The 53,894-nt window shown below is 43.2% G+C and overlaps 3 protein-coding genes across 3 annotated transcripts; all 3 read left to right on the top strand.

The window, feature by feature from the left end:
* The first annotated feature begins 1,763 nt into the window (after positions 1–1,763).
* Positions 1,764–41,515, top strand: LOC131260731 (catenin delta-2). The gene is made up of 4 exons (XM_058262531.1): positions 1,764–2,186; positions 33,939–36,149; positions 36,597–37,421; positions 37,501–41,515. Exons 2-4 carry the CDS (start codon positions 34,094–34,096, stop codon positions 37,506–37,508), a joined length of 2,889 nt encoding a protein of 962 aa, XP_058118514.1. The 5' UTR covers positions 1,764–2,186; positions 33,939–34,093; the 3' UTR covers positions 37,509–41,515.
* Positions 41,516–43,817: 2,302 nt separating this feature from the next.
* On the top strand, positions 43,818–45,906 carry LOC131258446 (phosphatidylinositol N-acetylglucosaminyltransferase subunit A). The gene is made up of 6 exons (XM_058259767.1): positions 43,818–43,914; positions 43,998–44,334; positions 44,419–44,536; positions 44,600–44,722; positions 44,783–45,422; positions 45,486–45,906. Exons 1-6 carry the CDS (start codon positions 43,904–43,906, stop codon positions 45,691–45,693), a joined length of 1,437 nt encoding a protein of 478 aa, XP_058115750.1. The 5' UTR covers positions 43,818–43,903; the 3' UTR covers positions 45,694–45,906.
* A 221-nt stretch (positions 45,907–46,127) lies between these two features.
* On the top strand, positions 46,128–52,980 carry LOC131258462 (serine/arginine repetitive matrix protein 1-like). The gene is made up of 6 exons (XM_058259787.1): positions 46,128–46,141; positions 46,541–46,620; positions 46,712–48,373; positions 49,792–50,348; positions 50,420–50,563; positions 51,045–52,980. Exons 1-6 carry the CDS (start codon positions 46,128–46,130, stop codon positions 51,738–51,740), a joined length of 3,153 nt encoding a protein of 1,050 aa, XP_058115770.1. The 3' UTR covers positions 51,741–52,980.
* The last annotated feature ends 914 nt before the right edge of the window (positions 52,981–53,894 follow it).

Below are 53,894 nucleotides of genomic sequence, written 5' to 3'. Positions count from 1 at the left end.
ACGAGGTTTTTGTTTTTGATTTTTCAGTTAACTCAAAAATCTTCCTTCAAAGCAAACAAGATCTTATTTCAATTCACACAAAAAGTAAAAGATGGATAATCTGTTGAAGTGTGGCTAACTACCCTATCGCGGGTCATCGAGTTGAGTACCCAAAACTTGCAACAACGCAACAGGCGTATTGTGCGGAGGCAAGAAGATGGCAACCGTTTGCTGGACAATACTGTAGCAGAGCAAGCAAATGAAACTATAATTAACTTTCTTCGCATGAAGAAGGAAGATTTTGATGTTCTCAAGTTACATAAAAAGTGGTAGAATAAAATATTTTAATCTTTATCATTAAACTTTTTGAAACTTTTAGATTTTGGAATCAGTTGGTGGGCCGGACTTTGCGAACCCCTGATCTATAGTGAATTTATAATTGATATTCTAGCTATAAAATAACAAAATATTAACTAACCGTAACTACAAAAGAAACACGTAAATTTATCACCATATGTTCGTTTATTTTGTTTTTGAGATTTGTTATGTTTACATTTATTTCTTTTTCGTCTTCTTCTTCTGACGCATTTGAGTTTTCGGTTAGCTGCCAAAAACTTCTCGGGTGCAGTTTTCAGCTCACGGAGCTGAAAAGTTTTTAACGTAAACTTCTCGGTTGTTCCCCTCTTCTCGCCGAGAAGTTTTTGAGTTTTCGGGTCGTGTAGCGGGGCTCTTAACCTTCGAGGTGATTTGAATCCTTAACTGGGATTCGAATCCCAAAAGAATGAACGAGTTGGTAAAAGAGTCGCTAGTCGTCATAGAGATTCGAAACCAAGTTATGATTCGAATCCCAAGTGTCCCAGATTCCCAAACTGGGATTCGATCTCTATGGTGACTAGCGACCAACTCGTTCATTCTTTTGAGATTTGAATCCCAGTTAAGGATTCAAATCAAAGGGAGTCACAAAAACTATCTGTTAGGATTTAAATCGTTCATTCAATATTAAGATTCGAATCACTCACTCATTCTCATTAAGAGCGCACATCACTAATGCGGATCATAGTAGGAGGAGTGCTTCCCCTAGCTCGCTCCTGTTGAATCGGTTCGAGTCGCAGCTTTTTTTTTTTTTTTATTTGGCACGACATCCCCTAGTGGGACAAGGCCTCTCTCCGAAGAGAGTTTGTGTGACCGAAAGACGGTATATTATAGATCGGTGGTCAGCCGTTCGTAATACCGGAGGGTGCCTGATTCGAGATTCGATCCCACACCTGCGGTGTGGTGTTTCCTCGCGCTACCGCTGCGCCATGGGCACCACCAAGTCGCAGCTAAAAGGCCTTTTTCTATTGTATTGTATATAACAGAAAGTTCGTAACGTTATTTTTTAATGTGTCATATTGTAATTTTTTATTTGAAAAAAGATGGAAGAAACTAAACGGCACAAAGTTCCTATGAATCCTCAACATAATTACTTTAATTGAAAAGATAATTGGATTGCGTCTCGGCTATAGGCGAAAATACCTGCTTGAAACTGTTATACAAGCAAGCAAGCGTATTTGTCGGCGTAATTCTGCAGTCGACATTTGATTTTATTCCCAGGATTTTACTGTAATATTGTCAAATTTTACATCAAACCTGGACAAATATTTCGCTTTCTTTAACAATAAATTAAATAAATATGAAAAACATACATTTTCTTCAAAACGTACGCACGACAACTGTCAAAAATTGTCTTCAATTACAATGAGCTCACCTTCTAATTTATCCACTTGGTCAAGGCTAATGGCGGCTCGGCGTTCGAAACTCGGAACTAATGTCGTGCGTGTTTTGGAAAATTAACCAATCTCAGTGCGCTATCGGTGGTGTAAATTGTGCGTAAACAAGCGCGGAACCGGTGCACTGTTCGTTGTGCATGAGGTTTGAACCGGCCAGTGCCCGGTTTGGTGGCAAAAGAGCGCTGAAAAAGTGTCACTCTTGTGGGTGAAAAGTGATTTCGGAAGCAGTAGCCAGCGGTGCGTGTTGTGGGTGCAAAGGTGCAAGAAACAAGTGGAAGGAAGGGTGTCGGCTCTGGCGTGTGAACTTGTGAAAAGAAAAGAGAAGCAATCAAAGAAGAAGCCCTTGGTCAAAGCAGTGCGAAGAAAAAGGTCGTACAGCGAGCAGAAAGGGAAAGGGGCGAGGTACCAGCAAGCCACGGGAGCAGTAGAAGTTTTTCGGTGAGTGTTTTTTTTTTGTTGTTGCGGTGCACACATTGCAGTTTTCTTCACAAGCATTCTATTTTGACAAATAAAAACCCCAAAACCCCATGCGGCCAAGCCCCACAACAATACGCAACGCCGTGACGTCGGCGTTTATGAAAAGTGAGCTGTAGAAAAGGTGACAACGAAGCATGTTTGATTGTGTGCGTGTAAATGCGAGGGGGTTTGGCGTGCATGTGTGTGTGTGTGTGTGTGCGGGTAAGTGGGTGCGAGAAAACAAAAAAAACATTTCTTATTGACAGACGATTTGGTAAAGAAGGAGTAGTTAAAACAAGTTAATCCTTAATTTCCTACCTCATCGAGATCAATAGAAAATGACCTGTAATAAACATCTCAATCCACCATAAACAGTGGGATTGTGATGTAGTAAATCAATAGTTTGATATCGAACGTAAGATTTCACTGCTTCTTGTGTTGTGATTGTTTGATGTTGCGGTTTCTAATTCAAGGACTTAAGGTGCTGGTGCGGTGCTACTGTAGTTGTTCCTGGAATCGGTCAAGGTTCACAAGACTGATTCTGCATCTCATGAAAAATTAATTGATTTAAAAATATTTCTGAAGTTTTCTACTGGAAGTTAATTTTCGCTTCTCAAACTCTTGATATGCTACTCGTTTCAATTCGTCCTTGCGGTTAGCATCTCTTTGACATCAACCATGTCATATGTAACTGAAAAAATATAATTCACACGTAAAAACGATCATATTTGATGAAGGAGATCACTTAGAAATGCTTTCACCCATCACGTAGAAACATTTTTAAATAGTTATTAGTAATCGTGTGTATTATTCTATGCGAATGAATGCGATTTACTGTTACCTTTTTGCAATGACTTAAAGTCCGCAATCTTATCTTCTGCTGGTTTACCAAGTGATAGCAAACTTTGTACAGCTGCAACGTATCGATCAGATCCGGCTTGTTTCCCGGCACGGCAGAACTGCTAGCGGGCTCTTGGAACGTTGCTAAATGGGAGGGTGCATACAAAATGCATCGGACGCCAGTACGGGCACGCCGAATGCACTTTTATTCCATCATCCATCGGTCGACGTCATATCGTCGCAATGGGAAATAACAACAACAACAACAACAGGGTGGGAAAGCAACGTGTGTGTATGTGTGTGTGGGTTGGTGTCATCGACTGGTTTGGCTGTGAGGAGGCACGGAGAGAAAATATCCTGGTTTTGTTTCGTTTTATTTTATTTTTTCGTTCATTTCGTTTTGATTTGTACCAGTAGAGGAGAGAAGAGTAAGGTTCGGTAGGTGGGATGGAATCAAAATACCCCGGTCGGTGAGAGAAAAGAGACTCCCGGAGAGAGGGAACGAGCAGGAGAGAAAGTGCGAGCACAGATGCACAGACGGGTCCGCCACGGATCTGTCGCTCTGCGGGAAAATCTTCTCGTGGAAATCGCGTACGCGCAGTCATCGATTGCCGTGCCGTACGATGGCTGCTACGCTGCTGTACGACGAGTAGAAACTCCGCCAAGGGGTTGGAAAATTTTTGCAACATCTCTTCCCCGCCCCGTCCGTGTTCCGTCGTGTCGGTGTCGCGTACGCGTTTTTCCAGCCGCAACCAGCACAGTACCGCTGGTGGTAAACTGTTATTTTTATTTTTTTGCCCCAGTCGACGGGTGACTGTTTCGCCGATTCGCGCTGCCCGCAGGAAGATGCTAGTGATTAGCGGTTAACCACACCTGTGCGAAGGACAGGTGAAATTGTGGATGTGAAAAACACTGCACCGAAATCGTCCGGGACAGCTCCGACACAGGGGGTGATGATCCGTCCTGGGTGGTGTGATAAAGTGGAAATCATATTCAGCAGTAGCCGCAGCGGCATCCGAACGCCAAAGTCCGAGCGAACGTTTACGATGGAAATGCAAGACAACTAAAAACTGGTGTGGACGGGTGTCGAAAAGTTCACAGCTTACTGGAAATGTGTGTGGTGTAGAAAGTTGTTGGTGTAAATCGCGATAAAGTACTATCATCCGACGTAGAAACCAAAGTGTGCGGTGTCCGTGAGGTTTCCGTGCATCCTAGAAGGTAGTGAAAACCTAGCAATATTACTCTCGCTACAATGTTGCATGCAGAAGGGTGCGGCATTTTAACAGAAAAAAAGTTGAAACAGTTGTGAAGATTGATTGTATTTAGGTACCGCTGTGTTGGGTGAAACACGTCTTAAAGAATTTCACTATCAAAAAGTGCCTTCAATCTTTTTGCCTTTTAATTCCACATCTTCCAATCCAAAATTTCCAATGCGTACTATGCGTCTGAAGATATCTTTCTCCGCCGTGTACATCGAAAATATGCAGCGCTACGCTGAGATGGCAACGAAATCTGGGTTACTATACTATGGAAGTTCTTTAACGGAAAGCGCAAGGAGGGAGAGGAAAAAAAGGGAAGGATGAAATGCATTGCTTCGACGAACGGGCAAGGAGGGTAAAGGGAACATGGTTTAGGGTCGGGGTCCGGAGAGCAGCAAGTGCCTGGTGGAGGTGCGGACCGGAGCTAAATGCAGAAGGGCCAGGGTTCCTTTGGGCAAGGGACAGTAGGTGGTGGGAAAAAAAGGACGTGCGGGTTTGAGATGAAGCATCGAGCGTTCTCCAGTTCCACATCATCTCCAGAAAGGTAGAGAGAATATAGAAATACGCGTAGTCCGATATTCCCACTCGGTATTACCGCAGAGCACAGATTTTACACGGTTTCTCAACAAAACTTCCCGGAACCGCCTATCTTCTCGCTACTCTCATCGCTCTCTCTCTCTAGTTTGAAGGCACACATACAATGCAAGCACCTGTGCGTGTGTGTGGCCCGTCCGGTATGCTTGGATATGGAAAATCTTGTATTTATTATTTAACATTTTTTCTAACTGAACCGGCTTTTATTTATTGAGAAATAAAGTGGAATATTCGATATTTCTCTTAGTTCTATTACTGAAAGTAACACTTCTTGTCGATCAAATCCAAATACTCATGACAATATTGTTTTAAACTGTTACTGTTCTTACTTCTATTGCTATAAGCGCAGTTGTCTATAAAAACTAGGTTGACCACCGTTTGAAAAGCGTGACAAACCGTGTACCGGCGACAGTTCGTATGACGATTGACACAATTGCCGATGCTTAGGCTTCAATTGAGCAGTACACCGGTAGTCACACCAGGAACCGGTTCGCTGGAGTCGGATGGCACACTTTTAAGTCGGTACGGAACTAATTGCACTTTCTCTGCCGCCATCTCGAGGCCCGCCGTTCGGCGTACCGTGCAAATTAGATACCGGCACGGGGATGGAAGTACCATGAGACCGGTCGTAGAAAAATGACTGACGGCTGACCGTCCTGTCGGCGATGGTTAGCCGCACAAGCGGCTGATGAGACAATGTGGTCTCGAAATACAGTGCCATACAAGTTTTTATCAGCTGTAGTCTGGATATGGAATCCATATGCCTCTAAGAAGACCCAGAATTCGATGCAATGTAATAATAATTTTGATATTGATTGTCTTTCAACTGACATGTCCAAGTACAGATTTTAAATCCGGATTGCAACTGATGCAAGATTTGCCCTCTACCAAAGTATTTCTTAACTTTTCTGAACAATCGAGAGTAACACTTAAACGTCCTTTTTATCTAACCATAAATACCTAAAGCGTTATAAAATGTGTGGAACAAATGAGTAAACTCATACTATTAATTTATGATAGCGTTCCAAAAGCGTTTATGCTCATCTGTTTTATCGATTATCTGGTTTATCGAAAATAGTTCAATACCTAAGAACAGTGAAACTAAACAAAACTACTGCACCTTTATTATTTATCAAATGTATTGTAAATTTATGTAAATATTCTTGATATGATCTCTTTTTTGATTCGTACAAATTCACTCTTCAGTGTTTTTTATTGTGGATTATATAAAATTTTAAACATTTTGCAATTAAATTAGATGGGAGCATTTTATATTTTGTAGTTTTTGCAATAGCAAATGAACAGACTCGCCTCGGCTTCCGTCACCAAATGGGACTTTGAGAGTGACGAAAACTGGGGCTAACGCCCAAAAGCGTTTGTCACATATTTTATATTTCTATTTGTGTTCTTAAAAAATAAACAAAGTTTGTGTGTTTTTCCATCATATCAATTTATGGTCACCACACGTTTTATGGTCCGTTTTACTTCCTTCGTTTGTATGCCGTCTTTGTTTACAATAATACATTCAGTTCTTCTTAATTAGAAAAGCACATTTCTGATTGAGCAAAGTAATTTGAAGTGGAAAATCTGCACCTAGTCATTGTTGTTCGAATCTTCTGTAATACAAAATGCATTGAAATCGTATGCGTGAAGAACAAAGCACGCTTCTATAAACTAATTTCAAACAACGTAAACCGAGGTTGACGAAACCTAGGACGAACCTGTATTTAGTTAGTGTACTATAAATTCTGAACAACTTGAGATCAAAGAGTTTAGTTAACTATTTTTAAATTATCTAAACATCTGAATGCATGCTACATAACACCTAATGCAGGTTAATTGAAATAGAAAACACAGAAACGAAAACACAATTTTCACCGAATGTGTAGAAGAGTCTACACTGTAGACAATAGAAGGAGCTTTTCTGAATCAATTAAGTATTGTGGAACAGATAAGCGCTATTGCTAAAACATCGACAGGTTTAGATTATACCAGTTCGAATATTGCCCCACCGAATTGGTGACGCCTCAAAGAACCATTTGCGACTGGTTGGGTTGGATAGCCTCGATAAGGATAACCATGTGGTCGCCTTTGCACCTCAAGCCGAACACATAATAACACACCCCAAATGGGTGGGCAAATCCTTCCACCATCCGCCGAATGTGTTGGTCCTCACGCAATTGCGCGCGACAATCAATCTGGAGAGCTGGAAAACCCGGCTGTAAAAGGCACAGTGGTGTATCGGTAGTAACATGATCAAATCGTCGAGTACCCAAGGTGTGTTCCCTGGGGTGGGGCGGTTAGTCGATGGGATGACAAACAACCGGAACGACCTCGACACAAGTAATTGGATATCCTTTGTCACGAGGGCGCGAAAGGCGAGCAAACGTGACTTCAATCGTGGTTCGATATATGCGGAGTCGAAGTCGATCGAGACGCAAGCGGCGAAGGATGTTAGCGGCGCCTGCCTCGAACTTGTCGTTAAATTGCCGACTTACACCGACGGCTGGGATGTTGTCTGATTGATTTACTTGGAGGTACACACACTTCATTCTACACTCCGCTTCCCAGCCCCGACTAGACACACCGTGCGTCACCGGCGTGACGTGTTGCGTTTGGTTAGTCCATTACTGTTTTCTTTATAGAGGTTTGGCTTTGCCTTACGTATTTGCCTTGACGCGTTGCCATGCCAGTGCACTTTTCTCGCTTTCTCATCCTCTCCATGTTTGGTTTTGGTACTTTTGATCCATTTAACGACTTGTTTCTTCCCGCTTGAAAAGGGCCATCGCATGGCTCACCGAAGAAAAAAGAAAACAGAAGGTCCGCGAGATCATACAGCCTTTGTTTGATGTTCGAACGGATTGGTTGCTTTTTTCGTTTCGAATCGTTGTTATTACTTTGTTTTTTTCCCGCCGCGACAACGACATGAATTGCAGTTTCGTTTAGTGACGCTTGATGACTTTTATCTGTCACACACAGACTTCCCAGTGAGTTTCCTTTGTTCCTCAAAAATACAAAAGTGATAACTTATAGCTTCTTTCGGTTAGAAGCTTTTTATAGCTTTCTTTCGGGTAGAAGGGTGAAAGAAAGTTAGTTTGTAAAAAAAGAATACTTCCATTTTATTGAGCAATGTGTTTTTTGAGTAGTAACACAACATACGTATTTTATGCCAAGAACATACTTTCTGATATGTTTTTGCAGATGAAGGAGTTTTATCGCGAACATGCAGTAAAAAACTTGTGCTTTTGTCTTCGATCTGTCTTTAAAATATTTAAAATTCAGCTTTTATATTTACACACTCGTTTTGTTTATGTAAGAGCAATTCAATAGAACAAGCATTACAAGTAGTTTATCTTAACTTCCTGGATCCGCCTTATCGGAGAAAACTGTACATAAAAAACTAGAATAAGAGAGAAGCTCAATTTGCCATCTTGCCTGAAAACGTATTGCAAGCGAAAAAAAGAAAAAAAATACTCAGGAAGAACCACCGTACCATCCGATAATAAGATAACTTTAATTTTGCTCGTTCATTTCCGGTGTCGCTGAGGGATTTTCCTACTTTCCATCCAAACCAAAGAGCATGGGCGTAGAAATGCGGTCTCTTCTACCTTTGCGAGCCGAGGCAAACGAAAAAAAAAACCGAAAGTAGCTCCCGGTGCAAATGGTGCACTTCTTTGGCACGTTATGTTAATGCTAGGCGGGAAGAAAACCTCCCCCCACCTTAGATACATACCGCAAAGCAACACCCAGCATATTTGGGCACAGATTATCTGTAATCAACGATGAATTTTCCTCCCCGCATTCGCTCTTTGGGGTGTTTTCTTTCTTTTCTTTCTCTTTTCTGTGCCCAAGATGTGGCCACTAGTTTGCACTTCGTCTTTTTGGGATGAAAATTCTCAACTTTCCTCTGCCTAGCAGCGAACGAGTCGCTCATTATTTGTTCTTATTCTTTCGCCCCAGGACCCAGGGTGTGTCTGACATTTCGGTTCAAAATTCCCACTAACGGGGTCGGGAACGATAAGACTCCCGGTACGATCGATCCGCCCGCGAATGGTTCGATTATGGTGTTTGGCCAGTCGTTGGCGATGAGGTAGAGATGGGTCGACTTCTATCAGAGCCAAAGAACTATACTGAACTTGCTGGGCGGCTGGAAGGTTGTACGGACATGGACGAGAGATGGTTGAAAATTGATCATCCACTTTTCCATCGTAGGAAAAACGAAACAGCATCAGAAGGAGATGAAACACCATCAAGCTCTCCATGGTACAGATACCACTCCCATGGAATCCCGGAAGATGATGGTGGAGAGTACTATTTGATACGAGACATTAGTCAGACTTTTCCGCTCTCCCCCATCGCCAGCCCCACCTTCCCACCTTTACATTCCCGTGGACGAACTGTTTCTATCCCCCAGTACGGGATATAAATAATGACCGTTGGACGTTCATCTTTCGCCGGCTTTGGATAGTGTTCACCTGCACATCCTGGCACTGTTGTGTCGGTGTATGGGTGTGTTTTTTTCCATTTGTATATTTGTTTTTGCTTCCTTCCATGGACTCAGAAGAGGGACAAAATTTCTGCCTCCTTGGGGAGGAAGTTTTTGCCCCACCAGGGAGGAATGCCGCCGGGCGTGTTCTCGCAACGTCTATCCGGGCACAGAAGCACAGAAATACAATTTGCAATCAGGTAATTTGTTAGATAGGGATTGTTTAATGGACTTAATCAGATTGAACGGTCAAATTCCGACACGACCACCTTCCGTAAGGAGTGCATGCTTCTTCGGCCGGGACTCTCCGTTGTACGGTTTGCGTCGCCCATACGGAGAGTACCAAGGAGCTTGAAGTGTCTCTAGAGCTCTACAACGAGCCTTGAGGTGAGAGAATGGCGAGTAATTTGCTTTAACAAAATTATAATTCGATTTAATCACGTGCGTTGTGTAAAAAGCATAACAATAGAGCTAGCGCGCCACGTAAAGAGATGATCCATATATGCAGATTTCTTGTTTACGTGAGCAATCCCGAATAGTTATGTTTCTGCGTGTTTTTTTTTTAATATTTTAAGCGCTTTTATCATTTATTTCCAACCCGATTTGATTTATAGATCTTTTATTCTATCTTCTTATTTTCAATGTTGTGCAAAATTTAATGATTTTGTATTGTACAAAATCATATCATAGAAGTGCGATCTATAAAATCTAGGAATCCGAAACTAGGAAAATTACCAGGAACCAGGATGTTCATCTTTGGACCAAGTTGTATGCCATACGCGAAGAAAAAGATGAAAAAAATGGTAAACTCTGTACTTTCCGAGATTTAAAAATAACCATTGTTATTATTACTTCATCTTCTCTTTTCATTTCATCCATTTTATGGTTTGTTCAAAAGCGGCCATATATTGTAGAAAATAAGTTTTTTTTTTTTTTCATATTATGTTACCTTTTCCTTGTCTTGAATACTTTTTTTATGATCACCAGCGCACTTCGGTCGCTTACTTAAGATATATCGTTTATTGAATCGAAAGGAACGATACTAGAAATATTGAGGGAGATGAAAAAAAAAAGGGAAAAAATAGAATTCTAGCCCCCATGAGAGCGTGTGTGTTGCACATTCGCCTAATTGTTTCCAGACGGGGAACCGTGCTAGAAGCCGGCTCCAGTATGTTTCTGTGTGGTTTGCTTTACGAGCCCGGGAGATGGATGGATCGCAAAACGACCCCAAAAACGGCCAAATGAAGAGCTTACAGCAGCACAACAAGCGGCCGTGTTTTGCTACCGTTTACCACCGGCGCGTGGGGAAGAAGGTGTATCTGTTCGGGCGCACCCGATAGCACACGAAACAATGGGCCACCGGCAAGCGAACACAGCGTCTCTAGCAACAATAATAAATTAATCAAGAAAATGGACCCCAACCAGCGAGAAACGGTGGAATCACGTGGAGGAAGAAAAATCTTGCCAGCAGCGCCCACTAGCCGAGCCAAGCCAAGCCACTTCATCTCATCGGAAAACTCTTCACTTTTCTGGCCGTGCACCTTTCGCGAAAGGTTGGTCGGTTGCACAGAAGATGAACAGATGAGGTATGTCTGGTTAAATTGCTCGGGCACATGGCAATGGGTGATTAATGGATACGCTCGATGGTGCGCGGAGAGAGGGTTTTGGTTTACTTTGTGGCCGTTTCGAGGACGGACGACCCTGAATCCGAAGGACGGACGGGGCGGCGGGACTCTAGTATGTTTATGGTATCCAGACGACACGGGCCAGAAATAACGCAAGTAACGTAGCATAACAAGCGGTAGATAAATGACGGGTAGTAGTAGGTCGGAAATTGCAAAACGCGTTACATCGGGGGATGTTGGCGGTTTTCCTCCTTCTTTTTATTTCGCGATCCCCCACCACAATGGAAAACGGGGGTCGACGATTGAGTCATGATGTCGTGTGCAATTTTTCAATTTCTTTACCAGGCCTCTCCGCTGAGACCGTTGGGAAGCTAGCGTTTTTGTCAGAAAGTTTGGGCAAGCAACTTTCCCTGAAATACTTTTGCTTTTATTCGCTCAATTGAATTTGCGGGAATGTTTTTACTTGAACGATTGAAACAGAGTGGTAAGTGATTTGACAAATTAATTGGGAAACGGTCTGAAGTCGTTGTGTAAAGCTGCAGATAGATGACAACAACTTTCATTCATCTGAAACATTCATTCGTCTTCATTTCAGCTCTTACCGGCAATGATGAGCTGTGAAACAAATGGTGTAGAATTGTTTATGAGCTATACTATAAGCTGGTCATTGCGATCATTTTAAATTGCTTTATATGCTGTTGACTCCTTTCAAAGCTGTCAGTGCTGAGTAAGTTGTCAAACAAATTTCAATGCAGTGAAATAACGTTCTAGCCTGACCATGTTAAGTGAAATTCTACTATCGCTACTTATACGCTATTGATTGTGTATTTCGCGTTTACACATGCTTCAAATGTGGGTTTCGCATAAGCAGTTGATAGTTGCTTTAAAGTGAAAGTTGCAATCGTTTAAATCCTCCCTAAAAGGCGTTTTAAATGATTGCAACTTTCACTTAACAGCAACTGTCAAACACTCATTTCACTCATGTGAAACCCAACATAGCACGTCTAAACGCGAAATAAACAAACAATTTGAGTTGCGCAACTAAAATTTCACTTAACGTAGCCGGGCTGTAAATTTCTTTCACAGCAATGAAAGTTTCTTGACAGCTCGTGCAACTGACAGATTTCGAAGGCGTCAACAGTATAAAACCATTTAAAATGATCGTTAAACGAAATAATCAAAGTCGTTTTATGCGATTTAAGTTCACCTGCATGATTTACAACGCTAAATGAGTATTATTATTAGTTTTAGAGATGAAATAATACAGCTCATTTACAATTCTACATAGTTTGTTTACCGACTCATCATTGCCAGTTGACAGTTAGCGTTAATTTGTTGTGAGTCGTGTAAACGCGTGATGCGTTCGGAAACTTTCAGTCCACTGAAATGACGACGACTGAAAGTTTCTCTTGCATGAAAGTTGCTGTCATTTATCTGCACCTTAAGATTTACCCCTCGACACGAAATGATCGTGGGAAGATGTTAGTTAATCGAAACAAAATTAAAAATGAAGTAATTCGTTCTGAAAATTGATAGTGAAAATTATTCGGCATTCAATAACTAAATAAGCGAAAAAAAATCAATGTAATTTTTACATTTACAAATCACTTTTCTCAGCATTCTTTCAATCCACTTGAAATGTCAATTATAACAGTTTGAGGGATTTTGATCAGACTGAACACTAATAATGAATGTTTCGAATCTTTAAATAACTCTTTCGCAACATAAAAACGTCTATTAGAAGCACGCAAATTGAGTTCTACTTGCATTAGAGAATTTCACATAGAAGAGCGACTTAATACAAGAGGTTAATTAGAGGTGTGAATCCCTTCTGAAGCGATTCAGAACTCATTTGGAATTGTGTTACAGAAGAAATACAAAAACTGTCCGCGCGAATTTCATCAATTCATCATTGAGAATTTATTAACTTATTTACTCCTTTACTTATTAGATTGGTCCAAGTGTTGTTTAAATGTCAACTGTATCTCTTCAAAGTTTTCAGTTTCTTGTGCAGTTTTACACTTCAATGCTCCTTTATTTATTTCATAACTTAATGCTCGTTAATATACTTCCTTTCATAAGCTCGCAACAAATAATAGGATTTTAATCATTGCATTAAACGTGCATCGATTGAGGTACAAAATGCAGAGTTGTAAATCACTTCAGATAAGTTAACGCGTGCACTTCTTCTACAACAACCACGGACGGAAGGGCTGAAATTGATCGGGAAAACCCGAAGGTAGTGGGTACCCGATTGACCTTACCCAAGTTGCGTACATCTTGGCCCTAGACTTCAAAGAACTTGCACGGTAAACTCAATTCAAACTTTATCCTGCCTCGGCTGTGCTGCTAAAAAGCTTGCGGTATCATTAAAAACCCTCGTTCCTTCGTCGATGGTGACCGACCGACGCCCCACTGCCGTGTCACGTGGGCATCACCGTATCAAATGGACGCTTCCCGTCATCCCCACCCCCTCCCCGGTAGACGAATCGAAAGGATCCCCTGGAAAGAAAGGAGTGTGCAAGCAATAATGATGTCGCGTTTGGGCGAGGGAAGCCTTTTTCGAGGAGGTCGGTTTTTACAACCGAGGTTCCGAGCGGTTGCCGATTGAACATGGACATTTTCCGCCTGAACAGTTTTCACTTAATATATACGAGGAGAGCCATGCGGCGCCCGGGGGGATGCTCGCGCAATTGGGGAAGGTTGGATCAAAACCACACCCCGTCCGGGATGGGCCCCCTACCTCGCTCCATCCCTCTTCTGATCGCAGGGAAAAAGTCATTTTTGGGGAAAAGCCCCGGACAGCGGAAGCACCGGATGGTTTGCGCCGCTTCCGAGAATCACGTGAAAATATGGGAAATATTATGTCCCAATTGGAAACGCTGTCGGGTTTCGGGGGTGGAACACGATAAAAACACAGAATCCCCACCTTCTCCCCCCCGAGCAAAGTCGGTTCAGGGAAAAGCTGGCGAAAGATGTCTGTGTGCCCCTCGCCCCCTTCCGTTTTCCGGTAGTTAGCGGTGGGTAACGATTGCGGGTCTAAAGAAAAGGGTGATGAAGAACTTGCTGCATATGAGCAACGCGTCGTCCTCGGCGTCCTTGTCGTCGCGAAGCGTTAATGTGTGTATGAACGTGCAGCCGCAAGGATGGCAAGCAATCGGGGCGAGTTTTGCGAGCGTGGACCCGTGTGTGCTTGTATGTGCGCCGGGAATTTCCTGTGTGGTTCACTGAAGAGTTCGCTGCCGTTCAAGGAAGCTCGAAGGTTGCTCACTCTCTACCGACCTTCCACCACGTCCCTTTCTACATGCGAGTATCCCTGATGGCGGCATGTGCCCTGTGTGTGCATGACATCGAGTTTTGGTCCTCAATCTGGGCGAGTTCGCCCCTCGAAAGGGTTTGCTTGTGGAGCCGGATGGGAAGAACTGCTTCCGTTGAACCCGTTGGTGCTGGAGGACTCTTGCTGGATGGAGAGGAATCGATTTTTTTCGCGCTTTTCCCTCCGCTCAAGCTCCTTTTCGTCCTTCTCTTGACACCGACACACACACCGATACACAGAAACACTACCGCCCACTCGAGAAGGCACACACGAACGCGGAAACGTCATTGAGGTCGCCCGGGTTGGTTCGTTCGTTCGTTCGTTCGTTCGTTCGGTTGTTTCGGTTGTTTCGGAAGGGACACACACCCTTGCACAAGGCGCTTCCGGTTCACCGTGCAGAAACAATTGTGCCCGTATCGGAAGCGTCTCCATCTCTAGACAACCAGACAGAAAAAAAACCCGATTTTAACAATGGTTTTCACTTGTCGCAATGGTTGGTCAAGTATGAATACGTTGCCAGTGGTTTCATAGTTTTGTGTTTGGAATACCATGAACATGAAGGTCCGGTTTTTCAATCTTTTCCTATCATCTAAGATACATCACAAGTTTACTATAGTGCCAAGCATCTCCGAACAGAAGTTGATTGAGTCAACTTACCTTAACACGTTGCGTACCGCGTCACCCAAATATGGGTGACGGCAGTTTTAGTACAAACAAGTTTTTGACCTATAAATAAATGAAAATGCAACATAAAAATTATTGTAATATTTTATATAAATATTTTGGGAAGCTAAGTTTTTGCTTGGCCTTCGAAAACAATCGGTTTAACATATATTATAAATAAATTGTAATTAGAAAAATTGTACTAAAAATTGTGCTAAAACGCTTGGTACGCAACGTGTTAAAGGTATCAGTCTGACAGTTTTATAAGCCATGTTTTGGTTCGGCTTACTCTAAGAAGCAATATGAAATGTTCCGTTTTTTTAATCTTTCAATTAATTAAATTGCAATACACTTTCCGCCGACAATCTATCGCTTGCCGATTACCCTCTTGTTCTTGACAGATTGATTTCCTCAAATAAATAAAGCCCTTAGAGTATCGATGATTTGATTACTGCGGGGGCCTGTGTTTGGCTTTTCCTTGCAATAAATAACTTTAAACTCCTCTCGTTCCGAGCGTGTTCGCCTTCTTCGGGTGGTCCGTATTTGCACTGCGTTGCTCTGATGGATCTGTTTTTCCTTCTTCCCAAGCCGACAAACCAATTTTCCTCCTCGGCGGGAAAGGAACTGGTCTGATAATAATACGACCTTAGACCAAATCTAACCCTCCGATGGGACTCATTTAGAGGCAATATTCTATGGGTTTTTTTTGCTTCCTGTCGCTTCCTCCTTCCTGCATTCGAAAGTGTGTGTGTGTGAATTTGGATCTGTGTGTTTGATTTTCCCTTTTGGCTCTTCCCACTTTGAGCTTACATAAAAGTACTCAACCCGATTGGGATTTGCATTATTCTTCCGTATCGACCCGCCAGCGGACGATCGAATCGAAATATATTTTTTTCTGTCCCTTCTTGGCTTGGAAGATTACTTTTCTCCCTTTTCCGTCCGGCGAGCGTTCCATCAGTGGATTTGAATCATCCATTGGAATGGTTTCAAGATACTCAGTTCAGCAGCTATTTGTAAATGATGAACCCATATGAAGGCTCATTCCATGTTGAATAGATTTCTAGGTTGAGAATAAAAGAGTTGAAAGTAAAAATTTCTCCTCGCCGGAGATTGGTCGAGATGCAACAGATTCTGCTGGAGCCCAATTTAATGTGGGACACGCAAACCGATAAAAGTTATCTTAATCCCCAAAAATCCTCCATTCAGCGCGATATAAATTGGACAGTGGACAGCGCTGGTTCTACCGCGAGAAAAATGCTATACAGAAAATTATCTAAGGTCAAAAGTCATGAAAACCGTCTCGGAGCGACCGATAATAAAGCTGCCGAAATGGCCGTTTGTGCGTTTAATAATGAACTTTGTCCCATTTTTTTTTGTTCGTTCCTTCTGGCTGGTGATTCCTTCGCCCAGTGAAACGCCCTGAAAACAAACAGGACGCGTGGTCATCCATAATCGTCGTTCCCTGCCGGTTTGGATGCTGCTAGGAAAGCAATAAAAATAAAAGAAAATATGGAAGATTTATGACTGTTTTCCGCGGAGATGAGGACGATCTTTTCGGGCCCCCGGTTTCGTGTGGTCCGGCACTACTACCGGTTCCGTGGCCGTAACGACAATAATCGGCAGCCCCGATGCTGCTCTTCCGTCTTCCGAGAAAGGGGATGCGAATTTGCATACGAATAGGAAAATGAATGATGATACTCACGTCGCACCATTTGTCACATATGCGGATGCAATAGAATGTTGTTGGGTGCTCGGTGTTGCATCAGGAGTCACGTGTCTTGTTTTTTTTCTTGGTGCTTATTGAAAAAGAAATGGATCTTGTTGAATACGTGCCGGGGTGCGTGAGAACAGAACGTAAAACGAACTTTTAAAACTTCTTCCAGTGTATCTTTGTGGCTCAATTTTATTTGAAAATGATCACTTGCTTAAAGAGTCTCCAAAGTCTTTCCTTTTTTTATAGTAGTTGGCGTCACAAAGCAACGAAACCATCATTTTTTTACCAATTAAAATGGATGCTCATAACTCAGATCAATCTCATTTAACAATGTCTCAAGACTGGTACTAATTGGAGAAGGAGATAATTTCGCTACGCATTCAATAAAGCAATGCCCTTCTTTTTCTTTTAGATTGGTCGATCACTTCGTTCTTTTTAGTTTTACATCATTATAACCGATAAAAGAAATTAGTATCGGTTGAAGAGAACTTCAATTATAATTTCATTTTCTTTGAATTATTTCGTTTCGAGACTTAACACTAGAATGCCCGAAATGCCCGGTTTTTTTTATCGCTCTTTTTATCACGGTAAATATAACTTCACCATTTTCGAAGATGTTTCTAATCCGTAAACTACTACTTGTTAGCATATCTGTTGATTATATCTTCTTAGAGTATATCGTTTTAGTATATCTTTTGGCGTTCTTTTTAGTTTTTTATGCAGATATTCCACTAGCTCGATATAAAATAAAACAGAGGACTTGGGGAAATCAATGTGGTTCTCGGAATTGGTCGAAAAGAAAAATTTGATTTGTTTTAGATGAAGCTTTGGAATTTATAAAAAGCCTTGTTGTTTTTTAAGAAATATTTTTGAAGTCAGTTTTTAGTTGGATTCTAAAATCCTCTATAATATATCTATAACATCTTAACGAATAAAGAATAATGTTTATTTGTTCATTTATTAAATTGTAACCAATCGTAATTTTTTTTTTATAAACCATTTTTTTTTATTTCTTCACAACAAACAAACTCGCACAGCAAAAAGCCCAAACATGCGGTTGTACGTTTGATGAAACCAATTTTGCTCCTATTTATCATTCGGAAGAAATAAACTTTGTTCCAATTTTCCGTTCGAACAACTTTCCACGCAAAAGTTGCTGCTGTGGATGTTAGTAAGGCAACAGTAATGCTCCCCATTTTGCTGTACCAAATTTTGCGCATGGTTAAACTCGTTGATAACAAGAGAATGTGCAAAGTGGTACAAAACCGCAATATTCGCCTTGAAAAAGGATACAAAGCGCGCGGGTACTCTGTGTGTGTGTGTGTGTGGGTTGTGTTTTCGGTGGGAAAGGATAGTCCTTATGGTCGTCGGCCTAGTTGCGGATTGAGTTTTTCCCTTTTGTTTTATTTCGTTTTTGCCTGATTAGGTCGCCCGGTATTATTATAAGCTTCGGTAAGAAGTAAAATAAGGCACATACACACACAGTTGAAAAAAAGGGAAGGAACAATCAAACATGGCACCGCACCATGTCCGATAATGTTTGTCTCTGTGGCAAGCTTTGAATGAGTCCCCCTGCTGGTATTCTCGTTGGTTTTCACCATTCCAAGGGATTTATCTGTGCTTTGGTGGACCACACGGGAGACGGAAGGTGTTTTGAAGAGTCTGGAGGGGAAGTCATGTGGTCGACGGACGGATGGAAATTTTGCCAGAATCCAACGCCAACATCAACACGCGATCAGTGGTAGGCCGAGGGCATAGTTTTCTGTCGGTTCGGTCGAAGGGATTTATATCGGACAGTGCCTGCACAAAAAAAATGGAACGCCAATGGAAATTCTCGTTTCACTCGGGTTGAGTTGGGTGCAAAGATGTAGCGCCGGTTCATCTTTTTCCGGCTTCCCTCTGTCATCCAAAATATTACAAAGTATAGCACTGTAACGAACGCTCGTTGTTGAAGGATGAGCCAGGAACCCGAGAGCATCGGAGGTCCGGCTGAGGGCGAACATTCGGTGGATTGTCAGAGAACCATTTCTTCTCCTCTCTCGTTGGCAGACAGTTTGGTGCTTTAACGATTGTTATCAACACCGAGCCAGAAGGAGCCTTTTGGCACATGCTGCCCAACGCTGACTGTTGACATTTCAACAAAGTAATATTTGTGTGTGTGTGTGTGTGTGTGTGCTGATAGCGAAAGCGGAAAGCTACTTCAGCAGTTAACGGCGAAGGGCTGTCGTCCTTTTCGGAAGTAAATCCGACAGTATTTTTTTCGTCGACATCATATTTTTGTCCATGAATTTTACTGTAAGGTTTTGTTCGTCCTAGATGGACAGTTTGTGAGGCGTGGAAAAACAAGTAAAGATTAGTTCTTGGAAAAAGATAAATGTATTCCTGTATGGAAATGTATGTAACGTGACATTTGTGTGTTTAGTAAAATTTTAATAGTTACTAACAACTGAACTAAACACTTCATTGGCAGATTTTGTATCGTCCAATATTGCACTTATGTCAAAAGTGTTGTCTTTTGCATTCAATTCTTCGAATTTATTTAATAAACAAAACATATGATAACAAAAATTAAGCTGGCATACTCTGCTGCAAGAATTTATCAGGACACTGTGAAATTCATAAAATTAACATCGATTTTAACATATCTTAAAAGATCGGTAAACAAGTTACTTCAGTTCAAATATTAATAGGTTTCTCGCATTGTCTTTTTTTAAAAGATGTGCAAGGAAATGTATAACATGCATAAATGAGCAGATTTCTTCTATCGAAATAAATATCCTCGGAGGTAGTTTCTTTTCTGATGAATATTTTTACTCGAATCAATGCGAATGTTTTCCACAAGAAACAATTTTTAAGAAACAAAGGTCGTGAAATAAAATATCGCTACCTTTAAAATATTAAACCGTTGATCCAACCTCAATCCAATTAGTCCATATGATAATATGTTTACTAATTATTATTTATTTGTATGGCATGAGAACCAAAATTTCTGTTTGTGCCTATAGGCTTTAACAATACGCCAACGTCCGTCATATAATAATAAATAATAAAATGTTATCTATTTGATCGAGGTGATCTTTATCTGTGAAATTCAGTTATTTTATTAGACGGTTCAAAATTATTCTTAAAAATTCTATTACATACATAATTCATCCTTTCTGGGTCTGCAATGAAAGCATCCAATCGCATCCTGCATCATTTAGTGTCTGTCAGATTAACGAGATAGCTTCGAAACGCCACAATCGCTGCTGGTTAGCGGAAAGGAAATTGGGAAGAAATCTTGATTATGAATTCAAACTATGAAATTGATTCCCAGAACTTTCACACGTTTCGAAAAGGATATGTGATTGCAAAATAGTCCAACGCCGTGTCAACGTTCGTAGTTGAAATTGACATCCACCGTTTTCCATACCCGGTAACGCCTCTTTCCCACTCGATTTTCCCTCCCAAAGCATCTAGGAGGATTGCGTTAAATTCCCCTTTTGCGGTACGGTTGAGTACCACTATCGTACCGACCGCAAGGACAACGCCGTCAAGCGGTCTGAATCGGTGCGTAGGGCTAGCAAAGGCCGTGCCTTCGGTCGGGATCTAGGACGGTTCGCAACGATTCGGCTGCCTGCCGATGCTCCCTTTCGGTGGGTTTCAATTCACCGGAACATCATTGACTATTATTTTAAGATAAGAACCAGCGGGAGGAAAGCTTGCCTTTGCTCCTTCCGAGTCCCCCGAAAGGTAACCTCCATCACTTCTGCCGTTAAACGCCACGGGACTCCATCCTCGATAAGGGATGGGATGGAGCCCTAGAAATGGTGGATAGCGATGGCGCGAGGCATTATACTGAGAGGATCAAAACCACTGATGTTTTAGGATAAGTAAACTCATCCCCATATTGACTGGCATCTCGCTGGAACACTTTCTGTAGCGTGAGGATTTCAAGCTCTAAGTTATTTTGATAGGGATTTTTTTTTCAACTCGCCACCTTAAAATGGTCTATTTCACAATTTGTAAAAGTAATCTACTTATTTTTATCTCTCCTATCTATCAAAGTATGTATTACTAGTGGTTGTGTTTGTCGTGAGTGTTGCATGCCTCATATCATAAATTTAAAAAGGATTGTATGACGTCTGTTGATCTGATTAATTATTAATGTTTCACGTAAAAGTCAACAGCGTGATTATTCTATAATCAATTCTTTTTTTTTTAATCAGAATTGTACCGTTCGATCAACATATTCCAAGTCGAAAAAAGGAATGAATTACTTTTTTTATTTATTGTTATTCGCCTATCAGCAGAAAACATCCCTCCCCGCCACAATAGAAACAAATGAACGGGCTATCAAAAACACTCTGAAGAAAACCGGACTCGTTTGGGGTTTGGGATAATTTTTACGTTTTATTATGACGCTATTCTGTGCCGCTGATGTGGAAAAAGCAGCCACAAAATGACACAAAAAAAAAGGAAATACAAGCACACCACACTGTTTATGCTACGTTTTTCATGCATAAAAATGGACTCAAAAATAAGAAAACAATGAATATTTCATGGATCCAGTCAATTATGTGCCACTCCCGGTGGCGGCAGCCGCGTGCGTCGTCGGAGGGGAGGGATGGTCTGTGGAGCTAATGGAGCTGGCCTCCGCAACATGCCGCCCGCGCCCGTTCGCTCTGTCGTGCAAGCCACAAAAAAGGACACTTTTATGTGGGAGTGAATAAAAGACAAGACAACAAATCCCTTCGTCGTTTCTGTCGCCATGTTCATTGTCGCGCGCATCTCCGGAGGAAAGCCCATTCCCCATCGATAGGCAAACCGTTTTGTGCCATTGTAGCCGCCGTGCGATACGTTGATGGTTGCACGTCCATCAGCGGAAGTCATTTATCAAGTTCACCACTGTCGTTGATGGTGGGGGGCATAGAGGGTGGCATAGAGGGACGGGGCAACGGGGAACTATTGCTTTGCTGATAGCATCGGTACGTCTAGGATGGTCCTCGGTGTCCTGATGCCTCGTGCCCGACACCTAGAGTAGGTCACGCGGAGATGAATCGTTGTTCAACTATAAAGCTGTCGAATAAGTTATGTTGTGAAGGATGTCTGGTGGTTGAAGTAAATTAAGGGATGCTTGTCCTTATCGTGTAAAACACAAAAAGTGCATGATAAAGTCAGTCACTAGTGAAATTATTATTAATTTGTTACAGTCCGGTTAGACCTTAACTGAGCTAGGAATTGGCCTTTTGAATAAATTTTGTGTTTATATGATATAGTTTTAATTTGTATTTGCACAACTTTTAAAACTATTTCTAGATATACAAGCATCCCACTTCTAGCTCACCATAATATTTAAAAAAAAGAATCCAGATAATGTTAAATTTCATAAAGAAGTTCCGGTATTCCCATGCACTATTTTCTACATTTCAATCACTCTCAAAGAAAATGGTAGTCGATCAGTCGCAGCACAATCTACTTCCACTTTGGGCCATAAATTTCCCATCGGTGCACGATGACACCCTACGCTCCACTCGAACGGAAGGACCTCCAAAGAGATTTAAATCGTTCCCTTCACGTAAGAAATCGAGACAGAACTGAACCTTGACTTCCGTCTGCCCGTGTTCGGATGCAAGTGAATGGAGATAAAGTCACAAGTAGCGTAACAAAACGGATAACACCCCGGCCCAGGGGGCGGAAAAGGGGTCCGCTAGATTACTCTTGCCTCCACGGGAATGTCTTTGTGGACAAAATGCAATAATTTATGGCAGCTGTCACTCCCAGCGCCTTCCGATGGTTATATTGTTTTGTCTTGTCTCTTCTGCATAAAGCTTCTTCACCGTGATGGGAGGGAAAGAGGATGCGTCGGGGGATCTTCAGAACCAGCAGGGGGTTCAAGTCCCCCTGCTCGTCTGCGATACCTTTCTGGCCGGGTTTGGTGGAAGTGGTTTTGAGCCGCTTTGGTGTGGAACACAGTGGCAGTGGAAGCAGCTTTTCCTTATTGTGTCTCGTGCTGCTGCCGTCTAAGTCTCTAACCTTATTTTCTAACCTTGTTCCGACGGTGTCGGGATGTGCCACCAGTACAGCACCGGTACGTGCTCGTACCTATTTCGATCCATAATTTGACTTCATCTTACAGTGCCACACCTTTAGTATCAACCAACCCACCCCTCGGCCGTGTCCCGGGCATGGATCTTTGTCGCGAAAATGAGATTTTAAATTGTTTCACTCTGTTCCACGGAATGGATGGATGGAAGCTCAACAAGTCGCCGTTCCGGCGGCCTTCTTCTCCCGGCCGAGACTTTGCTTATATCTATGCAAATGCATGGACGGGCGCTTTGCTGAGGTCCCCAAGAAGCAGCCCATTCTTCTTGGTTTTACTTCCTATTCTCTATTCCATTTGCTCCCGCTTGTATAGTAAAGGTTAAATAATTCCACACCGGTGAGCGAGTGGATGCGCCGGTTTGGACATTTCAATCGGACACACCTTTCCTTCCTGCGCCATCATCATTCCGGTTTCCGGGAAGCTGTGCTTTACTTACCTGTTCCCTTCTTATCTCCCCCTGCTCGTTGGAAGATGCCTCCCGCGCATATTCGCAACCACCCACTCCAGTCGCCAACGGAAATGAAATTCAGATAAACTTTGCCAATACAATTTCATCATGCCTTCGCTTGCCGCCTCAGCTTCGGTTGGTCCTTCAGTCGTCTTGTTGCTGTCGAGGTTTCTGCCTCAAAATGGATGTAAATTTTTGGCGCGCTACGAAAATCAAATTTCAATAACGCCACGTTCCGGGGGAATCCTCTAGATCTGAAGTTTCCTCGAGATTTCTACCAGTTTCTAGGCGGGGCGAGCTTTAACATTCGCTAGGAATGTTTCTAGCCTTCGACTACTGTTGCATAAGGTTTATAAACACTGCGAACTGGAAGCTTGTTTGACTTGCTAAGTACTGCTTCTCCTTCTCTTCGTGATTTGGTTTATATTTCCGCGTTATTTATGTTTCAATTTATGATTTTAACGGTCCTTTTTTTGGGCCGCAGGAACCAACTGTAAGGAAGCCCTTCCCTTTCTCAACAATCTGCCTCAGTCGTCTTGTCTCAGAACGACAAAGAAGTACAAGATGGAACTAAATAGAGAATAAAAAAAATTCAAATTATAACTTTTTCCTCCCGTTATTTTGCGTCAAAACTCGGTCAGCATCATCCTTCGCATCACCATTTGCCAGGCCATTGCGCGATACGGCACGCGATGCGGAACGCACGGATGCGTGCCGCGGAAGTCTGTCACGTTCGATGGATTTCATGGAGTTTTGCATTTTTTTGGTGCAAACCCCGGCTCGACCTCGGCCACGTTCGCTCGCGAACACCCCGATAACCCTCACCCCACTGCGGTGTACTTACCCCGTTTGGCTGTTTGCTTTTGTTCGACGAGAGGACAGCAAAAATAGGACCCGAGATACGGAGGTCCAAGACAACAGAGGGAGTCTTAAAAAAAACAAGCTGACAAGATGAAACTTTCCTTATGCGGTCCATGCGAACCGACGCACCATCTCACCTCAGAAAGCTCACGTACGGTACGTTACTTTCAATTTACGGTTTTACCGCGTCCAGTCTCCAGGTTCCTTCGCGACAGTGTGGCGAAAAATGGGCTTACAATCTCTGTGGTCTTCTTAAAAAAAAAAAAAAAAGGAAAATTTGAAACAACTTTATGCTTCTTCAAGTCTTGGAGCTCGTGGAAGGCTCTGAATTACTCAGAACTGCAGAGAAATGTGTTTCCTTTCACTTCTTCGGGAGCTTTTACGCTGTCCACGCATGGAACCACATTATTGGACCAAATTGCGAGAAAAAGAGAAACACTGAAGGAAATGAAAAAACAAAAAGGACCAAATTCTCCATATATCCATAAATCCGCGAATATTCTCCTCGGGGTAGTGAGTATCGCGGCCATCACATCCCATGCGCAGACACACACACGCACACCCGCCAGCCTCCATTTTTATGCAAGCAGGGTAAGTTACGACGCCGCAGTGTCAACAGTTAGGCGGCGTTATATGACCCCCGGGGTGCTGAGTCGTCGTGTTGGTCCTGTGTTTGGCCACTGTTGAAAATGTCTCAGTTGAAAGGTTTTTCGAACGAACTTTTCAGTGCGTTTGCATCACAAATTTGCTGAGCATGAAAAATTAAATTTTGTTGAAAAATATGTTCATAAATAGAAATTATGGTATCAGTGGCATAAATACAGTGGTCTTAAAGTGTTCTGAAATCTAAATCCGGGCCGGTGCGAGGTGAGTTAGGAAGTAAACGTTTGATATGACTTTCACTCAAAATGAATTCAGTAAAACATTCTTATTTAAAACAATATATTTTTCACAATTATCCCTTTCAAAAGGCTGTAATGTAATTTTTTTTATTCCTTTCATTCTAACGACTTTCCTTTTATAATGTTTTTTTTATAATGTTTCAAAGGATTAAGAATGAACCAAAATTGTAAGCAATGATTTCATACTTGAATGGCTCTTAGTAGTTTAATTTGAAGCATATTTTATCAAATGTTTACTTATCAACCGTTCATAACATGCAATATTGTGCTATCTAAGTCGAACTTTTTGTGATAAATGTAGATGAGAAATAAAACATCTAAAGACCCTCTCTAAAGAAAGTTTTCTGATTTGGTTTGAATTGGTAATTGTTTGCTCATTTTTTCTCAGAACAAAGAAGTTGACGTAAGTTTGTTGTTCTTTATGTTTATTGGCTTTAATATTATTTATTTGTTACGATCACGAGTTTCATTTTTATCACAACATGTTTTTATGCTTAAATATAAAAAGGTTTTTGTTGAGAGGGCTGAATATTTTTTAAATCCATCGTTCGGTTATTTAAATTTGGAATTTTATATAAAAGTTTGTGATTAATTATAAATTTTTAATAGTTTTTTTTTGTGATGAATTTTAAATTTTATATCAAAGATTGTGATTAATTTGTTAGTTTAGTTTTCATTAAAAACTACTTTGAGTGAGCTACTGTGCTACAGGCTTATTAAGACCTCCGGAGGACATCATCGCAGCCCTTCATAATGTCGGTCCCCATCATCCCATACACTATGCGAGTGCCGTGAACCCCCGGTGTTGTAATTCCCTGTGCTTTCTGGTGTCATGGCTGGTTCTTCAACAAACGCTGACATTCTTTTGCGCTCGAAAGAGGTGTTTGCATCTTTTTTTTTCCTTGAACCAAACCCGCCGTGGGTCAATAAATAGATGTTGTTGCCTAACATTAACTGTAGGTCGTTTGGTCACGGATGGCCAATGAATATGATAGTTAAATGGGTCAGGGTGCGCAAAATGTTTACTTAGCTGCCTGCGCCTCGACCATTTGATAAGATACACACAAGGTTTGCGGAAAAATTACATGCCCCAGAGTGTAATCATGCGTGTGTTTGCTTTTAAAGACACGTTTCGAATATATTTAGCATAGCCGATACCGTTAAAATCATAAATAACAATATTTTTCTGCGAAGTTCAGCTGCAGTGTTCTGGTGGTTTTTGGTGGTAACAACGTTTATTTGTATTTACATCAACGTGCTATAAAACGGTAAAATCAATCAATATTTCTATTTTCAATATTGATAATATTGGCAAAATACTTCTTCGCAGAAAACGCTAAGTTATTTCAGTCAATGTGTAATGTCGATTTCAATTTAATCGAAAGTAAATTATCCATTTCACTATGCTGCCTTTGGGTCATTATTGTCGGGGCTTCCCAGTGGATAGTCTATTTAGTTCGGGTTTGTTTGGCTCACTGTTGAAGCACTACACAAAAAATTCATCCTACAATCATCGTCGTTAACCATCCGATAGAAACATGCCTATCTCCGGCGGAAAGCCGTTTGGCCTTGCTTTGAACATTTTTTATTTAACTTTGGAATTTTGGCGTTCGTTTTCCATGGCGTTTTCACGTGCCTTTTTTCATCGTCATCATTTTGGTGCCTGCTGTCAAAATGTTCTTGGAATTAAACAACCGACGACAACGGGCTCGCCGCGGGATGGGCCAAACATCATGTGGCTGCGGTGGCGTATTTGGAGTGTGCTTCCGGTTTGCATTCGCGCTGCGTTTCGCCTACTGAATGAGCAATCAGCTGCATTTATTTATCGTCGGAGTTGGAAATAGAAAAAAGAAAAACGATGAGAAATAAATAAATAAAAGTGAAATAAAAATAGAAGTCGCTCGCTCGCGATCATCGGGTGAACGAAAGCGAATCTGTGTGCGTTTGTCGAAAAATGGGGGCACACATTCGCCTTCGTTTTGGCGCGCGTTCCATTAACCGGAAGTGAAGCACCGGTAAAAACACGATCATCACGGCAAGCGGAACGCACCAAGCAGGGGAGCAATAAATCATCGCCAGCTTCCTCCATCCCGTGCCGATGGGGACGTCTAGTGTGTGGCAAACGCTGTTGGAAAAAAGAAGTAGATTTTCAATTCATTTTCCACCCCAAAAGTGCATTGCGGGAAGTGTCTATCCTTTTATAGTGTGTTTCTGAAAACCAAAACAAAAAACAATAACACGCTATAATTCCCCAAAGCAAAAGCAAATAAAAATGCACTACTGCCAACAATTTATCCCGTGAAACGATCTCGCGTGATTGGATTCCCTTTCGGCTGATCTGGTTGAATAATTGATTTGTTCAACGCGGAATGGCGGAAATTCGATAAAACAGAGAAGAGGGGTGGAGTTTAACGTGGAAGCTTTTCCGATAAATTATTATTACTGTCCTTCGTTCTGCTGCCGTTGGATGGGGTTGGAGGAGGGGGAGAGGGGAGCCCATCTGTGACTGACTGCGTGACACCCGCAATGCGCTTTGGAGCTGCCAAATTTTGTGCAAATGCAGGAACAAATCCACATTCACTGGCCAAGAGATTTATATTTGAACTTATTGCGTCCATCAAACCAAATAATTTGGTTTCTCCCGCCAGTTAGTTTTAAATCATTTTTTCCAAATTAAACAAAGCGGTTATTCTGGTGAATTATTTTTTAAATAGGTTATTTTTAGGTATAATTTACCTTGTAGCCTGGTGTATAAAACCTGACGACGACTATGCTTCCAATCTCTGGATCGATGCCAATGTCCCAGGAGATATGAACCTGCATCATTTAAACTGAATTTAGATGCTCGATTCTAAAAACAAATGACTTTTAATGATTTAAATTCTCTAGAACCTAGAACTGAAGTGGCAAAATAATGTTATTACCTTCCGATTCTGAACTTCAAATATAACAAGACTCGATTCAAGTGCCTCGATGCGTCCGGAAAAGTAAACCCCGCTGGTTCCAGCGTGCCTTGTTTACGCTCCTGCCGTGGGTTTTAAAATATATGGTGTAACTTAGCAACTTGCAGTGGATTACATTTCAAGTGTCTGCCAACTTAGTTGCTGGAAGTCGGTTCGCTTCAAGAACGCCCCCTTTCATTTGACTGGCAGTAATTAAAATGTTGAATGATGTCGTCTGGCATCGCTGCAGATGAAAAACTTTTCGGTGACACACCCTGGGAAAATGGGGATCGTGGAAAGGCAGACAAAAAAAACCAAAACACACCGGCGGCCGTTCGGTGCACCCCACGCTAAACGTCACTGGATCGACGTTTGCCGTTCGACAGACTCCCACGGATATTTTCAACCCGGGAGTGGTTTGATTTGGTGGCATTTCGAGCGGGCAACCGGGTTCCGGTGGGTTGGAAGAAGGAAGTGCTTGCATAGGGCACGACGGCGGTACGTCGGAGGCATAATTAACCACAACACAACATTTCATAACCCAGCGAAACTATTCAATTATAACTCGAATTAGTTTCTAATTGGACCTCGGATGAATTGTATTTCGATGATTGTGTTCTCATTGAAGGATTAGTGTAGGACGAAGTTGGACCCGGCTCGCGACTCCTTACCGCCTTCCGCCAAACAGGCGGTTTGGTTCTGGCGGTAAACATTCCATCGTTTTCTGACAAGCTTGCCGTCCCGCTCGGCCGTCACAAAGTTACGTTATCGGGACTGTGTTTGTATACGTCCAGTGGACATATATGTGCGGGCTTCGGAAACTCCGTAATGAATATCTGTTCTAATTGCTTTTCTTGCCCCCGCCGCCGCCACTGATTGAGCCGCTTACAATTGCTTACTATCGGGTAGTAGTAGTGCGCGGTTTGCCATACATCATCGCCTTTCTGTAGTTCTTGGTGTTCGCTGCTAGTTTTCAGTCTTCTGATTTTTAGACGCACTCACATACATGCCAGCTATATATCCTCTTAAGGATGTTTGAAGTGGTTGGTTGTGGTTTGTTGCTTGGGTAGCCGAGCAGAAGCCACAAAGTTTAATTTCCATTCGTGCGATGTTGTACAATTGTCAGTATTTACGTGGTTGTGCTTTCTTTGCCGAAGTAAAGACTATTAGCAATGGCTTGCCAGATTGTGCCTTTTTTGTCTAACTCCTTAGAAGTTAGCTATGTAGGCAAATCCGTGATTCTAATTTCGATGGAAATAGCAATGCTTATTTTGTGGAATAAACATAAGACTTCCAAATGCAGTTACCGTTTTTATAATATTGAAGGTAGCGCAAAACATTTCTGTTTTAATTTTCAGTCCGTGTTAAGGCTCGGATAAAAAGTTTAAACCTTATGTGACCAACAATAAAAATGACTAAAAAATAGCATCGTAATTCTAGAACCTAACAATTATCACAAAAAAGGAGAATAGAAGAGCAATGTCATTATCGCGGATAAAAAATTAAGTGAATAGTAATAAAAATGAAAGGTTGCTAAGTTGTGAATCTACCAAATCCTTACAATTATAGGACTCATCTAAGAACGCTTCGGTAACGGCTTTTGATTCAATTATTATTACTGCAGGTAATCATTTTAAAATAAGCAACATTCCCAAACAAGAGACAGACTGCCTGTTAGTTTGGCCACAATAAAATTAACCACGACAAGTAGGGGGGAAAATGCAGTTTATTGTTTATCCCGCACTCATTAGGTCCCGGGTCCAAATTGGCACTTCTATTTACGTGCACGGCAAGCATGGCCAAACACATGCCAGCGTCTGGCACAACCCTCCGAACGCGGCAGATCCTCGCAACGTGCTCGGTGTTGTATGCCGAAGCATGCATGGAAACGTGACACGTCTCCGGCGTTGTCAATAGACGCAAACAACAACCCCTAATTGGAGTGTAGTGAGTGTGGCAACACGCTACCCCGAATCCGACCGATGCCGGTATCTCCGTCCCTGAGACCTACTCCCTGGGAACTTGTTCTGCGGAAAAAAGAATCTTCTGCCATGGTTTCTGGGGGAGGAGGAAGTGTTCTTCACGTGTTTAACTAAATTTTGGAAAACAAAAAAAAAAAGCGGTAGTATCATATCTTTCCAAGACTTGCTCGAAGCGACAGCTTTCCTTCGGAATCCTTTTCAAACATTTGGGGTTTTCATTCATTCATTCATTTCGTCTGCCGTTTGGAAGGGCGGCAAACGGCGTCAGCAGTGTCGTAGAGTTGCCTCATTTTTTGTTTCTTGTTGTCTTATACCGAAAAGGGGCCTGGATCTGTATCTTAACGCTTTGGTGTGGCTTCGGTCTTGTGGACGCAACGCAAGTGAGTGGAATGATGAAATGCTGAAAATATGTTGTACCCTACGGGAGGGGGATAACAAGGGCACACACGCGCCCCTGAAATGCGGATGGAGGTGCAATTTTATCGTTCGTCAGTTGTGGAGGGACAAATTTTCTAGTGGAGGAAAAAAAAGTTTTCCACCCAAAAGGAAAAGGAAGAAGCACTGGAAAAATACAGGATGACACCCGCTGTCACCGTCTCGGACGGTGGATTGTGCACTTGGAAGGGAAGATAAGAAGCTGATTCTCTCGTTTTCCGACCGGGTGAAGGTTCTATACACGCTATCGTCTCCTGGGGGTCGATCGACCCCGAGACGTGTAGAGAAAAGAAGAAAGCGAAGCCGACGGATGAGTCAGCACAGACAGTTGACTTGCCACAGTGGAAACGTCAACAAGGAACCGGTTCGGGGGAAGAAAGTGGGATATACCGTACCCCGATGTCTCATGCACGAGGGCTTGATGCAGACATGGATAGCGCATGCATCGGATGTGTGTGGAGAGACGTACAGTAACGAGACTCCCGGAGTCCCCGGCACGGTTCGTACTTGACACCGAGTCCTGTCGACGTTCTGCTGCACTTTCCGGCACCAGCCAGCTCTTGTTGTCAATCTTAGGTGCGGGAAAGGATAAATAGGGGTTGAGAACGAGAGTAAATCCTCTCACCCCCTCAGCGTACGACGGAAAAATTGATGAACTTATTCGGGGCACGGTGGGATCTGAATCGCACGGTGGCCTCGATGATGATTATAAATGGTCAACTATCGCTGCCAAAGCTACAAATGTGATAAGTCAATGTTAATCATTAATCGTGTTATAATGATTTGAAATTTCATCTAGTAGTCGAAACGAATCAATTCTCGTTTCTTGTGACTTAAACACATTAATCACTTACAAAAGGAGCTCCCTATCTCATATTTTTCATGTAGTATGAAGTAGTGCCGTTTATATCAAAATTGTTTGGCATTAAATAAGCTCTAGAATAAGTGTTAGATACCACAACCCCGTAGGTATATAAGAAACCCATATTCACGAATAGTTACGAATATCTCCATCGGGCTGAATTAATGAAACGATCAACAATTACATAAGTAACAAATTCGTTATGTATAAGAAATCAACAATTATTTCCACTTTTACTCCAAATCATATCAGGAAACGGTGCTCATGAAATGCTTGATGAAAAAAATATCCCCAATTGTTTCGATAACGAAAATGTTAGTCGTTTTGTCAATTTTAATTTTGAGCTCGTCTTAATAATTTTGAGGGATGCCGAAAACCATTGTTAATGGATGTCATTTTTATTGCCAAACTAAATCTCACTGTGAGCCTTAACTGCCCTTCTTTTTACGGGGATGAAACGAAAGAATTTCCTTTAGGTCTTCCGCAAAATTCGCTGACGAAAAATCGTTCCAGGACGCTCGCACGTACACACATAAGAACAAAGCACAGTAGATGTCCCTTGGCGACGATGGATTGCATGTAATTAGCGCTAAATGAAGGCCTTGTATAATGAGTTGCACATGCGCCTACTTTTTTGGTTTTTATTCTATGTCCTCGTTGGGCAAATATTTGCGTCCTGTTACTCGTGGCTTTCGCTTTTTTTAGGCTTTCGTTTTTTGCTTCCATACATTAGTTTGAGATAGGAGAGAGTTTTTGCTGTGCGCACAAAAAAAAGAGGCATGGAGATGCGATGTGTTGCACCTTGCGGACAACAATGTGCAATATGCGGACACCTTTGTGGAACGCCGGCTACAATTGCCACCATAATGGAGTAACTATGGAAAACGGTGGGATGTTTTTTTTTCGTGTTGCTCGGCTTTTCCTTGCGCCTTTGAAGAGATGAATTTTATGGATGTAATTAAAATTTGTCTATTGAAGTACCGTTGGCGTCCGGTTCGGACCGTAACTTACCACCGGGAAGGATGTTCCATCGGGTGTGGGCTGTGTTGTTATTTTAATGTATATTATATTACAAAAAAATAATGTAATCAAGAGGCATTTTGCTCGCACAAAAGGCCTGAAACGTAATCTATCAGGTAGCGACTCATGTTTTTCTCGGTTCGGTCCGTAATGAAACTTTTCCCGAACGACGCGTCACGAGCGTGTATTGTGTGTCCATTATCAGTTCCATCGATAACGACGACACGGTGCCAGCCGAACCATCGACGGTTTTATTTAAAACGCATCACTAACGATACCAAACCGCGCGGATCGGTGGATGCATTTTCCGTCCACTTTCCTGCAGATAAAAGCCTGTTGCCAAGCCACCCTTTTCCACCAGCTATTGGTGCGGCGTGAGTGAAATCATTATTGGATCGCACATTTTACTCACCGTATCGGATCGTGTGACACCGGGGTGGAATTGTCCGGTTGATAAGGGGCAGAATGGGAGAGGAATGCTTCAACGCTTGGTGGTGCAGTTTAACGCCACACGACGGGTCGTTTTGCATCGGGATAGTAGTGGCGAGAATCGAACGGCGAGTGTAAAATTGAAACCCATCGATGAGGAAACGATTAACGCACGCCGCAACAATCGTCATTCGCTCCGACGGAAGCGATTCCACAAAGATGAGCTATCTGTGTTTGTAATCGATCGGACGATTGATTTACCTCCAATGCTCATTTTATGACGGCGAACAAAAGGAAGCGGTGGCCAGTTATCAATCGCTATCAACGATTATCGCTGTCACCAGTAGCAAATTGAAATAAAGAAAAAAATAGTGCCATAAACCATTTATTTCCGGAGTGCATGGGAGCTTCACTGTGCCTACTATGTACGCTTTAGTGAGAAAAGTTTAAAATATTGATTGCTCTAATTTGCTAACTTCATTCTCGTTTCAATGAAGTATTGTTTTTCATGTTCTCTGTCGATTTCATGTTCAATTATAAGATAAGTCTAACTTGTCCCATGTTTTATAACTTGTCCCATCTCTAACGTGTCCCATGTGAAATAAATGTTTTTGCATAACAAATGTCTGTGAACTTAAAAATTCACTTCTTTGATGATTACTTCATCTGAAACAATTTTCATGTCATACACAGTTTTACATTTATATAATTAATTTTCATTCTAAAATAAATTGTTTTAAACGGACAAGTAATAAAGTAATGGGTAAATTAGTTCTTCGCCTAACGTACAAAATTGTTATGTGAGTATGAACCGTAAATGTTCTGACAATTCAACAGATCGATAGCTACTCGCGAATTCGAAAAGTTACGTGGGATGTAAGGCAAGATATCCCCTTCAAGTGGAAAGCATAACTTTCACGAGAATACACTAAATTTTTACAGACTGATTCTCTAAACTATCTAATACTGCTTATTCTAAATTTTACGGTAAAAATCGTGGCTTGATATTTTTAAAGCATCTGTAATTCTATTTCAAAGTAGAATGTGTAAAGAAATTTAGTTGAATGTGCTCCCAACTCCAGCTGCAATCGTTTTGTTGCAATGAATTTTACATTAGGGAAATCGTAAGGACATGTTCAGTCATGATTTGTTTTATACTGTTTTCTCTGTCAGCCGTTAATTCATATGCGATTAACATACATATGTAAAGCCGTAAAGACACGTTAATGAACATATTTTAACTAATCTGGTTTATCTTTTTCTGCTTTTAGTCTTACCGTAACGCTAACGACTCGTGCAAACAATCCGTCAAGGCCGTCACTCGCAGTGCCGTGAGAGAACACACACCAACGAATCTAAACTGGCGTTTTTAAGCAAGAACCCCTACCAGAACGGACAAGGACGAGCAGGAATATAACCACCATCAATGCATAGTGAGGATGATCTAATTGCCCGAGCACAACAACACAACCAGCAGCAAACGACGCAGCAGATCACGACCATCACAAAGGTCGTCCGCGAGGTGAAACAGTTGGGACCGGATGGTGGACAACCGTTCGACTATGTAGCAATGCCTCTAGACATGGGAACCGACGGTCAACCGATCGACTACGTGTCGATGCCGATGGGGATGTACACCACCCGGACGCAGTACTTGAACTTTAACCACATGGACCAACCGGAGCAGCTGGTGGGCGGTGCGCCTCAGTCCCACCTGCAGCCCGGTGGAAAGGTGCTGGGTGGTGGCATCGGAGCAGGCGGTGGTGGTGGTGGCGGCGGCGGAGGACCAGGAGGGAGTATGGCGGGTGGTCAAGGCCACTACCAGGACTATGAACACTACGCGCAGTACACGGACACCGGATATGATCTGGGACAGCCGACGCACCATCCGGGTCATCACGCGCAGTCGTATCTCGGTGACTATCAGATGAACGACCGCTCGAACACACCGCACACGTCGAGCGAGAACAGTGAATCATCCATCCCGATGCCGATGGGTGTGGCGCAGCTGGGCAACCCTTCGGCGAACCTGCTAGCGGCGGGCCCGGGTGGCTACCTGCAGGGCCAGTACGACGAGATGGGCGAGTACGTGATTGCACCGTCACCCGGTGGACCCGTGGACCGGCTCTATCCGGACAACCCGTCGGCCATGGTGTACGGATACGTTTCGACGCCACCCTACGGTACGATCAGCTCGCATATGGATCCGAACGGAGTCGGTGGCGTGGTGGAGCCGACGTACGCCACCAAACAGCAGCTCGCTTATGAGGCAGCCACTGGACAGCAACGGGGAGCGGGAGGAGGTGGGAGTGTGATGGCACCGGACGGATCGTGCTACTACGATGGCGGCGATGACGATCTGCACCAGCAGATGTCGAACCTGCAGATACATAATCACGTGTTTCTCCAGCACATCATCACATCACCCGGTGGGGGTGGTGGCCGGGGAGGAGCGGGAGTTGCCAATGGACCTGGCGAGGGCAGTGGTGGAGCGGGCGGCATGCTCGATCTGGACGAGCAGCGTCAGATGAAGTGGCGCGATCCGAATCTCACCGAGGTGATCGGCTTCCTGAGCCATCCGAACAATGCGATCAAGGCGAATGCGGCCGCCTACCTGCAGCACCTGTGCTACATGGACGATCCAAACAAGCAGCGGACGCGGACACTCGGTGGTATCCCGCCGCTGGTCAAGCTGCTCGGGCACGAGAACACTGACGTGTTTCGTAACGCGTGCGGTGCACTGCGGAACCTGTCGTACGGGCGGCAGAACGACGAGAACAAACGTGCAATTAATGCGGCCGGCGGCATCCAGGCACTGATCCACCTGCTGCGCCGGACGGCCGAATCCGACATCAAAGAGTTGGTGACCGGCATCATCTGGAATATGTCGTCCTGCGAGGACCTAAAGCGATTCATCATCGACGACGCGGTGGTGGTGATCGTGTCGTACATCATCATTCCTCATTCCGGCTGGGATCCGGCGAATCCGGGCGAAACATGCTGGAGCACGGTGTTCCGCAACGCGTCCGGCATCCTGCGCAACGTCAGCTCGGCCGGGGAGTATGCGCGGAAAAAGCTGCGCGAGTGCGAAGGCCTCGTCGATTCGCTACTGTACGTCATCCGGATAGCGATCGAGAAGTCGAACATTGGTAACAAGATCGTGGAGAATTGCGTCTGCATCTTGCGCAACCTTTCCTACCGGTGCCAGGAGGTGGAGGATCCGAACTACGACAAGAACCCGATCCCGCACCACAGTTCCGCCGATGGTAGCGTCGGCGGTGGCGGCGGCGGTGGTGGCGCAATCGTCAGTGCCGCTTCGTCCAAGGGCGAAAACTTAGGCTGCTTTGGGGCGAGTAAAAAGAAGAAAGAGCAGCAGGCAGCTGCAGCTGCTGCACAGCAGCAGGCGGCCGCGGACAAAGACCACTCGAGTTCGAACGGTGATCCGGCGCGGATGGCTTACAAAAATACTGCCCATTACAAAGGTAGGTATTTCTTTGACAGTAAACTTTATAAATAAAAAGTCCTATACACGATTTGGTACTGTTGGCGCGTATGAAAAGACGTGTAGTACGAAGATGAGCTGACTGAAAACTGAACTCTTTATTACATCTATTGGATAGCTTCTATGCAAAGCAATGCGCCACAGTACTTTTATATTGGATATTGTTGTCCTCTAAATTCATTACTAAATGGTGAGAAATACTTGAAGAATGCTAAAGTTGACCATGTACGAAAATTTTTTCTACTTAAATTATACGTATTTTCAAAGGGTATACGTAATTTCCTTTTGCGAAACCAATTTATTTTATTACTTATATTGTTGCAATCATTCTACCTCCATGGTTAAATAAAGATAAAGATTCCATGGTTTTTTAACCGATGAATTCCTCAACAACTGATATTAATGTTTGGTCTGTTTCATGTTACAGGAGCTGAGCAGCTGTGGCAACCGGACGTTGTACATTCTTATCTTGCCTTACTGCAGAGCTGTTCGAACCCGGAGACGCTCGAGGCGGCGGCGGGCGCACTGCAGAATCTGGCCGCCTGCTACTGGCAGCCGAGCATAGAGATCCGGGCGACGGTGCGCAAGGAGAAGGGCCTGCCGATCCTGGTGGAGCTGCTGCGCATGGAGGTGGACCGGGTGGTGTGCGCGGTAGCGACCGCCCTCCGAAATCTAGCTATCGACCAAAGAAACAAGGAGCTGATCGGCAAGTACGCGATGCGCGACCTGGTGCAGAAGCTTCCGTCTGGCAATCCGCAGTGCGACCAGGGCACGTCCGACGACACGATAGCGGCCGTGCTGGCCACCCTGAACGAAGTCATCAAGAAGAACGCCGAATTCGCACGTTCACTGTTGGACGCGGGCGGTGTCGAGCGGCTGATGAACATGTCGCGCCAGAAGCTCAAATATACGCCGCGCGTGCTTAAGTTTGCCAGCCAGCTACTGTTCACCATGTGGCAGCATCAGGATCTGCGCGATGTATACAAGAAGCACGGCTGGAAGGAGCAGGACTTCGTGACGAAGACGATCGCGTCACGCAACCTCAACAGCAGCAACGGCGGCGGTGGCGGCGGCAGCAGCTACAGTGACAACTCGCCCAACTCGCCCAACAACACACTGAACCGTCCGATGGCGTCGCAGAGCGGCACCAGGTACGAAGATCGCACCATGAAGCGCCAGCAGGCGTCCTCGTCGGCAAACAATGGTGGGCAGGCGATGTCATTGCCGCCCGGTGACGGCACGATCAAGATGGGTGAGTCGAACGTCCTTGCGAAGGGCTCGTGGCTTTTGATAGGGTTTGTTTAAGTGGATTTTTTTTTTGTTTATTTTAGGGAGATGAACGAATTCGCCGGCAACCGATAGGACTGGATAGCGCTCCATTGTGACTTCTTGACACAGCTTGCAAGAGAAATAGCAGAAGAAAAAACAAGAGAAGGAATGGATAGTTGACAACATTCATGCTAAACAATGATAATGATGATGCCACCTGGTCGAGTTTGTGAAAATGTTTGCAAAAGTGTTCCGACGACTCATCAGCTCGATTCCGAGAGCACACGACACGCGCGGCGATATGGCCGCGGGCCTGCAGGCTCCTTTATCGCCCCCAGACAATACGGGGGGAGAGGTTACCGATTGGATTTGGCTAGTAGTAGTATTTCTTTCTGTTCAATGCACCACTGGCTTCCAAACTCAAATCTCTTCCGCACTCACATATACACACACCCACACACACATACTCACACGCGTGAATTCAGGGCAAAATCCTACTCGAATGTTTCTTCAATATTACTCTCAAAAATAATGGCTGAAAAAGTACGTCACACATTCGTAGATAGTTGTTAGCTAAACCAGAGGCCAAGGGGGTTAGGAACAGTGTACGAGTAAACATCAAAGTACAGTAAGCGATAAATGAATCCTTTGGTAAAATGTTTCCATCTCAAATATTCATACCTGGTTCCCTTCGCATGGATGTAGTCGGATTAGGCTCTGAGGTAGCATCAGGTATGTGAGAATACGCAAAGCAAGCCGTGCATGACAATGAATGTACCTGCATATTTGGTGCGGGTTCTGGTGCTTCTTTGTTTTCGCCAATCTTTTCGAAGGTGCTGCAAAACTGTAGTGCATTTTACTTTTTCTTAACTGGGGTTTTTGCAAGGAATGTTAACAGTTTTTTTTTCATATTGGACAAAACTAAAAATATCTTTCTCTTCGTCCTCACTTCACTCTCCTTTGTTGTTAAATCTTCTGAAACTAATTACTCAGCAAACCACTTGTCTTACACAGAAATAGAACTTAAAGAAAAACAAAGATATCCAGCCAGCAGACCAGTAAAACTGTTCCTCGTCTGCAAGTATTAGTAGCTTAGAAAGTCCAAGCATGCCATGGAACTAAAAATTCTCTTTGAAGTACTTCAAGTATAGTTCACCGATCGCGGTTTGTTTCAATTTTAAAGGACAGATATTTAAAAAAAGAAGTGCGGTAAATATAATATCCTACCCCGATGTGGAAAGATTGTGATATAAGAAATGGTTGCGAGCTGCTTGTAGTATAAAAGAAGAATTTAGCAAACGTGGAAAACTCTCTAGCCTTCATATTCGATTCATGCTCCACTATTCACTACCTTCATCTACCATATGTTTTCTGTTATTTCTATTCCTAGCAAAACAGTTTTGTGCAGTTGCGTTGCGCTTCCAAAAGCCATGACCATGATGGAAATATATTTACTGTTTGTTTTTCTTATCCACGGCTCGAAATTAAAACTGATATAAAATTCTTTCAGCAAAGGTTATAAAAAGGAATAGTGCAAGTATTTGCAGTAACTTTAAAAACGCATACGATCGTCATTACCTTAGCCTTGCCGGCAAAAAACGAACCTTAAATAAGAGAACCAGCTGCAAGCATCAGATTTGGCAACATTCAAACCACAAGTTTGGAATAGGAATCGGATTTCGTATAAGCAACATACCAAATTATCAGTTTATAACAGGTTTTCCGTTTTGCTCAAAGACTTAAAAGTACATAGATTGCTGGCCAGGTGGTAAGAGGAGTATAAAAAAACGAAAGTAAGGGAGGAAAAAAGTGCAAGCGTGGTTGAAATTGGAACCAGAACGAAAATTACGACCTAGGACGACAGTGGAATATAAACAACAAAATAATACCGTAACAAGTCATTTATACACACATCTTAGCGGAAAACAATGATCAATGTTATTCACGAATGCATATTTATAATTACTTCACGCATTGCAGCAAAAGGGGAATTCATTTTCTAGTAGAGATAAAAACCATGCTCCATATTCCATACCAGATCTCGACCGCAAAAAAGGGTAAAACTAAAAAGCATGTAAAACGGTAAATGCTGACGAGAGTAGCACGTGCAACACCATTAAATTGAACAAAGTTTCAAAACATGATGACTCAGCAAAAATCGGAAAAAGCTTTGCAAAACGGGAATGCGAATTGTGTGAATCCATGGGAACAGAGTTTGTGTACGTACAGTTTAAAAAAATGCCATCAGCATACTTCGACCGCGCAGTGCACTGCGAAGTAGCAACTGGCCCGAGGTAGAGCAAAATTTCATACACTCATATAATAATTATACATAAATATAAATATATACAACAATCCATTTTTAATCCTCGCTCGCATCGATAGTGGAACTAGAGGACAGAAGGAAAGGACACACAAGATAAACACAAAAAACTATACTAGCTCAAAGACGACATGGTAGAGAGAAGAAAAACAAACAACAACAAAAAATGAACATGTACGAATAATTCAAACTGCTAAAAAAGGGTAACAGAACAAAAGAAAACAAAAAAACATAAAAAAGCATGAAACGTAGGATAAAACTAGTAGGACATATACCAAATTTAACAATAGGAAACATTATTAAACAAAACAAGCAAAAGGGAAAACTGAATTTTAGCGGTCTCTTTCCCTGGGACTGTTTAGCAATCACGAACATAATTCAATATACCGCACGTTAACCACTCTGAATCACTCAACCGTTTTATTGTTTTCCTTTTCTATAACCCATTTACACAAACACAATAACGCCTCGATAACATACGGAAAAAGGCATGGAAATTGAGCAGGCAAGCAGGTTTGCGGGAAATCTATCAAACAAACCAAATATTCAACAGCAAAACAAGGGATAAAGAATTGCAAATGGAAATGAAACTTCTTTCGAACGATTTCTTCGCTCCTTCTCAATTGAATCGTGAATCTGAATGTAGAATGTTATTATAAAATTCTCAAACTCAAAACAAACGAAAATATCGTACCGTTTGAACAGTGCGATTGTGTGTGTGCGTGTGTGTTTGCTTGAGTGTATGTGTGAAGGAGCGTGTGTCTGTGTGCGTGCGTATGTGTGACTGTACAACCCACAAGTTAGCCGGCAAGGAATATTGAACTCAAACATTGGTGGATCGTGAAAAACGCTAGAAGCGTAGCATTACGAAACGAGTGTTGGAAAAAGTAAAGGGCAGCAAACTGGCAAAAACATAGGAAAGGATAGAAGACTTAGAACAAAAGCTAGACTAGGAGTATACAAATAACACAACTAATTGAAAGCAGTCATTTACACCATGAAAACCAGGTACGAGAGAGATTCGAACAGAAATAATACAACACTACAATGACTACGCTGAACACGAGGAACCACGCGAAGGATGAGGGGTAGCACGTGGTCGCCCGGAACCGAGGCAACACACGAACAGTACGAATGAATCTTCATTGATAAATAACACGATTTTATGGTCAATTTTATCATATAAATATACACGATCATGCAACACTCGCTAGAAAATAATAACAAGGGCCACGGAACAATGAAACAAAACGCCCTCGGGCACTGACGCTAAGCTTCGGCCGTTTGGGTAACCGATAGAAAAGCTAGAAGAAGGAACATGTTGCCATAAAGACGTACGTTCTCCTCCGCGTGGACGAGGACGTGGTCCCACGCACGCACAGAGACACATAGACCACCACAAAACTCCTAACGTAGACCAGTTCCGTCTCTCGAAGAGCTTGTCCTGGTGGTTGATACCCTCAACGGTCGGCCATTTTGGAGCGGGCGGACGATGCACCAGAAAACACATGAAACAATCCTGCCCAGAGAGAAGGACAGTTGATAGTGACTTGCCTGGTTCTGGTTTTCGTTTCCAAAAAAATGTTGACAGAAACAAAGGTAGATCATGCATTGGCGAACCATAGAGAGCGCGGGTAATAGAAGATATGACGTGGGGACACACAGTACCGTGGAACGGATAGTCAAGTTGTATAGCCCGTATGTTGTTCCTGTTTTCAAGTCCTTTTTACTTTTGGAATTAAACAAAGAAGGATGACGGGAGGTGGGGGAGGGGGGTCGAATGTGCTTTGTTGATAGGAAAAAGCGCCCATAATGAATGTTAATAGTGCATGTTGCTCGATTGATTTTGTACTCCAAAATTATTTTTCTAGGTTCCGTTATAATAGCAAATTGAGCAGCTATCCGGTAGCAGGACAGAAAAGTACGCTAGAATATTAAATAAACAGAAGGAAGTACACAAGCTGTGGGATGATCCAAGCAGATGTTAGATGGTGAAGAATTGCAATTGAGTGATGGAAATCATTTCTCTTATGAGCTGTTTCAAACAAGCACATACAAACACTCTAAGGAAGAAAAAAGCATTAATAATGTCGTGAGCATGTAATCATGAGTATTGACGGAACATTGTAGTAACGCCGGGCAAGGTAGTGGAGTGATGTGGAAGAGAAGTGACGGGATAAATACGATAGCACACCACAGGGTAAATGCGGATGCGAATCGGATGCGAAGACAGTGCAACATGTGTAGCTGAATTATTGTAATTCCATCTAAACTTACTTATTATACTAAATCGTCGGGATGGTCGCAAGCTCCGTGGTACAATTATCTCTTCCTTTTTTTATCGTTCGTTTTTATTCTCTTCCGTTAGATGGATTGTATTGAGGTGTAGTGTTATATATTATATATACATGTCTGTACGTATAAATCTGTTTATTTTATTTTGTTTCCTCTTCTATTTCCGGTTAGGTAATATATAAATATACATATTTTAGATTTATTTCTCTTAAGTCATACGACATTGAAGCGGTGTGCGGTAGGACAGCAAATAACGGGAAGAAACAGTGAACGAAATATCATTTTCGCACTTATCGAATGGGCTGGCACCGTGCTGACGGTTGTCCAACTGCCCTAAGGGTTCACGCTCGCAGCTCGCACGGGTTACGCACGAGAAGAAGGAAATCAATGAAAAGACACAGTAGAGACCGACAAAAAAAAACAACTAAGGAAATGAAAATGTCCGTTTTGCTAGAAAATCTCCTGCTGCAGAAAACGCAAGTAAAACAACAAAAAGGTATATTTTAAAACCACGAGTAAACATAAAGGGAAACGAGTTTTTTTTTTGAAAATGCAATAAAAATAAATTATTGATATTCAAATAAAAAAATAACATCAGGCTTACAATTAGACCCGTATTGAAAAATATTCACAAATCAAGGGTAAGTATGGTAAATGTGGGCTTCACGGGGTAAATGTGGCCGAACGTGAACGATATTCAAGCCAAGGAAGAAGATAATGGGAAATCAAATCTAATTTGTTTTACAATTTTGAGTATAACATTTTTTAACGGCGTTCGGCGTAACGACCTCTTGGTCATGCCTGCCCGTTAAGGGCTTATGAGACTTGTTTCCCTGTTGTACGTGAACAGTCAGTCCTCTCATACAGGGGAGGGTCCGGTCTCAGTCGGGATTCGAACCAGTACAGTATTAAATACACAGATACTTATTGTAGTGTAAACTTCTTCTTCTTCTTCTTCTTCTTCTTCTATTTGGCGTAACGTCCTCTTGGTCATGCCTGCCCGTTAAGGGGTTACGAGACTTGTTTCCATGGGGTCTGCGGTCTCGGTTGGGATTCGAACCCACGCCGTCGAGGTGGTGAGCCCCGGGGCTCATGGGCTGATGTTCTAACCGGCGTCACCGCTCGACTGTCGCGGATCCCCGAATGTAAACTATGGTTGTTAACTTTCGAAGCATTTTTTTTTGCGGTAACTCAATGGCTCGAACACAATGCACGGGTTAGTAAAGTCCGGTCGGCCCACTGGTTTTCCTGTTCGGCGAGAAAATTGGAATAAGATTTAACCATGTTTTAATATGCATAAAATTATATGCCACTGTTAATAAACATCACGTGGATACAAGTACTTTAAAAACATTAATTTACAGCAGTTTTATATCATATTGTCCCAAAATATATAAATTTACGGATCGCTTATCTGGCCTTTGTTTTAGGAAACGTGTATTGTCGCCTCACCAAAGTATATCTTTTGTTTTGTAAAGTAGCATAAATACCAACGGCAAATAGGCCTATTTGTTACTTCATTATTTTTTTTGTTATTTTAACTCTGCCAATGAAAACCTCATCAAGCATCTTAAAGGTAAATGATTTATAACATTTTATGGGTTTTTTATTATTATTAAAGAATATGGTTGAAATTGCATTTCAAACCACGACTATGGTTTTAAAAAATAATTTTGTCCACTTACAAGAGTGTTTAATCTAGTGTGCAATTACTGCCAGTTCTGTCAAAGCGCGAAAAGAAAAAAACATGAAGATAAAAACAAAACATAAACACCACTGAACACGATACTTTTGCGAAGGATATTTTGGATGGTTGCTGACCGGATAAAAGAGTATATGAAACAACTATGAGAATATGGTAAGTAAAATTGAGCAAATTGGTAGGCCAAGCAGTTATTTACTACTTTAACCGGGGTGATTGTGTTTATTTTATCTCCTCAGCATGGCATCGGACTTTTTTTACCCAAACATGGGTGGAGTTGAAGAGCATATTTTCAACCTGTCCCAGTGCCTGCTGGCCCGTGGACATAAAGTGATTATCGTAACCCACTCGTACGGCGACCGCAAGGGTATCCGGTACATGACCAATGGGCTAAAAGTGTACTACATTCCAATCAAAGTGTTCTACAATCAGGTGGTGCTGCCAACGATGATCTGCAACGTTCCCCTCATACGGTACATCCTGCTGCGAGAACAGATCGAGATCGTACACGGACATTCGGCATTCAGCACGCTAGCACATGAAACTATGAACGTGGCACAATTACTAGGTTTGAGGGTAGGTAAACCGTACCGTCGTTATCTTCTACTCGAAGCAAACTATAACATCATAGCCGGGATGTACCATTCACCTCCATTCCAGTCCGTATTTACCGACCACAGTTTATTCGGATTTGCTGACCTATCGGCCGTGGTAACCAACAAGTTTTTGGAAATTTCTCTCGCCAATTGCAACCACTGTATTTGCGTGTCCCACACGGGTAAGATCTGGTTGTGAGGTATTCTAGAGACTGACTGATTGAAGTAACCAATTGTCTTTGCAGGTAAAGAAAACACCGTACTTCGTGCAAAGGTCCACCAGGATAAAGTCTCCGTGATACCAAATGCAGTCGATACGACATACTTTACGCCAAACCCATGTCGTAGGCCGAATGATGATGAAACAAGTAATGTCTCTGCATTTCAGGTTTGCTTAAAACATAACTTTAATCTGATTCTTTTTTTAGTTAATGTGGTTGTGGTTTCACGCCTAGTGTATCGAAAAGGCATTGACTTACTGGCCGGCATTCTTCCAAAACTAAAGCATCTCCCAAACGTGCACTTTATCATCGGTGGTGATGGACCCAAGCGAGCGCTGCTGGAGGAAATCCGGGAACGTAACAACATACAAGATCGGGTCGTAATGCTCGGTGCGCTGGAGCACGCCAAAGTGCGGGACGTGCTGGTACAGGGGCACATTTTTCTCAACACCTCCCTGACGGAAGCGTACTGCATGGCGATAGTAGAGGCCGCAGCCTGCGGTTTGCAGGTTGTGTCGACCCGAGTTGGTGGCATTCCGGAGGTGCTTCCTTCTAGCCTGATCATCCTCACCGAGCCAACGGTAGATTCTGTGTACCGGGGGCTTCGGGAGGCCATTGCACGGGAGATGGAAAAGAAGCAAATCACTAGTAGCAGATACATGAACGGGTCCATCGACGGTCTCACACCAACGCCCTCGAAAACGACCTACTCGGGGATGTGTGCCTTCGAGCGCAACCAAATCGTGGCCAATCTGTACAACTGGAACAACGTTACTGAACGTACGGAGAAGGTTTACAAAACAGCTTTACGGGAGGCCCCCAGCTCATTGGATTTAATGATGAAAAAGTAAGGTTTTAGTCAGGGTTATTCTATAATTTATCTCCGTAACGATTTACTTTATTTTTGCAGCTGCCTGCGAAGTGGCGTGTGGCCCTTTGTACTAGTCATCTCGTTGTGCCATCTAATATTACGCTTTTTGGACTGGTTCGTTCCGAGGAAGTACATTGATTTGTGCTGCCCGGAAAATCCGTTCCTCAACACTGACTCCGTGCAGTCGCGCCAACTAAGCGACAACGTGGCCTCGACGGTTCGAAGGAAACGAGAAAAATTTTCCTGACGCCAGGCGGCCCTCTGCTCTGTGGATGAATAGTGCAGGAAATGGGAGGGCCAGAACAATACGCACAAATGTCTTGTGGAGGAATTATTTTGTTTTGTGAGAAAATTATTTTGGCAAATTTTTGCTGCCGTCATGGACAAACTGTATTAAGCTAGATAATCATAAAATACTATTTTACTTCCATGCGAAATACATTAATCGTAAGTGATTAGATACTGCGTGTTTCATTTTTTTATGATTCTTATTACATGCCCATGAATCTACGACGCCGTTACGAACATTCGTTGAAATAACGTATATTTTTCGACAGGTATTCAAAATGTCGAAATGGTGCCAACTGTCAAAATACGTAGAAGTTACCTCGTTCTGTGTCTCCTTGGTACGCTTGGGCAAGCAAGCTGACAGCAGCTGTCAAAACATCTATGTGACTAAAAATGTCGGAAACGAAGTAAGTTTGAGGGTGAATTTTTTCCTGCAATTAAACCACTATTTTCATAGTTTTGCCAAATTTTCACCATTCAATCGTATCGCCACCATCAACTATGGCCAATGGTGCGCACGATGGAAGTAAAAGTGTATGGATTGATCTGTGGTGGCACGGTTAAAACTCGATTCTAAAAGTGGCTTCTTTTTCCCCGTCTGGTACACATGGTGTTCGTAAAGAAGCCGTCCTATTCGGCTTCGGTGAAGTTTTTGTGGCTTTATTTTGTTCACCCATCAAGGACCGCATTGTGAAATTGATGTGCATGAAAATACTGGGTTTCTGTCTACTAGTGTATATAAGTTGAATGAATGAATAATATTTTTTGTTTACTTTTTCTCCCTTCCCGTCGCTCCGCACCTACAGTGAGGATTTACTTACCTATGACTTGGGCAATGACGATCCTGTCATCCTTAACGAGGATGAGCTTTTGCTGTCCGATGAAGGTAAGAGGATATACCATCAATCGATATTTTCCCTGTCACTTTGTCGGCATTGTGTTTTATGATGTATTTTCGTTTCATGCAAACCTCGCAGAGGGTGGCATCAAACTGGACCAGCAGGACGAGGAGTTTCTGCTGAGCGAAACGGAAGAGTGGGTGAGCAAACAGCTCGCAACTAAAGAAAGTGAACAGTCTAATGCCGGCAGTAGCGAGCCGCATCGAAAAGATGACCGGAAATCGGGCGAGCTTGTGCGCCGGCACACAGACACAAAGGAACAACAACACGCTGAGCCTGCGGTGAACAATACTAGTGAAACCGTTCGTGAAACACACGCCCAAGCGGCGGCGGTGGTTGATGCTAATCCTTCTGTTGAACAGAGTCAGCCACACGTTGAAAATAACGTTGCGAGCAATGTTAAACAAACTAGCCAAGCCACGGCAGTGGAACGAGATGTGGATGCGAGTTGCGTAGAAACGACGATGCCTTCGACGACCGAGGCTGAACTTGAAACAACTGCGAGTGGTGCGATTATTTTAAACAGCCAGGAAGTGAACGTATCTGTGACCGATTCGAACCAGAGTCAGCCACAGAGACCGTCTCATCTCTCGCGGGAAGATGGTCCGAACGCTTCCACCATCTACGCATCACCGCTACGTTCCAAGGCGGAGAGCGACACTACGTCCCCGATGACTTCGAGCGGTGGAACACAACGTTCGAGTCGGAGCACTATCGCCGCCAGCCAACAGTGTGATACCACGTCCACGGAGGATGTGTTGGATTCTTACACGAGCACCCAGGAGCTCGATCCCTCGTACGATACGGATGAGTCGAGTGAAAAGCGTGGCTGGAAGAATGAGACCAAGGGCGACATGCGGCACCCAATGTCGTCGCAAGGCCAGCAACACCAGCATGGTCCACCTGGAACGGGCATGAACCGCGGGCCGGGACAATACGGCAAGCCGGGCATGAAGCATCCGCTCTTGCCTCCGCAGCAGCAACAACCACCACATTCCGGTATGGGCGCTCCCAGTCTTCTCGGTCTGCAAGGTCCGAATAGCTTCGGTGGCCCGCTGCAACATCCTGGTGCACGGATGGATTTCCGGCAGGGTGTCCATAGGCCACGGTTTCCCGTTCGTCCCAACTTTCCCGGCGACATGAATCCATTCCGTGGTATGCCTGGACGAATGAACTTTCAGCAACATCCAGGTCCTGGCATGCACCCGGGAGTGGTTGGTCCGCCGGGACACATGCCGCAGGGTATGGGAATGCTAGGACCTCACCGTGGTTTCCCGCCACGGGGCCACCCGCGATATGATATGGTTCGGTCGATGCGACCCGGCGAACACCATGGCTTCGAGGCAGGTGGAATGCGTCAGCACCCGCTTGGGGGTGGTGGAGCGAATGGGCCACAGATGTTTCGCTCGAATGGACCACCAAATGGACCGGCCGGCGGAGGAAGCACTGGACCAGTACAGGGTGCTCCTGGGATTGCTGCAGGCCCGAACGGACCGTATGCTCCCGCGACTGGACCAGGAGTTCCTCCGCAATCGGTGGGCTCCCTCGCTGCATCGACGAACGCTGGCGGGGCCCCACAGTCGCTACTTTCCGGTACGTTCGATCCCATGACCGTCGGAGGTGGAAGTGCAGCGAGTGCAACGAACAAGGTCATTATCCAGACGCCGGCCGCCGTTGCTGCTTTCCCGCAAAAAGTTCTCATCAACCCTAATTTTAAAGGTGGCGTCGAAGCGGTTAAGAGTGAGTATACGAAGCTTTGTCTTGTTAGTTTTACACTCAAACTACCATTTTTGAGTCATCCTGTATCAAAGTCGTCGATTTATGAAATTCTTGCACAATCATACGAATTGTTTTCATACTATATTTGTTTAAATACAAATGCCATTCAAGCGTGCTCTTTTACAAAACTAAAAATAGGATCGTAATACTTTTCTCTACTTTATAATCAATCGTGTGAATTGCAAGTTTAGCAATGCTAATGTAACACTTTATTTATCATTTTACAATCAATTCACTTTGCTAGGATATTTCAAAGCTTGGTAGTTTGAGTGTTCATGCACTTCTTCATGTTCCTAGATCGAACCCGAAAATCTACAAGTTAGCTTTAGAAGTCTCATGTGCCTAGACTACACGTAAAGAAAGAAACGAGAAATGTCAAACAATTTAAACGAACCAACAAGATATTTTCATGAAGAAATTGTACTGCATCATCAAATCCATGATCTGTTTCATGAATGATGCCGTTTTAACAGTTCCAAGGTGGATAGCAATTACCGAAACGATAAGTGTTTTGGTTTAACATTGTATAGGAGCATCAAGGAAAAAAGCAGTTGAAGTTAAATATAATTCATATTGCGTTTATGGTGCTTGGGCCGGCTTAACGACGAAACGAATTCATCAGGGTTTAACATCAATTACGAGCGAATGAAAATAATACTCTGAAATGAATAAGCGCAATTTCTTCTATTTGTCTAAAGTGTTTTCTCACGTACATCAATGTCTTGTCGCGTGGTATTTTCCTCAACAGTAATGTAATTCCGATTCAATCCCGAAAGCGTTCCGGGTATTGAAACCTATGTGAAATACTCAACAAACCTAAAGTTAACTACTGAACTGAACTGAACCAGACTGAGTTAAAAAAAAGATCAAAACAAATGATAGAATATTAATATTTGTTAACGATGTTTACGATCAGTATTATGCGCAACATTAGTAATGTAGTGTAAGGTATAGCTGTAAGATACCCTTTTTACAAACGTTTTTACTACGCACATCATTGTTGTATATTGTTAAATCGTTATTTGTTTTTTTTTTTGTTTATTGTACCGAATACGAAATGAAATGTTTATAAATGGAGTATATTGGTACTTATTTATGGCGTTTTCATGCAAAGTTTTCCGTATTTTTACCTGCTGGTCTCGGAATGGTGTTTCCAGTTGCTGGGGGATGTAATTATTTTTCCTGGACAGCTGTGCTGTGGATGGTGTTGTTCTGATTTTGTGAGTTTATTTTTTGGTAACATTTCCTATCCATGGTTACGACGCAATTATAGTAATGTAAGAAGAAGAACGCACGCTACCGATCGAATGGCTCGAGGCGTTTAGGCCTCGTTTTTGGGATGCAGGTATCAATGGTTTTGTCAAATCTAAACATTGCAGATCAGCTTATGCGCGACGCAGCTCTGAACCCCCAGTTTGTGGCAAGCGTCGGACCCCCGCGTGTGGTCAGCGACGACGAGCTGCTGCGGCAGCAGGAGGAGTTTATTAACAAGAACCGGATCGAGGTGGAAAAGCGCCGACACGAGCGGTCACCGTCTCGGGAGCGCGATCGTGAACGTGATCGCGAACGTGAGCGCGAGCGGGATCGAGCACGTTCGCGTGAACGCGAGCGTTCCCGGGAGCGGGAACGTGAACGAGAGCTGCGTGAGCGGGAACGCGAACGGGACCGTGATCCACGGCCACGATCGCGCGAGCGGTCTCGAGAACGCGAGCGGGAACGGGAGCTTAGACCGAGATCCCGTGATAGGGAGCGCGATCGAGAGTATTCACCGCGACGCCACCGGGAACGGGCGGGAAGCCGGGACCGGGAGCTGGGACGTCCAAGGAGAAACTTTCCGCGCAGCCGCAACGCCAGCCGTGACCGGGACGATGACAGCAGGTACCCGAAACGCCGAAAGAGTGGCGATTATGGAGAAAACCATCGCGGTAATCATGATGTAAGTGAACTTGAAAAGGTTTTCCCCTGACACGGCTTGGGTCTAATGTTGCTTCCTAATCTTATTTGCAGCGACATGACGACGACGAAGACCCGGAAACGAGGGCCTACCGCATGGAGATTGAAAAGCAAAAAGCCACACGGGAAAAGATGTTGCGCGAGAAAGAGATGCGCCGAAAGCGGGCAGCAGAAGAGAAGCTCAAGAACCGGGCTAATGTAAGTTATTATAACTAATCCAAAATATCAGCATCAGGTTGAGTTTGTTGATTCATTAGTGTAATGCAAAGACTAAAAACATTTCTAAGTGGCTTATCCTGAACAATTGCTTGTTATGCTTGTTTCTTTGAAATCATTTACAGTCTTTTCAAAGTAATTGACAATCAACACCATCTACGTAAATTAGTTGGAATGACCTATTAGTTGTAATGAGTTGCTCTTCTGGCGATTGTGGAGGCGCAAAAGAATATTTTAGCAAAAACACGCCGCACTAAATTATATCTAATCATTGCTGAATAGTGTGTTGAAGTGATTTTTCCATAAAATATCAGTCATTTGTTGATTTTCTTACTGTCATGGGATGTGATTAAGAATGCCATTTAAACTAACGAACTTTTACTTACGGATTTACCTACGGATAAAGCAATATTTCGTTACAATACTTATGCGATCCGTTGGATTTTATTTTTTGTTTTTGCAGGAGAGTAAACCTCAGGAGAACACTCCGCCAAAGCTAACGCCGCTGGTCGTGACGGATAAGAAAATAATATTGAAAAAGAAAACAGAACCGGCACCGGAGGAGTCACGTCGCCAGCCGGCCGACGACCGTTCACAAAGTAACGCGAGCAGTCGATCACGGCCGGCGGAAGTTGAGCAGCCCCACTCTAACGACGACGAGTTGGGAAGCCGGCAGCGCAAAAACAGCGAGCTCAACTCGGAAGCCGTCGAGTTGGATCTACTCGAGGAGTTGCTCCTGCGGGAACCGACCCCGGAGCCGATGCCGACGAGACCGAAGGTGACGACCTCCTCCAGCCAGGTCACCACCACAAGTGCACCGACCGCCGTGGTACCGGCGACTTCGTCCAGCCTGACTGGCACGGGTGGAGCGGGCAGCATTTCGAGGGAACGGAACGCCGTAACCGGAACTAGCAGCAGCAGCAGCAGCAGCAACAACAACACCATCAGCGGAGGTGGAAGCAGTCGCAGGATCGTACTGAAGCCGATGGCGGAGAAGAAGGAGCGGGAAAATGCAGCGACATCCCACCATTACCACCATCATCATCATCAGCAACAGTCGCAGGGCAAGAAGTCACGCATTTTCGACCGTCTGGACAAGCGCATCGGCGTCAACGAAGCCGATAAACGTAAAATTGAAAGGTTAGTCAAGCCTAATTAACCGTCTTGTTCCATATCCAGACACACACAACACACAAACACACCTATGCATACATATTCACTTGTCGTACACAACCGCCACCATTGTCCTGCTCTCCACACGCTTTTTTTCCCACGGAGGTTGTTCTTGCGACTGTCGGGAAATGGCTGAGTGAGCCGCGTGTGTGTTTGACAAAATATTTGGATTTAGATGTCTTTGCGAAAGATTTGCAAACTATTTCCCTTCATCTGATTGCCATGGTGCAACAGGCACTTCCCCCATGTCGCTCCATTCGAGGCGGCCAATCGCAGAGTTAAGAAGTGCCGGAAAAGTGTATAAGAAAAATTAACGGGAGAAAAAAAGGATAAGCGATCCCTCCTCCTCCACAAACAAAAGAACAAACACACATTAATCGTATAGTAATTTAGGCTGAAAGTAGATTTACGTTTAAGTAGGCTGAACAGTATGTGTGCGAAGAATGGTCCATTCAGGCCTGCTTTTCTAATTAATTTTGGAAAAGTTATTATATTTTTTTTTTTTAGTCTAGTTCAAACTCATACTGTCCATTTGTTTTATACACCGCTGATTTGGGACATTTGCGATAACGCTGCTTTGTTTAGTGAAGTTTTTTTCTACTTCTTTTTTTCAATGTTATAATTTCTTATATTTTTCATACACAACATACAACTGCGCGAATATTATGTTCGTTGTTATTAGTCAAAAAGTTTGTATCTAATTATCTGAATTTTGTGTGGAAAATTTGTGTTTATGTCTTGGAACATTTTTCCCAAATCTGCCAAGTTTTCTAAATATTTTTTTAACATCTGACCACGGTTCCATATACGGACAGCTACCATTTTATACCATAGAAAACTTGACCACTGTACTCACTGACGACCATGTGACCTGAAACAACACCATCCGCGTGGTGTTGTGGGTGGTCACGGTTTTACATCCTGACCAAATTGACTACTATACACCTATTCATAATCACGAAGAATATCCGTACTATTATTATTTTCTTAAATGTTACGTTTTATGTCCGCTGATGCGACTTTTCTATCCGTTTTGCAATACAACTGATTCAAAATTGTACATCTACCTACTTAGGGAAGTAAACATTTCTGTATGACTTATGATTGTGTATAGGACCTAACGTTTGTGTATAGGGTTTAGAGAAACAAAACAGTTTGTGCTGAGGGTTTGCGTAGGGTTTGTTTCATCTATTTCTTTAGATTTAATTAGGCCAACTAATTCCGATTGTATTACTCTCGAACGCGGTTGCGGTCTCCGCATGTCGGCATGCCGGGGCGCTCTGGGTTGGCAGCATTGCCGAGCGCATTCATTTCTGGCCGACCGAAGGTGGTACGAATGCGAGGGTGTAACGATCGAACAATAATAATAATAATAATAATAATAATAATCATAATAAACACTAGTACATGGGATAAGGCTCCTATCGTTATGATTCCTCCCGTTAATTTCCAAAACCCCCGTTCCCACCCCCCCTGAGCCACAAACCGCGTCCTAACGTCTACCGCTCCTTACCAATCAATCCCGCTGGGCACAGTTCCGTTTCGCGTTTTCCTTCCGTGTTAGCCTTTCACTGAAAATAGGGGATTGATAGGAAAATTACAAACCCCATCTGCTTTTACGAAGTACGAACCTAAGATATAATCAATAAAATAAAGTTTAACAAACTGTTTCACTCAAAATCTTATGTGAACAAACAAAGATAACTCTGCAAAAGAAAAAGCTCGTGGATGTGGTTTTTATTCTCGTGTAAATAATAACGTTTCTCTTATGTTTGAAAGTATTACAAACCCCATCCGTCAGTCGATGCGATACCGAGAGGGAAACTGCGGCGCATCCTCTGCTGTTTCCCCGTAACGTTGCGTTGTAAATCTTAGTTTTGTTTTCCGTTCCTAGCTCTTAAGTACAAACCAATCTGTCGAATGTCGATCATGCGTGATCGAGGAGGGAAAAGAGATGTGCGTTCCGTGCATTACGTGTCAGAGGGTAGTTATGCCTAGCATTTTTGCTTAACGTTGTGAACGTTTTGGCGTCCGTTTGAGAATCGATCAGTCGTGGCTCAATTAGTACGTTTGTTGCAGAACGCGAAAAACGAAACAAAATATGTGTATAAACGAGACGCCCCTTTAACAGTCATTCGAC

This window comes from Anopheles coustani, chromosome 3 (assembly GCF_943734705.1).
Source record: "Anopheles coustani chromosome 3, idAnoCousDA_361_x.2, whole genome shotgun sequence".
Taxonomy (NCBI): Eukaryota; Metazoa; Arthropoda; class Insecta; order Diptera; family Culicidae; genus Anopheles; species Anopheles coustani.
This window is presented reverse-complemented; position numbering and strand designations above follow the sequence as displayed.

What these genes read in the sequence shown, in the direction of transcription:
- LOC131260731 (XM_058262531.1), top strand. Translation starts at nt 34,094, where the DNA reads ATGCATAGTGAGGATGATCTAATTGCCCGAGCACAACAACACAACCAG. An exon ending in AAATACTGCCCATTACAAAG is followed by an intron (nt 36,150 to 36,596) that starts GTAGGTATTTCT and finishes TTCATGTTACAG; the next exon opens with GAGCTGAGCAGCTGTGGCAA.
- LOC131258446 (XM_058259767.1), top strand. An exon ending in CACAATTACTAGGTTTGAGG is followed by an intron (nt 44,335 to 44,418) that starts GTAGGTAAACCG and finishes CCTCCATTCCAG; the next exon opens with TCCGTATTTACCGACCACAG. An exon ending in TATTTGCGTGTCCCACACGG is followed by an intron (nt 44,537 to 44,599) that starts GTAAGATCTGGT and finishes TTGTCTTTGCAG; the next exon opens with GTAAAGAAAACACCGTACTT.
- LOC131258462 (XM_058259787.1), top strand. An exon ending in GCTTTTGCTGTCCGATGAAG is followed by an intron (nt 46,621 to 46,711) that starts GTAAGAGGATAT and finishes CAAACCTCGCAG; the next exon opens with AGGGTGGCATCAAACTGGAC. An exon ending in TGGCGTCGAAGCGGTTAAGA is followed by an intron (nt 48,374 to 49,791) that starts GTGAGTATACGA and finishes TAAACATTGCAG; the next exon opens with ATCAGCTTATGCGCGACGCA.